We start from the raw sequence: 72,089 nt of genomic DNA, 5'->3' as shown, positions 1-72,089 counted from the left end.
GAGGAAGGTCTTTCATGGAAAACTGTAGACCTCGATTATCTTTCTGGATTATTTATCCTTCATTGTCTTTCCAAATGAGTAAAGATAAATTCTAAAGAATCTTCACTGGTTTTAATAATTTTGCTCTTTGGAAATTCAGTGCTGAGTTTTGAGGGGAATGAAAGGGACATGCCCGAAAGGGCTTTTCTCTTGTTAAAAAGTGTGATTAGAGGATTACCCAGAATGCTCTGTTTTACATTTTCCCCCTGGCTTTCATTACAGCTGTACCTTCCTCAGCAGGTTCCATAATTATACAAATGTCTTAGCCTTTCAAGTGTTTCATTATTCATTTGTTACTCACCGAGAGCACCGAAGGCCTGTTCAGCGGCAGAGACGGCTCGCTCGGTGAGCCGGCTGTGGATTAATTTTTGACTCGGCTCTTCTACATTCCCTTGCAAAGATGAAATGGAAGATAGCGTGTCATGCTGTCAGTCTCCGTTCTTGCAGACCTGGCTCCTATTCCTCATCTTATGTGTGAACCTACAGACTGTCCAGTCCGTGAATCCCTACGTGCACTTGCAAATCGTAGGCTCCATCATTGAGTGCAATCTCCTTTACTTGAAATACTTTATTTACTGCCATTGCTTCTTTCAGGCAACAGGCTGCCTCGTCCTCCGGGCCTCATCGCCCATGGCACCATCTACCCTTCTACTTAGCCATTCTATGATAAAAGGTTTAGCAAAACCATTTCAGAATCCCAATTTCAAACCATAAATGTTGCCTATATATAACTTTAATAAAAAACAGACTTAAAAACAGACGCATAGACCAGTGGTCCAGAGTCAAGAACCCAGAAATAAACCCATGCATACACGGTTGGATAAGTGACAGGGGAACCAAGAATACTCAGTGGAGTGAAGACAGCGTCTTCAATAAATGGTGCTGGGAAGGTGATGTTTACATGTAAAAGACCATATCTTACATCATTCACAAAAATTAAGCCAATTTACCCAAAATGGATTAAAGACTTAAATAGAAGACCTGAAGCCATGAAACTTCTAGAAAAAAACAGGAAAAAAGCTCCTTGACATAGGTCTTGGCAATACTTTTTTAAATTTAACACCTAAAGTACAAGCAACAAAACCAAAAATAAACAGTGGGACAACATCAAACTAAAAAGCTTCCACACACCAAAGGAAACCACCAACAAAATGAAAAGGCAGCCTACGGAATGGAAGAAAATATTTGCAAATGATATATCCAATAAAGGGTTAACATCCCGAATATCTAAAGAACTCATATAATTCAATTGCAAAAAATCAAATAATCCAATTAAAAAATGGGTGGAGGATCTCGATAGATATTTTTCCAAAGAGGACATACAAATGGTCAACAGGCACATGAAAAGGTGCTCAACATCATTAATCATTAGGGAAATGCATCTCAAAACCACAATGAGGTATTACCTCACACCTGTTGGAATGGCTATTATCCAAAAGACAAGAAATAACAAGTGTTGTTAAGGATGCGGAGAAAAGGAACCGTCATGCACTGTTGGTGGGAATGTAAACTGGCACGGCCACTGTGGAAAACAGTATGGAGATTCCTTAAAAAATTAACAGTAGAACTACCATATGATCCAGCAGCACCGCTTCTGAGTGTTCATCTGAAGGAAATGAAAAGAGTTTGTTGAAGTGATATTTACACTCCTTTGTTCATAGTATTATCTACAACAGGCATGAAGTGTAACGTAGCTATAGTTACACCACATTGTATTAAATTAGCATTTTATTTGCCCCGATGGTAACATCTTACAAAACTATAGGATGATATCACAACCAGGACATTAACATCGACACAGTCAAGACACAGAACATCTCCATCCCACAAGGCTTCCTTGTGTCGACCTCGTTTAGCCCCTGTCCTTCCTACCCCATCTCTAGCCCTGGGCAAACACTTGTCTTCCCTAGTCTGTTCTCCATCTCTATAATTTTGTCATCTCAAGAATGATACATAAATGGAAGTGTATGGAATGTAACCTTTTGGGAGTGGCTTTTTTCCACTCAGTAGAACTCCCTGAGATTCATGCAAGCTGTTGCCTAAATCAATAGTTAGTTCTTTTGATTGCTGAGTGGTATAGAGATAACCGAGTTCGTGTGACCATTCACCCACCAAAGGACATCTGGGTTGTTTCCAGTTTTTTGCTATTATGAATAAAGCTGCTCTGAACCTTAGGTTTTATTAAAACATAGGTTTTGTGTGAATATAAGTCTCCATTTCTCTGGGATAAATATCCAAGAGTTTACTTGCTTGATAAACAAATGCTTCACCAGGATTTGTTGTCAATACTTTTTATTTCAATCATTCTGTTAGGTCTGTAGTGATATCTCACTGCAGTTTTAATTTGCTTTTGCCTCATGGCTAATGATGTTGAGCATCTTTTTGTGTACTGACTTGCCATCTGTACATCATCCTCAGGGAATGTCTGTTCATTTCTTTCCCATGTTCTAATTACACCATATTTTAAAACACAGGACAGAGGAGTGCAGCACATCCTGGTTTATAGAGAGCCTGCTACATAAATGACCATCTCATGGAGACTAAATGCTACTAAGGCTTTTCCTTTTAAGAATTTCACAATGTACTAATGAATTCCCAGTGAGCTCAACTTAATAATCACTGATACATGCCCAGAGAGAAAAGTAGTCCTTGTTTGCTGTCAGCAGATGAATTCTGAAATCTAGAGTCAGGATCTCTCATAGCCAAGAAACAGAAAACACATCTGCCTTTATCCAGGTCTCCCTGTGTCCTCCTTGCTGTCAACGAGCAGGGAGACAGCTGGGAGCTGTGAGATGCAAAGGGAGACAGGGAGGGTGAAGGCTTCTTATGGAAAAATAGTAAAATATCTCATTAAAACTTCCTATGTCAATTACAGTCCAAATAATAGTATTTTGGTATATATTAAGTTAAAATATAGTGTTAAAATTAAGTTCATCTGTTTCTTTTTAGTTTCATAATTTGGAGACTAGAAAATGTAAAATGACAGATGTGGCTGGTGTTCCATTTGCAATGGACACTATGCCCAGAGAGTCACTCCACTCCCTCCCCACCTCACTCAGCTCTGCCCAGAGGCCGCCCCGCGGAGGGGCACCCCTGAGACCTCCCCCCGACCCCTCTGTCTCCTGGCCCTGCTGGATTCTCGTTCCTCACCCTAAGCTACCTGACTTCAAGTTTGCTTTCCATCTCTCCCACTAACATGAAGCTGCTGCAAGGGCGGGCACCTCGTACTCACGGCATCGAGGAAACGTGTGGCCGTAGAGGATGGGCGTTACTGGGTGTTGTCGAACGAGTGAACTTATGCACCAGGACAACCACATAAGAGGGAGCTGCGGCTGAGCTGATGACCCAACGGCATATGTAGTAGACAATTAATTAAACAGATATTCAATACGGACAGTTTCACAGGCCCTCAAAAGGCTCACAGCTCCCGTCTCGGGGCCTTGTAACCAACAATCCACCTGAATCTGTTACCATTTTAACGATTGTTGTGCTTCTTTGGTTCTTTGAGGCTGAAGGAAATAAGCGACCTGAGCCATAGTCTCCGATGGAAATTAGGTCTGTATTTACGACTGTATTTTTAAACCAAACAGCTCGTAGAGCAGAGCTTGACGAGGACTTGGGATGGCTGCCGTTATCTCTGTCTGCACCTTGCTTTCACGTGATGCGTGATCAGAGGGAGAGTCCACCAGCGAGACAACAGAAGAGGCTGCCTCAGCCCTCTTCACCACTCGCCTGTGCTCAGTCCATTTGCATCTCTACTCTCCTGCCCTGGGGTTAAAAATGATAAGACAATTTCACAGAGGGAGGACGGGGTCCTTGAGAGGAATCAGGCTTCTACTTTAGTAGAAAGAGTTAAAGATGGGTCAGTGGAAACACCAGGGATCCTCCAGGGCCTTTGGCCTCTGCCTGCCAACACCCTCGGCCTGCTGTGCGGGGCTGGGACAGGAAACGTCATCTGGACTTCAGTGCCCATCATGGAAGTCACTGAGCATTGTGACTGAGATACAGAGTCTGGGCAAAGGTTAATTAAAGGAGTTTATTCCATCATCAAGGTGAGGAACTCAAGTCCCGGGAAACAGTCCGACAGTGTATTCTGAGGAACCACTCCAAGGTCTGCAGGTCTGACACAGTTTACATACCTTCAACAAAGCAGCGTCTGTGCCTCTGGTAGTCAGCTACTTCAACGGTAATGAGACCTTTCTGGTTATCCGTCAGACAAGGCTTGTGATGTGTGTTATCCATGTGCGGAGGGAGGCAGGGACCAGGGTCGTGGCTTTCCCCCAATCTCTGAGAAACGCGGCTGGGAACATGAGAGCGAGGGGCCGGCTATCTCTGTCACTGATTCATCCTGCTGGCATCTGCCATCACGAGGTGAGGGCTGTGAGGTCATTTAGACACAGGCTGAAGGTGGCCTGCATGCCACTTCATAGGGCACTGTGGATTTCTATTGTGCCGACTTTAAGCTGATGGAGCTCGCTTGCTAGGTTCGCCTGTTAGGGGTCCCAGGGTCCACAGGGTCACTGTTCCCCCCTCGCCTGCATTTAAAGCCCCTCTGCCTGTCAGACTCGTGCTCGGGGGGTCCTGTGTGTGGAGACGAGTGCTCACCGTACGATGTCAGCGTTCTCTTAAGCTCTGTGTATTTTAAGGTTTTACCACTCCACATCAATTCCTGTTTGTTGTATGTAATTAAACATTTAAAACTTAAAAAAATCCGGGAAATAAATGAGCGATGTGATACAAAGACAAGTCAGTAACTCAAAGCTCCATCTTTCTGAGATGCCATGTGCCAGGACTCAGAAGGGTGTGTGTCAGGTTTTCACATCATGATGATGCCCGTAGTACTGTCCGCGACACCCATCAGAGGCTGTCCCTCCGACCCTCACCCGACTCCTGAAAACACCGTGTGGCCGTCAGCTAAGGAGACGATCCCGACTCGTTAATGTGATACCACTTGAAACCTTCCATTTTAATCGCCATCTGACTCCCCCGTCCACTTTTTCTGTTTCAGGTGTTTCAGATGTAATGTAAACCTGGGCCCACGCTCTAAATCCCGGAGTATTTCATGTCTTTGAAGGCTGTGAAACTAATCTGACGGGAAGTTGATCTTGTCGTCGTGTATTTGACAAACACCCACTTCACGTGGTTCTGATCTCTCTTTTCCAAATGTCTTTGATAAGCTTGAGCATGTTTTTATAGTCAACCATATTGAATATTACGATTATAGGCAAAGTGAACTTAAAAAAGAAATACATACTTATTCTGTGAGTCACAGGTCAGCACGATTTTCCTGTGAAGGGCCAGATGGAAACTATCTTCGTCTTCACAAGCGTCTGTGGCAGCTCCTCTGCTCTGCCGGTGGAGCAGGAAAGCGGCCACAGACCATCTATAAACACATGAGCACAGCTGTGTTCCAACAAGACTTTGTTTCGGACATTTATTACAGACACTAAAATTTGAATTTCATACAATTTTCACGTGTCACTAAATAATTGTCTTTTTTCTCCCCAACCATTTAAAAATGTAAAAACTGGGGCAGGCCCAGTGGTGCAGCAGGTAAGTTCACATGTTTCCACTTCAGCAGCCCGGGGTTCACCAGTTCGGATCCCAGATGTGGACATGGAACCGCTTGGCAAGCCATGCTGTGGTAGGCGTCCCAAATATAAAGTAGAGGAAGATGGGCATGGATGTTAGCTCAGGGCCAGTCTTCCTCAGGAAAAAGAGGAGGATTGGCGGCAGATGTTAGCTCAGGGCTAATCTTCCTCAAAAAAAAAAAAAAAAAAGTAAAAACTATTCTGGCTCGCAGGCCACACGAAGATGTGGGGAGCTGTAGTTTGCTGCCTCTTGCTACAAATCATCACTGATTCTGACCCCTAGCCACTGTGAACAGTTGTGGTACTGTTGTTAACAGTTACTAGCAGCCACAGTGCCTAAATGACCGGGAGGCCTCAACTCAGAAAATTTCCTCTAACAAAGCCAGACGAACGGAAAAATAGGACTTGTGTTTAAAAATCTATTTCCGCCTGTTCCACTTATATCTCTCAGCCGCCTGCTCCCCGTCTGCCTCCGCTCAGCGGCTCCTGCCGGGCACCCCAACGTGAGCGCCCTGACGGCTGCACAGCCTCTCTCTTCCGTGCCCCTTGTGCGGTGTGTGCTCACTCTTGCCCTCTGCACAGACCCGCCGGACCCCGCAGAGCCCCCTTCCCTCGGCAGGCTGCCCCCTGGCCCGACCCAGGTCTCTGCTGGCGGCCACCTGTGCGTGGCCTTGTGCCCGGCTGGTCACCCTCTGCCCGTCCTGCAGTCCGCTCCAAAGGCAGCATGGGGTTGACCCCCGATTTAACCCTTCCACGACTCCCCGGCGGGGTGGGGTGTCCGTTTCCTCGTCCTTGAAGACGTGCTTTGCCATTAGGTGTTCAGGTAACTAATTTGTAGCCCATAGAAGGTGAATTCTTAATCCTGCTGTACCTCAATTCCTACCTCTGTAAAATGGGGATAATTGGGAGGAAAAGGGGTGGCCGAGAAACCTGCGGGCACACGGGGGCTGTGGGGGAGTCTTAGCTCCCTTCTCCTGCCTCTGCTCCTCTGTCTCATCCTGAACCCAAGCGTCGGAGGCAGCGGACTCCCTGTGCCTCGCTCTCAAATAATCGAAAGCAAAGGTGATCGCTGGTATTTTCTGGCCACGGCTCAGACGTCGCGGCTCTGGGCTGGGGCTGCTCTCTGAGGAGGGCGCCCCCTCTGTCCCCCTGGTGCAACTTATTTTCTACCTTAATGTGACAACTTCCTAATAAAACTTTCCACATTACACATTCAGAATTGAGAGATCTATAATTTGTCAGTTTGGCACTTTTTGGGAAAGCTAAATGTGTAATAAAATCACTTTGAAAGAAAAGTGTGTGGAAGAGCTGTTTTGCACCAAATGTTAAAAATTCAATGAAAAAAGAAAGCTTTTTTAGACAAATAAGTGGTGGGGAATGTTTCAAGAACTGTGATTGCTTTTTAAAATAAGCTCTTCATTTGCTGTGTTATTACCAATACTGAAGTTGATCTCGATAAAGATTCATGAGAGATGAATCCACGCTTTATGTATATTCATTCTTGCAGAATAGATTTCAGTATTGCTACTGGCAACTTGAGTTAAACTATGATTTTGATAATTTTCAATGAAATATGTGACAACTTTTTTCAACAGGAGGGAGGGTCTTTGTGTTGTAACAGAGGCTTCCTTTTTTGCTATTTCCGAAGGCGATGCTTGTGTTGGAGTCGAGGCCCAGGAGACGGGCAGCAGGGAGAATTCCCAGGGGGTCAGGCAGGGGTGTAGAGGCTGGGCTGTGGCCTTGCTCCCCAGCTCCCATGGGTCACCCCGTCCCTCTGGAGGGTTTTCCTCCGTGGCCCACGGACCTGCTCCCTTCCTCTCAGATGTGGGGCTGCCCCTCGGGGTGGTCTGTTGCTCTCGAGACTCCGGTGTCCAGACTGCTTGCCCCCGTCTTCCCATGAGCTAGAGCATTGCCACTGCCAGGTGGGAGCTGGGACTTGTCGTGGGGACGGCCAGGACACCTCCACTGCAGACCCCGACGCTGAGGCACGGGGGGACACGTCTGGCGGGATGCCGACCTTCAGATGTGCTGGGCCCAGAGTCAAACCCCTGGTAGAACTTTTGGGTCAGGTATCTTTGGGTCAAAAATGGAATTTTATGGCCTAAATGAAGCCATATGTTTTCTTTTTTTTAGAAAGTACCGAGCCTGTCATGAAATGTCTGTTGTTTGATTGGGAAAAGGTTTTAAGGGAAAGTGAGACAGAAACACTTGGGAAGTTTCTTCCTTGGAGAAACCGTTTTCTGATGTAAAATGATAGACTGTGGATCTTTGGTGCGTTGCTGGAGGGCTGATCCCGGAATTTTCTGTCATTTTCCACAGTGTTGGAGCCTTGATCCCGCTCTACTGCTAAAGAGGGTGTCTGCCGGCTACTCAGGTGATGTTCTTCTGGGAACTGGCTCCCTGCTGGGGTTCTACTCCAGCGTGGTGTCCACGGTTATTTTCTGTGGACCCACAGCTGTAAACTCAAGTTAACCAAACTCTCAAGAGACTGATGTAAGCAAAAACATCAATTTATTATTTTCCAAGGAGTAAAAGACAGACACTCGGTTCTGCTCTTCACCGCATTCTCCCCTCAATCTGGGAAGTCAATCGGCCTCAGCAGGCTGTTCAGGGTGGAGAAGAGGCGAGCGTGAGACCCCCGGATGGTATCTTGCCAGACGGCAGCTTTGGGAAGCAGCTCTGATCAGAAGCTGAGTCTTGTGCCCTGTGGCGGCTGAGGCACGCAGCCGTCCCATACCTGGACCTCGGTGCTCGTTGGCAGCACTGCTTCACTCTGCCTGTGGTGGAAACAAGAAAGGCCCTGGCTCTGTGGAACCCTCATGCACAGTGCTCCTAAATGCTTCTCTCTGATTGATAGCCACCCTTCCGATGAGATGCAACCCACATGCTGTGACCTCAGCTTCCGCGAGCGGGAACCACGTTTTAGTCCTAACCCTCTGTTTCTGCTCCACACGACGCTCCCCCTCGATCACACCTGGATAACCCCACATCCCTCCAGCTGTGCAATTACAGACCGGGCTTTAGGGGGTTAAGTTGGCACTGTCAGGAGGGCGACCTCATTTCCAGGTGGGGCAGAAAATTGGTCTTGCTTAGCCGTGTCTTTACTTTTCGTATTCCAGAAGTTGGCTCCTGTCAGAAAAGTCATTAATCTATTCTTGCTGTGCTGTTACTTTTCTTTCAGTTTTATTATTGGGGACATAATATTATCAGTTTAAAAATAAATCCTAGGAGGGAACGTCTGTGTTCAGCTGGGGTCGAGAGAAAAAGCCCAGCCTCGCGGTCATAGCCTTCCACCTGGCCGTCAGCAAGCGGGTGGAAAGTGGGTCACACCGAACTGAAAACATTTCTGCTCCAACTCACAGAAAGCTCAGGGCCTGGTCAGAGTTAAGGCTCACGTCCTGGGGGCTGCGTTCACCGAGAGTAACGCTGTGTCGGCTTTCCGGAATTTTTACACGTCTTGGGTTCCCACTGGAGTGTCCATCTTGAGGTTTCCAACCTGCGGTGAAATCTACCTTCATTTATTGTATTACCCTCAGGGACAATTTTAGTACTAATTCTCGATCTCCTATGATCTGAGTAGTGAAATAGGTGTTATCATTACTCAGCTGTCTGTTTCTGCTTTCAGCCACACAAATTCAGTATCAGGGGTTCAAGCCCTTTGCATCACCCTATGTGGCTGTCGTCTCTCAGTGACTTCTGTCAGGAATACTCTTTACCTGGTACTTTCCGTCGGGACCAGCAGAGTAGTTCTTACTTTCTAACGTGCTTGTGTATTTTTATTTCAAGTATGCCCCTGTAGGTGGCAAAGTAGTGGATTATTGTTATTATTTTAATACTGGCGATGATTTTCTTTTTCTTTTTTTTAATGAGGGAGCTCTGCCTGTTCGCATTTGTTGATATCCTGGACTGTTTCTGTCCACTGGGGCTGCCTCCCTGTCTTCGATGCAGCCTCTGCTTTCTGCCACACGACCCCTTCTGCCCCGTGTGAGCTGGCCACGTGCCTCTTGCTGACTTGCTGGTAACTTTCTTCAAGGAGTTGGAGGTAAAGAAACGCTAAACTACATGCCACGTTCCTCAAGGAACTACATGTATTAATAGGGAAAACTTATTGTTGACCCGCATCCCTCAGACCAGTGGTGGTTAGAAGTGTTGTCACCCCTGCCTTCCATTCAGCTGGTGTCACTCTGAGAAAGGGAGGGGACCCACCCTGGGCTCCGAATTTCTCAGGGCCCCAGCTTGGCAAGGGTGGAGACAGCTTTGGGGACTGAGGGACGAAAGAAAGAAAACAGAAAATGCGTTTCTTTGCCAAATCACTCTCGACTTTGAGTCTTTCCCTCATTTGGTCTTGAGATCATCAGTGGTATCGTTTTGAAATAGATTCTAAAATGAATGTCACCTCGAGGGCATTGTCAGGTGTGGATGTCAGGTGCGGCTGCCATCTGTCCCTCGCTTCCTTCTCTGCCTGTGCCGCTCAGACGTGTCCAGAACGCACTGCCTCCAAAATCAGCCGAGAAGTGATGTCTTTCTTCCAACTTTCAGGGAATTCCTAAAACGCAGACTGATTTTGACAAGAGCAACTCGCAGTGTGTTTGAAGGCAAGATTCCTCTTCACCGAGGCTGTTTGAACACAACTGAAAAGGGAAGCGCTGTTACTAATAGCCCACTTGAGTTTAACTGCCACAAATTTCGAGTAATTAAGTGCCTGCCAAAACCAGACAACTATATTTCAAAATGATTAATTTTATAATTTTTGTCTCCCCTAAATTGACTGCTTGACAACTGTTTTGGTGTCATGTAAATTTTGCCATTGTTGAACAAAAATAGTGTCATTTTGTCACTATCAATTAATACCACTCTCTAAGAGAAAACCTTGAGGCCAGCACATGACAATTTTATAACAGTTGGGACATTTTGATATTTTTGCAACATTCTTTTAAAAAATGAAGTGGCAGAAACCTCACTATAGTTGTGAGTCCTTACAAAACAGAGTCTACATGGAGATTTTCAAGTCGGGTCTTTGAGGTGCCCTCTTGGGAACACCCCTTTAAAGGAGTGAGGGCACCAGGACTGGGCAGGGGAGAGTTGGGCTGTGATGGGGGTGCAACAGCAGCCTCAGGGGACATGGGGAGTTCTGAGCTGGAATGGCCTTGCTGAGCTGCTCCTCTGTGAGGCAAGGGGTCTGGGCTTTGCACCCTCCAGGGAGGGGATGCGCCCTTGGTGAGGCTGCGTCCTCCTCTGAGGGCAGTTCCTGTAGAGAGACTCAGCTGGGGAATGAGGGCTGGGGCCTGAGGGGCAGTCTGGGCAGCATACGAGTGTCCACTGCAGCAGTTATTAAACCGCTTGTTTTCCCTTCTTCTTGAATACAGATCACAACAAAAGGAAAGGAGAGACTGGGAGCCCCCCAGACAAGGAAGACACGGAGCAACAGGGTCCAGGCGGGGTTCTGGCAGGGCCTGTCCTCCGGGTGAGGACTTGAGAAGCGTGTTACGACCCCTGGGTCTTTCATGAGCACCCCAGTCCGCTGACAGAGCCGTTTCCTGGGCTGTGGCTGATACCCGCGTTGTTTCACCCACACAGACCCTTTTCCAGTTGTTAAATGACTCTTATTTGTGGTCTCACTGAGTCCAGAATAAGAAACTTCGATTTCAGCAGTTTCCTACCGTCTGGCTCTGATGTGCTCCAGGAGAGACGTGAGTGCTTTTCTTTTCTAGGCAAGAAACTGCCGAAGTACCAGCTTTCAGCGCCTCAAAACAGCCTTGGAAGGGAAAAAGGAGGTGAGAGAAGTGCTGGGGATTCGGGTTCAGCAGATTATGTTGCTACACTCTTACCTGGAGGTAGGTATTTGGCAGGTACTTAATTACTTTTTTAATGCTTTGTGATTTTCTGGTTCTCAGAGGCTTATTTTGAACAAAAAAAAATTTAATTTCAGCTTTATTGAGGTGTAATTGACAAATACAATTGTAAGATATTTAAAGCATACGTCGTGGTGATGTGATATGTGTATACAATGTGAAACGATTCCGTCCACCTAGTCCCTTAACACATCCACCGCCTCACATATTTACCTTTTTTTTTTTTGGTGAGAACATTTAAGTTCTACTCTCTTAGCAAATTTCAGTTATACACTACAGTGCTATCGACTGTAGTCATCATGTGAGACATGAGCTCCTCAGACTTTGTTCACCTTATAGCTGCAAGTTTGTACCTTTTACAACCTCTCTCCACTTCCCCACCCAGCCCTGGCAACCACCGTTGCACTCTCTGTTTCTATGAGTTTGATTTCTTTGTTAGATTCCGCATATAAGCAACGCTACGCAGTGGTTTGTCTTTTTCTGTCTGGCTTATTTGACTTAGCATAGTGCCCCCGAGGTCATCAATGTTGTTGCAAATGGCAAGATTTCCTTCTTTCTTGTTATATGTACATACCTATATCTACATCTATCTATACACCACATCTTCTTTATCCATTGACCCATTGATCAATACTTAGGTTGATTCCATGTCTTGGCTGATGTGAATTATGCTGCAGGGAACATGGGGGTGCAGAGGTCTTTGAAATACTGATTTCATTTCCTGTGGATATATACCCGGAAGTGGAATTGCTGGATCTTATGGTAGTTCTATTTTTAACCTTTTGAGGAACCGCCATGATCTTTTCTGTAGTGGCTGCACCAATTTACATTCCTACCAACAGTGTGCAAGGGTTCCCTTTTCTCCACATCCTCACCAACGCTTGTTATCTCTCCTCTTTGATGATAGCCATCCTGACGGGTGTGAGGTGATAGCTCATTGGATTGGTTTTGATTTGCATTTCCCTGATGATTAGTGATGTTGAGCATCTTTTCATATACCTGTTGGCCATCTGTCCATCTTTTTTGGAAAAATGTCTACTCAGATCCTCTGCCCAATTTTTAATCAGATCATTTGTGGGGTTTTTCAGTATTGAGTTGTATGAGTTCTTTATATATTTTGGATATTAATCCCTTTTTCAGATACATGATTTGCAAATTTTCTCCCATTTGAGAAGTTGCCTTTTCATTTTGTGGATGGTTTCCTCTGCCGCGCAGAAACTTTTTAGTTTGCTGTAGTCCCACTTGTTGATTTTTCCTTCATTGCCTTTGCTTTTGGTATCATGAAGAAAAAGACATTAATTAAGAACAAAACATATTCAGTTTAAAAAGTGAATTGCTATTAACACTTGTCTCTTCTCTTTACGTCAACAGCAATGAACACATATTGGTCTTTCAAACTTTAATGAGACAAATAAAACCTATAAAATAACATAATTTCATCAATGCATTTAATGCCTCTTTTAATAGTCACTATTTATATTACTTTGCACCTAAGGAATATCTTTAATCTGAAATTCTCAAAATATTCAAGTAAGTTGCTCAATGAAAGGATATTTTGCAAGAAACTGTACATTTCTTACTTTCTCCTAATGCTTAGCTGAAGTGTCGTCAGTAACTAAACTCTTTGCTTTAGATGTGCATGCCCCATTGACTTATCAGAGAACTTTCCAGGAGCTGACCTTTGTTACCCAAGACAACATGAATCCAAACTTGTCATCTCTCATGTCCCGGGCCCCCTACCCCACCTCTCTTGTTGCCCTGTGTCCTTGGCAGTCCAATGTCAGCACCTTGGCTGAGCTTGCATCTGGGGGTAGTTGCTACAATGCTAACCTTGTAAATGAAGAAAGTAATGATGAGTGAAAGGCTCTGCCGAGAATCATGGAGGAATGAATGCCGAATCCTCAGGCAGTGCCGTGCTCCAGCTGCACCCTGAGCCTCCGCCTTGCTCTGAGGACGAGGACATCGTCATTTCTCTAGAGCAGGGCAGCCGCCCCAGTGACCTCCCAGGTCCCAGGTGCTGTAAGTGAGGAGATGGACCTGGAAGGGCCTGGCCCAACCGAGAGCTCATGCCCATCCAGGAAGGGGGTCTGTTCTTGGCTCCAGGCATTTCCTGCCATGATGGAGGCTTGGAGCTGCTGATTTTGCTGGAGAAGCCAGAATCTAGACATTTTTAATGTGAAACCTCTCAAATTTTACACGTTGACAACTATTTACATCTTTTTCGAGAGCACCGTGTAGGCCAAGGAAAAGAGATGTGAGGGCCCAGGGACCTCAAAGTGCCTTCTCCTCTAGCCTCTCGTTGTCACTGGAGGTGAAGGGGGACAGAGAGGAGGGACCCTGCCTGGGAAGGACCGCTGTCCACCGAGTGTCAGCAACCTGGGGACAGGCCCCAACCTTGGCTCGGGGGACACTGATGGCATAGATGGAGATTCTCACCATCCTGCTGGCCAGACTCCTAAAGGATGGCTTTCTTTGTATAATTTCAGATCATCAACTTAGAGCCGGGTTTCAGTGAGAGCTCTGAGGGGTTCATAAAATGCCCATGAACATATGCAGTACAGGGTGGGGGTCCCGAGCACCCCTCAGAGATCCTATGTCTGGATAGACTCGCATGGAGGGCGCCCAGGGAGGGTGCCACCGCCCCCATGACAGCCTCAGGCATGGCGGGCCCTCCTCCTTCACCTGCTCCAGCCTCAAATTTCCTCCGGCACCGAGGTTCTTGTTATGCCCCCACCATGGAGAGGGGATGTCCCGGAAGTGAAGGGGTGACCTTTGGCCTATGTGTGCATGTCCGGGAAGAGATGCTCATCGTCCTTGCAACATCAGCTCTGCATGCTGATGAAGGCCTCACAGACGGGGACCCTTACATATGGGGACCCCACAAACGGGACCCTCACACACGGGACCCTCACACACGGACCCTCACACACGAACCCTCACACACGGACCCTTACACACATAGACCCTCACACACGGACCCTCACACACACGGACCCTCACACACACGGACCCTCACACACGGACCCTCACACATGGACCCTCACACACGGGACCCTCACACACGGACCCTCACACACGGACCCTCACACACAGACCCTTACACACACAGACCCTCACACACGGACCCTCACACACGGACCCTCACACACACGGACCCTCACACACGGACCCTCACACACGGACCCTCACACACAGACCCTTACACACACAGACCCTCACACACGGACCCTCACACACGGACCCTCACACACACAGACCCTCACACACGGACCCTCACACACGAACCCTCACACACGGACCCTCACACACACAGACCCTCACACACGGACCCTCACACACGGGACCCTCACACACGGACCGTCACACACGGACCCTTACACACACGGACCCTCACACACAGACCCTCACACACAGACCCTCACACACGGACCCTCACACACAGACCCTCACACACGGACCCTCACACACACGGACCCTCACACACAGACCCTCACACACGGACCCTCACACACGGACCCTCACACACGGACCCTCACACACAGGACCCTCCCACACGGACCCTCACACACGGACCCTCACACACGGACCCTCACACACGGGACCCTCACACACGGACCCTCACACACGGACCCTCACACATGGACCCTCACACACGGGACCCTCACACACGGACCCTCCCACACGGACCCTCACACACGGGACCCTCACACATGGACCCTCACACACGGGACCCTCACACACGGACCCTCACACACGGACCCTCACACACAGACCTTCACCGATGCTTTGAGATGGTCCACACTGGACTCCCCGCACCTGCCACCGTCCTGTGTGTTGTGGTGATAAAGCGATTGTCTCCTGTTCTCCTGTGACCCATCCCTTCCCTGTCACACAGGTGCTTTTGCCGCAGCTCCTTTCTTCCACTTCTCTTCCCAAGTGGGCTCCAGCGGGCCCCGACGGCCTGACGGGAAGCCACACTCCCCAAAAGGACGCCTGCTGGCTGCCACGGTGTGGTGAAATCAAGCTGAGCACCAGGACTAGTTAAGGAAGATCTATCCCCAGCTCCTTGTACCCCGCAAAAGCTACAGTGAATGTCTCAGCATTGCTACGGACTGGAAAACTCCTAGTAATCCTAAGAATAAGCCTTTAGAATGACGGCAGAGAGTTGAAGTGGGTCATGGCTGTCTTACATCCTTTATCCTTGACAGAAACTAGCCTGTTTGTCAAAGGTGTGACTTGATCTTACTTCCTATCCAGAGGAGCTGCCACTTGTCCCCACCGCAGATGCTCTGGTCGCGTCATCTTTGCAGCGTTGAACTGGTGGAAGTTCTCCCTGGGCGGGAATCACGTAGTGGGTCTGTCAGGCAACGAGCACATTCATACTTAACTGCCATATGAGTGCCTTCAGCTCATTGCTGTTGGTATAAATTACTCCAGAATTACAGAGCAAATGTCCTCCAACGAGCGTAACTGTCTTCAGGCCATGGTGCTGCGGAGACTGCGTGAGGGTGCCGTGCGCACGTTAGCAGCCTCACTTTAAGCGCGCACCTGCCGCTGAAACTGATGTATGAGCCTGGTTCTGGAAGCAAACCCCGTCAGCTGGGACATTTGCTGGAAGAGCCAGACACAGACAGAAAACTCTTATCTTCACATCGCCAAGCAAACTGGGAGCCGATGGATCCCTGAGTTTGTTTTCTCATGTCTTTACAATACCTCCAGGCATTACCACTACTGGTTGTCTACTCAAGCCTGTGATTACATTTCTGTGCACAATAAGTACACATGGGCATGATCCAAAGGGCGTTTTCATTGCTGGACCTGGGGATTTCAAAAAGCAGACATGTAGATTGTACTGGAGAGTTTTAATAAATACTTTTAATGGAGTTACAACAGAAGAGAAACCATTTTCAAAACCAAGAGCCAATTAACGTATAAGACGATCCAGATGGTTCTCAGAGGCAGGCTTCCAAGGACTACGTGCCTCCTCCTCTGTAGCGGAAAGTGTATAATTTATACATTTTTGACTGGAATATTATATGCTTTTTATTTGAATATCAGTTAATAGAAAGAAAGAAGGACCAACAGACGTAACAAGGGCAGAGAATTTCAAGAATAGTTCCAAAGATTAAAGCCTGTTTCTTCTGGTTCCATGGACTTTTCAAAATAGACCTCTTGGAATGAGATTTCCTATTACAGCAACTTTTTACTTAATTTGGCTTGTTTTTGATGAGAAAATGTTTAAATAATTTTTTCTATAGATTCTTATTTGAATGCTTTCACTGCTTTTCTTGCTAAAATCCTTGGAACCAGTTTTTAACCTCCCCAGAGACACATTTGGATAACTTCTATGTCACCTTTCCTCTACAAACTCCAAAACATGTGAACCTGGATTTGGTTTTTCAAATGTCAGTACAGTGGCTTCTTATTTAAAAAAAAACAAAACAACCCGGTCGTATTATGAAAATTAGTACTCTTTTAGAGGGATGTGAACTTCCAGAAGCCACATTTCTTCCGAGCCTCGGTTTGAGGGGTATGCAGGAGTAGGTGCGCCTGGGGCTGTGGCACCACTCGCCCTGCCTGGAAGCACAGAGCCACGTGCAGCCTCCTCCGTTGGCCCAGCCTCTGGGGCCTGGCCTTCGTCCTCACTTGCTGTTAGCTTCAGAGCGTCTCCTACACGTCGCCCAAGGTCATTTACACTGTAATTTACTGAATCCCAAGAAGGCACCTCACGAAAATGTAGTTGATTTCCTCCAAAGAAAATGTTCATACTAAAATAACGCTATTTAATAAAATAGAGAGAGAGACTCCTATCTTTGTGAATAATGGCGTTTCCCTAGCTTTCATTCCACAGTGAAGAGGAAGGCTGGCTTTCTCAGGCTGAGAAATATTGTGGTGACAGTTCAAGGAATGTTTTGTCTGGTTGTCTGATTGGGAAAGAGTGTGAAAGGTGCACTTAAGGACTTTTGGGTTAGACCGGCACTAAGAGACTGAAATTTTGTGATCACCATCCCAAACATCTAACGATACCAGCAGTCTGGCTTTAGGTTTTATTTTCCATTTAGTCCTAAGTGAGCACTGTTTCACTGTGTGCTGTGTTTTCGCGGCACGAGGCGGGAAGCGTCTTTCTGAACGTGGTCTATAGTTGCACCAGCAGTGGAGAAGCCTCCAGACAGCGTTGTACTTCAAGCCATTCAGAGCAGGTGAGGACGCAGAGGACCACTTCCGGCTCCCTTCTTGACGACCATTGTGAGCATCTTTACCTTAGTTCCTATTAGCACAGGTTCTGAGCAGTCCCGAACTGCTAAACCAGCATAACTGTCTAATCCTCTTGTTTCCCAAAGTTGGCTCCCCACAGTCTCTCTCCTTTTTTGTGGAACACACATCAGCATTTCCTAGGGCACTGCTTTAAAAAATTGATGAACCTTATAAAGTGTAACTTACCTAAATAAAGTGGATCCCTTTTAAAGGTACCTTTCTGCACATTTGACAAATGCACACAGTTGAGAAACTACTGTCTCAACCAAGACAGAGAACATTACCACCACCATAGAAGTTTCCTCTTGCTCTTTATAGCCCATCTCCACAAGCCTGCCCCCAGCGCTGGACAGCCACGATCTTGACATCCATGACTACGGGGCAGCTTTCCCTGTTCTAGAAACCATATATAAATGGAATCGCGCAGCACAGCCTCCCCTGCGTCTGCCTTCTTTCATACATGTAATGTATGCTGTGTGTTAGTAGTTGATCATTTTTATTGCTGAGTAATATTTCATTCTATGAATATACCACCCTTGGTTTATCCACTGTCCTGTTTTCTGACCCTGGTGCTATTCAATTCATAGTTTGGAAAATGCTGATGTAGAGCAACGTTATAGAAACACACGCGTACACACCTGGAAACCACAGCAGCTTCTAACAGGGTTCCCACTGGAAGCAGGAAGCAGGATGCTTTCTTCAGTATTTCTCTACACTCTTGTACAAGCGTGGCCTGCAATTATTTTAATTTAAAAATTTTAAATTATAATTACAATAATTATTTTTAATTATAGTAATCTGAATTTAGTTATCAGTAACCTAGAGAGAGATTTTATGCCAAAGAGTAGATACTTTTATGGCAAAATCTCAGAGGTGTATAGAATACCCATCCAATTTGATTTAGTCATTTTCCCTGAAAAAGCAGTAAAAATTTGTATTCACATAGGCTTTTAAAAATATGTAGATGGTTTATATAAAAACATGCTAAATAGGATAGTAAATTTTGAAAATATAAAATCAAAAGCCAAGTAAAAGGAGAAAGCAAATATGCCAACAGTCGAAGCCCGAATAGTCACCGGGATTGAGAGTCAAGTTTGACTGGGTTCTTCCTGGTGAGAATCCACATCAGAATCATCACGAGCCACACGATTCTTGTTACCAAATGACAAAAACATGTAATAGCCTTCAGAAGAGATGGAGGTGTCGCCATAATTGAATTCTAAAATTTAGAGATAACCAGTCAGTTCAAGAAATAAATTTTAAAAATTCAACTGGCCGTCTGAGAAACTGGTTGGCTTCTTATGACTAAAGTAACCCAACCGTCGTATCAGTCGGCACGCGCTATCCACCTTCCTTGGTGCCCATGTGTCCAATGGGGCCACAGTCCCAGGTAACAGGAGACAGAGGTGACCTTCTTGTGAAAATTGACCTATGGACAGGCCAAGAGCTTGGAGGAGCAGTCGTGCCCACTCCACTCTTCACTTCGCCCCCCACAATTAAGAAAAAATGTTTTCCTAGGTTTGGCATTTCAGAAAAAAATTATATAGAAAAATGCAAATTTCATATTCATTTATTTTTCACTTCAGGCTGCTGGAAACACCATCGAAGGTGTCTTCCATCGGTGGTCTTGAAGGTTTTACTGGCTCTTCTTCTTTTTTGCCTCCTGAGGGTCCTGTCAGCATTTTACATGGGTTGTGATGATTCGTAAGTAACATCCCTTATAGCCAGTTCATACATTGTAACCAGAATGTACCACAAAGTAGAATTTAATTTGTCGTGACAGAATCTGGTCACAAGATTCTTGACGAAAAGATGCTAACCGAATAAGGACACTTATTTAGTTCAGTTTTATCCCATATTATCGCCGATTTTTAAAATCACGTTTAGTAATTTATCCACAAATACGAGAAATGCCCTCACATTCTCGCTATCTTAATTAAAATGCTGCTGTTACTAAAATGTCTCAATTAGAAATCTCCTGGTCACCAGTGACAGAAACTTCGACCCCCTGGGCATTGCATTGGCTCAAGGAGCTGGGAAGTGGCCGGCTCGGCGGTAGGCGGCGCCCTCGAGTCGGGGCTCCATCTCCCAGCGCGTCTCCTGCGAGCTGCTCCTTGCTCTGGCTGCCTCTCAGGTCCCAGGGGGACCAGAGCATCTTCTCAGGGCTCCTGCCAGAGGGAGGGAGGGAGCTCTGCCTGTGCGGCAGCGCTAGCACGCGCCCTCCTGGACCACGCCCCGGGGCCGGACGGTGGATGTGCAAGGGCGAAGCATAGCAGGGGCCGGGGCCTGGGGCTGGGAGCAGGGTCAGTGCGCCGTGGTCACCTGCCCGAGAGCAGAGGGCGGCCAACCCCCAAGGGGTGTTCGGTGGCCCTACTCCCGGAAGGAGGAGGAGGAGGGCTGACCAGCAGTGAAAACTTCTAAAATCAACCCAGCAATCAGGAGGCGTTCTGGAGCTGGGACGTCCCCTGCACGCCTTCCACAGTCCTGCGAGGTCGTCTCCGCACGGCCACAGGTCTCTCGGGGCGACTTTCACGGCTGAGCTCTCGCTTTCTTTTTTTTATTATTTAATAGAATCAATTTTATTTTATTTTTCAAATGTTATTTTATTGTGATAAGAACACAACATGAGATCTACTCTCTTACATTTTTAAGCGTACAACGCAGTATTGTCAACTATGCGTGCAATGTTGCACAGATCTCCAGAACACTTGCATCCTGCATGACTGAAACTTGATACCATTCCTCAGCAGCCCCCGTTCCCCTCCCCCAGCCCTGCAGCCACCTTCCCCCGCTGCTTCTGCGAATCTGACTCCTGTAGATCCCTCCGGAAGGGAACCCGTGGGACGTGTTCTGTGATTGGTTAGCTTCACCGGGCGTAGTATCCTCCAGCTTTGTTGGTTCCCTGACGGAACCGAGAGGAAGGAGAGAAGCATTTTCCTGCAACAGAGGACCCATCAGAAGACGGATGGGGAGGAGCGTGAGAAGGTTTGCTCAGGCACGCGGCCTCCCTGGTCCCAGGACTCAGGACCGTATGCTCCATCTGACTATCCCATGCGGGGGTACCCCACTTGAGGAATGTCCCAGAACACCCACATAACCAAGAAAAGAGGGGAAGTACAGCATATGCAGTGAGGAGAGGCAGTGAGAGCAAAGCTGGGGCCCCGCTGTGGCCACTCGGGGCTCCTCCGGCTGGCCCGGCCTCGCCTGGGCTCACTCCCTCGCTGACCTCCTCTGTGCTTCCGCCAATGCCTGCGCGACCTGCAGAAGCCAGCTAGCAGCGAGAGGCCCTTCGTGACCCTAATATGAAGACAGCACCCCGTCAGTCTCTATCGCTTTATTCTGCTCGGTTTTCCTGTGACGTCATCCCTGATATTACTTATTATATATTATCAAATGAGAATACAGGGGCCAGAAAAATAAAGGATTTTTGTTTAATTCTTTTTTTAATTTCTGCAGTATCTTAAAAGGTGACATTTAGTAGAATGTCATGCTTGATTGACGTTTGCTTTACTGAGAGGACAGCTTTTCCTTTCCCATCTGTGTCCCAGGCCAGGTGTGGACTGAGCAGATGGAAGGGAATGCAGTGGTCAGAGCCAGCAGCAGATGGCGCTATAAAGGCCTAGGGGCTTAGTTTATGTGCTCTGCTTCTGTGGCCTGGGGTTCACGGGTTCCGATCCCAGGCGAGGACATACACACCACTCATCAAGCCATGCTGTGGTGGCAACCCACATACAAAATAGAGGAAGACTGGCACAGATGTTAGCTCAGGGCCGATCTTCCTCAAAAAAAAAAAAAAATACGGTTTATTAATTAAAGAAAACACTAATAAGAATGAGTACTAAGTTTTGGACAAAACTGAGGCGTCTGTGGGGACTGCTGGTTTTGTAGAAAGCACTCGAGGCTTGCTAGAAGACTCACCACCATCCCCCTCTTCTGCCTCTCACCCCTAAACTGCAGGAAATCCTAGACTGAAGAGGTCAGTGCCAGTGGCCAGGAGAGCGGAGCCGCCCCATTTCCCACCCTCACTTCAGAGGGGGAGGATGGCCTGGCACGTCCTCCGCCTTTGCTGGGATGCTGCACGAGGAAACATCCAACACCTTTGACAGGCGCTGTCTTGAAAAGGTCTTGTTTGGAGAATTCTGCAAGGCCTTTGGGAAAGTGGAGACGGAGAGTGGATGGCGCAGGCATTTCGATGGCTCAGGACCTTAGAGTCCTTCTTAGTGACGAAGGCGTTTATACCTTGATTTGGTTTTAAAACCTTTCTTTTTATGGCTGGTCTCTTTGGGGAGAAAGTGATGGAATGTGCATTTGGGACGAGGCTCTTCTTTTCTATAAAATCTCCGAACAACTTTGGTGCTTTTTCCAAGTGGAGAAGGATGGGAGGGTGCACTGGTCAGTGTTCTCCAGAGAAACAGGACCAGCAGCGTGTGCATGTGGAGAGAACGAGACTTGTTACAAGGAACTGGCTCATCTGATTCTGGAGGCTGGCAAGTCCAGATCTGCAGTGGGGCCGGTAGGCTGGAGGCCCCGAGAGCCGACAGTGCAGATGAAGTCCGAAAGCCACCTGCCGGAGAATCCCTGTCACTCAGGGGAGGCCAGGCTTTTGTTCTGTTCAGGCCTTCAGCTGATTAGATGAGGCCCACCCCTGTTAAGGAGGTTTTCCTTAGTCTATTGATTTAAATGTTAATCTCATGCAAAAAGACCCAGAGTAATGTTTGACTGAATATTTAGGCACCCCATGGCCCAGCCAAGTTGACGCGTAAATTAACCATTGCCTTCCTCCCTCCCTTCCTTGATTTGATACTTTCACCAATAAGTGGTACTGAAAAAAACCCAGTTTCCCTTATCTTCAGCATGGAGGCTGTTTTAATGCGAAATCCATTCCTTTTATAATTATACACCATTTGATTTTGGTCCATTTATTGATCAAGGTACAGTACACTTTTTTAAGGTCTCTGATAACATTTTCGTATACTGAACTGTCTCAATCTATCTAATTTTGGTACATTTTGGAACTTTCCATATAAAATGTCACACACGAATTTTATTTATGAATATGAGTATAATGCTTAACTATCCTCATAATCTAGAGGGTTTACAAGGACTCATCGCCCTGGTTCGGGAAGGGAAGGACTGGGCTGTAAGTCTATGCTCATAAAAGTGCGAACATTCAAGCTCATTTTTAAAAAAGACCATTCTGCATGGCAAAACAAAGCAACAATAACAAAACCCCAAAACAAAACACACACACACACCCCTGCTGACTTTGATACTCTACACCAGGGAGCTGGCCGAGGCAGGACAGGAGACACACACTCAAATGCCCTCGGCATCCGGACAGACCACCTAACTCGGCTGAGCAGGGAGACGTGGCTGTGGAGGCTGCAGTGAGCCGCAGAGCGCACGCCGTCCCGGAGAACCTCACCAACGTCATCCGTCCTTCCCTGGTGGGAAGACGCCCCAGCGCACACCGCAGAGGGACACGCAACATGCAAAAAACGGAATGAAGTGGGGAGTGACGTAACACATGGGAGGGAATTATGGAAAGTCCTAAAGGATTTTAGAGACAATTGCGGTCACCATCACACAAACCCAGAAGACCACTTTATCTTCAGAGGCAACTGGTTGAAGCTTTAGATGTTTCACAATCTAGTCAACAATAAACAGCAGGGGAAGTAAAAACATATTTGCACTGAGCTCTTGGCTAAGAGGGAAGGCGAGGTTGCGTGGTCGTCTCCAGAAGCCCTGGAAGGGACGGAGCTTTTCAGGTCCATGTCTTTGGCTTTTTGCTCTGACCGAAAAAAGGTCAACACCTTCTCCCGTCCTCCTGACCCACTGCCCAGCCACAATGGATCCTCTCTCCCAGACCATGTGTTAGCAGATATATTATCTGTCATTCTGGCTTCTATTTAATTTATTGCCAGGGAAGTCCACATGATTTTATCTGCAAAATGGGGAGGAGAGGAGAAAGCGTGGTATATCTTATGCTATTCACAGAAACCAGGCAGGTTTTGTTTCAGCCGTAATTCGATTGAGAACACAGAGAACTTTGACCTTAATCCATTTGGTGTGGTTTTAAAAGGAGCATTTTGTGCTTACTCTGAAGGTGTTTTTAACCTCAGGCTTGGTCAAATGTGACATTTTGTTCCAGAGAACAACTCATTTTGGAAGGCAAAATAGTTTATTTTATTTGGAGTTGAGAATAAGACATCCCTGCTTGAATCTCAGTTCAGGCACGTACAACCCGCCTAACCCTGAGCCACTCACTTCTGCTCACTAAGCTTCCATTTCTGCACTTATGAAATAGGTGTCTCAACATCCCTTTCTGGTTCCCTTAGCCTTGCCAACACTTCCACAAGTAGTCTTTTCATTAATGTGCTGATTTTCAACCTTTGCTGACTGTCGGAATCACCCAAGAAGCCTCGGTCCCCACCAGGCAAGGGGAATTTGAAAGCTCCCAGGTGATTCTAATGGGCGGCTGTGGTGACAGCCACTGTGTTGAAGTCTCTCAACAACAACCACTGGATGTGACGTCCATTTTCTGCCTGGATCTCAGATGCAGATATTAATTCTTTGAATTATATCTCACATTCATTCTTACTAAGTACTCATTGAGCGCCTACCATCTTCAGATTCTGCAATAGGCTGTAGGGACACATAAATTCAAAGAAATTCCCTGTTTTTAAGAATTTTAACTAATGTGTAAAAGATGCATTTAGAACCTACATTCAAATAGCATAGACCTTGCCTTAAAAGATTCACATTGTTATTTATAATTATATTTGTCACTATATATTGCTCTTGTAGGGGAGGAAGACATTTCCTCTACCCGCTCTGGGTTCTTATGGCTGGAGAACGAATTAAATTCACATGAGACAGAATAACAGGAGAAAATTAAACAAAGCTTTACAACATGTATACATGGGAGAGGCTCAGGCAAGCTGAGCAACTCGCTGACATGGCTGAAGCCACCACCTTAAATATCATCTTCAGCTAAAGACAAAGGAGGATATCGGGGGTGGGGGGAGTTGATCATGGGAGATTACCACACACAGTACAGTAAACAAGAGTCAGGTTATTATGCAGACTTGAGTCCTTGCCTTCCACATTGATAAGAGCTTCTAAAGATAAGGTCATCCCCCCTCCTTCCTGGTACAGAGAGGGAGACACATTTACAGATGGAGATTTCCTTTACAATGTAAATGTCTGTCAATGGAGGGTAAGCAAATTCTACTTTTCAAAGTTTCTTTCCTGTCTGTGGTTTTTAAAAGCAACCAGCCCAAAGTAATCCTCATGCCAAAGAGGGATATCTTGGGGTGGCCAATATCAGTCCCCCACACTCTGAAAATATATTGTAGACAAGAAGAGAAGGAAAGGAAAGAAAAAGTACATAGATTGGGAAGGAAGAAATAAAACTTTGCTCACAGATGACATGATTGTCTACAAAGAAAATCCCAAAGAATCTACAAACAAACCCAACAATAAACTCCTGGAACTAAGTGATTTTGTCAAGGCTGCAAGGTTGCAGAGTACCAGGTTGATATACAAAGGTCACTAGCTTTCCTATATAGCAGCCGTGAACAAATGGAATTTGAAATTAAAAACATAACACCATTAAAAAAGAAAAAACAATTTAACTATGAGAGGTGATGGATATATCAACTAGCTTGTGGTGATTATTTCATAAATGAATGTCACAACATCAAGTGGTTCCCCTTAAAGGTATACAATTTTTATTTGTCAATTACACCTCAATAAAACTGGGAAAAAACACAATACCATTAACATTAGCACCAAAAACAAGAAAGAAATACTTACATAAAATTTAACAAAATATGCACAAGATCCATGTGAGAGAAACTACAAATCTCTGATGAAAGAAACCAAAGAAGCTCCAAATAAATGGAACTTCATGCTCCTGGACAGCAAGACTCAGTGCTGCTAAGATGTCAGTTCCTCCCAACATGGCCTACTGAGTCAACACAATCCTAAGAAACATCCCATCAAGCTATTTTGCAGTCATCTACAAACTGATTCTGAAGTTTACATGGAAAGGCAGGAAAGCCCCAGAATAGCCAAAATATTGAAGAAGAAAAACAGAGTCAGCGACTGACTTTGCTCCCACTTCAAGTCTTTCCATTAAGCTGCAGGAATAAAGGCAGTGTGGTATCGGTGAAAGAGCAGACAAATAGGTCAACAGAACAGAATAGAGAGCCCACAAGCAGACCCCCATAAATATAGTCAACTGACCTTTGACAAAGGAACAAAGGCAATTCATTGCAGAAAGGGACAGGACACCCTTTTAAACAAATGGTGCTGGAACAATTGGAGATTCACCTGCAGAAAAAATTAATCTAGACACAGACCTTACATCCTTCACAAAAACGAACTCAAAATGGATGATAGAGCTATACATAAAATACCAAGCTATAAAACTTGTAAAAGATAACATAAGAGGAAATCTAGGTGACCGTGCATGTGGCAATGAGTCTTAAGACAACACTGAAAACATGATCCATGAAGGAAAAAGTTGATAAATGGGACTTCATTTAAGCAAAAAAAAAAAAAAACCCCCTCTGATCTGTGAAAGATACTGTTAAGAAAATATGGAGGAACCTTAAATGCATATTGCTAAGCGAAAGAAGCCAATCTGAAAGGCGACATACTGTGTGATTCCAACTGTGTGACATTCTGGAAAAGACGGAACTGTGGAGACAGTAAGAAGATCAGTGGTTGCCATGGGTTGGGCAGTGGAGGGATGAACAGGTGGAGCTCAGAGGATTTAGGGTCAGTGGAACTATTCTGTGTGATACTATAACGCTGGATACGTGACATTATGCATCCGAGGAAACCCACGCTTCGTGTACAGCACAAAGACTGAACCCCAAGCCAAGCTATAGACTCCAGCTAATAGAATGCATCAGTATTGGTTTATCAATGCTTACAGATGTGCAAGATGTTAATAACGGGAAACTGAGGATAGGGTGGGGGGGGTATATAGGGACTCTACTTTCTGCTCGTTTTTTTCTATAAACCTAAAATTGCCCTAAAAAATAATGTGTACTCATTTTAGAAAACACATTACGGAAGTGTCACAGGCTCCACTTAATGAAATTATTTCTCATGAGCATCTAAAATTTTGAAAACCTTTATTAATAAAATGTGATTAATTAGAAATAGTAAAATATCCAAATGAAGGCGAGGTCGGGGAGCATTAAGGGTCACTCGCATCTCGGGAGTAGGGAGCTGTTAGGCACTACGACAGCAGGAACATTCGAAGTCCTACCAGGTTGGGGTGGACCTCGGCTTTCCCACTGCTGACGAGTGTCCAGTCTAAGTGCGTTCGTGGAAATGTCCTGAATTTAGTTTTTGGAGTCACTGGAAAGACCAATTCTTGAAGGTCTGACATCGGACTGCATAAAAAGTAGGTAAGATAACTTTGGGGGTATCTCATGAAAGCCTCTCCAAATTTTATTTTCCTCAACAGCAAGCAAGGGTGAGGGAACGGGTGATTTGAAAGGTTCATTACAATTCAAATAATATGAATCTCGGATATTTTGGGTACAGTAGGAAAAATAATTTACAATATGTTTAGGAGGTAGTGAGTCTCGGAGTTAACACTCAGGAATGGAATTTTAAATTTCTCCACTGATCCCTTACAGGTGGGGCTGGCAAACTTGTTCAGTCAAAGGTCGGGGAGCAGGTGCTGCACAATTCTGGGCCTTACCGTCCGTCCGAACAGCTCAGCTCTGCTGTTACAGAAGAAAGCGGCCACAGACCCCGACCGTTTGTCCTAAGAGAGGACTGGGCAGTGGGAAACGGATGATGGCCTGTATCCTAACAGGGAGAGCCCAGACTCTCTCAGGAGCTGCGGGCTGACCTGTGAAGCAGCTCAAGCCCTCTCTTTAGGTATAAATGTAAGTTTATCAGTTGTAATTTGTCGTAGTATCACATAAAGGTGGTGCCTTAGAAAACATTTTTTGACTCCACGTAGCTAAAATGAAGCAGAAACCCATTAGTGTTTGAGTGAGGCTGAAATGAACACCTCCCTCACCTGAATGGCTCCTGTGGACCATTTCCCATGTGGCACCAGATGCATTAGGTGATTGCTTAATTTCCCTCCCACGCTCTTCTGCTTTGACTGTGTATTTAGCTTAAGAGTCTCCCTCTGAGATGAAGATATGCCATTAAGGAGATTAAAACTTGAGTGATAAATGCCTGGGATTTGAGACCTGTTCTCAGAAGATAAAAGGGCTCGATCCACGTTGCCCAGGAAGCTGGACAAGGATACAAATTCCAGCACCTCTTTCAGCGCCCGCCCTTGTGTGGCATATGAAGAAAGTTGTGTCTAGCATGACATGGTTCTTCCTGTTCCATCCCCAGCCTCCTCCCGAGGGTCATGAAAAGGTGCTAGAAAAACACAAAACAGGAGAAAAATAACTTGGCTCCAAGCCAGAACAGAGAAACTACTGCGGAGAGGAAGAAAACCTGAAAACAAGCTGAGCACATCGACACCCACCACACTCTCCTGGAGCCAAGGGCAGAAATACAGCAATGTGGTAAAAACATTAGGATAACACTAATAAGTCACCAGAAAACTATGAAAAAGATATTTCCTCTGCTTGGAATATGCAACCAAGAAAAACTAACGTGAAACAGGATTGTATAAGTGCCCGGGGGGACGAAGGAGTCACAGCAGATGGTTCTCGGTCTCGTAGTTAATTGCTGTAAATGAATATGAGTGTTTTGTCCTTTAAAATTTTAAGTCCTGTCTTGTAACCACCATATGGTCCCCTGTCATCTGCATAGTTATCTGTCACTTGAGCAGTGACTTATTTATTATACTCCAAACAATATTTGCGGAGTGAATGATGAATTGGTGCTAGTAAAAATGCTCATCAGAACACTGTTTCTGAAAGTGACTGCTGTGTGTCTCACAGCATCACCTCACATCCCTGAAACCTAAAAGCCGTGAAATAAAGATTTGCCCCAGAGCAAAGCATGGAGCAGATCTGCTCTGATTTTCCAACATCAGCTTCATGGCGATCTTCTGTGCTTATTCCTTTTTCCCTAATTTTGCACACGTTGAAGAAAAGCTTAGCCTAATTATGAAAACTCATGCAGTCCCCTCGCCCCCAGCAGCTCGAGCCCTTGTTCCCAGGGCCAACGTTTGGCTGTCGTTCAGCTCCCACATCGGGCCCTCGGCGGAGGGCAGCGGCTCGGTTCCAGAGAGGCTCCCTGTGCACGTGTCATTCCGTAAGCAGAGTTTTGTTCCTTTCTTGGAGAGGTGGATTTGTGCGAATCAGGAGTCTTCCTTGCTAAGACTCTCAGCAAGGCTGCGGCTGCCCCATGGGCGCCGCACTGCGATTCCTAAAGCCAGCACTGGGTCACCTGAGGGAGCAAGTAAGATCTGACCTCATTCTGAGAGCAAGACGCCGAGGTAGCTGCTCGCACGAGGGGCCCAAGCGATTCCTGTGCTTCTTGGTTGAGGGGAGGGACCCCGGCCGCGGGCTGTCCTCCTAGAGGCCTTGTCTCCTGCGGTCAAGCTGACAGAGGACGGTTCTCACCTCGTTCTGCGCTGCATTCATCTGCGTAAGGGAGTTTCTCCTTTTTCCTCCGAGGAAGAAGGTAAGGAAGACGGGAGAACAGAGGCAGGAGAAGAGATCACACCACTGTGGCCCTTTCTCAGCTTGGGCACGAGGGAGGGTACTGCCAGGGACACGGCTAATTTCAAGTCATGCCACCACGTGTCGGCCACACAAAGAACCTCTCCCACGGCTAAGATGGACCACGCACCTCCGGAAAACGTCATCTAGAAAAGAACGTTTAGAACTTCCAGGGAAAAGTGGCTGAGTCACCTCTCTCAATACCCGATGACAAGAACGTGAGAAACACAAGCACCAATGATCGTCAGCCAGCTGCGGAGGACAAGGGAAAACAGAAGGCCGCCGTCTCTGAAAAGTCCGAGAGAGAACCAGACCACGGGCTTGGTCTGGAGAAGCCCCTAACCTCAGAACACTCCCCCAAATAAGGAGGAAGAAGTGGGTGAACAAATCTGAGAATCTTCTTGAATGCCTCTCTTTCCGTCACCCACTATTGGGAAAAGGTGGTAAACGGGGGAAAGATGCAAAGAAACCTGACAGGGGAGAGGCCCCTGCTCTGCCTGCAGGGGAGGGTCAGGGGGCAGCCGGGCTCTGAGCTCACTGTCTGTGCTGCTTCAAGCTGGGAGGGAAGTGGAGAGAAGGCAAAATTACTCCTCATGAAGATCTAACAGTTCTCACGAATGAGCAGACACCTGAGAGAAGGGAAGAGAAACAAGAAACAGAAACCATCTGCTCCCTGGAAGAAGCAGAGACACTGGCGGGGACGGTGGTTCAGCCCCAGCCGGGAGGGGCTGAGCCACAGGCGCCCACAGGCGCCCACGAGGACAGAGGTGAAGGCTCCCAGGTGGGTGAAAGGAGGCCGCGCCCCAAACCTGAGGATCAGTCTGTGGTGATAACCGGCTCTGGCAGATGATTTAGCCAAATTCCAGAAGCGATGGGAGCCAGGGGAGTCTCGGCCCAACTGAGCTGCCCCATCCTGAGGTGGCCACACTGCATGAAGGCAGGAGGACAGAGTGGTGGCCATGTCCCGTGCCCGCTGCCCACTGGGAGTGGACCTAGGCAGCTGTCCGGGAGGTGGGGACACTGGGACCAGATTAGAGCTGCCTCAGGTAGGCAAGACTTCAAGATTGCAAAGTAGGGACTTCCCAAACCCCTCCATTCTCTTAAACCTTAAGAAAGCAACAAGGAAATTAAGAACAGAAATGGAAATTCCAGCTTAAATAACAGAAGAGAACACCTCTGATACCAAACCTCAGTATACGTGCAGCCAGGCAGCCAAAGGCACGGGGAATTCAGAACCCGAGAGTACAAACATGAGAGACCCGGCCTCATGGGAGGCTTGGCAGCAGGAAAATGGGCGGAAACAAGCCAGCTCCCTGTGGGGTGCCAGCCAGCAAGGCTCGCTGAGTGTCACAGAAGTATTTGATGAGAAAACGCTAGAGGAAATAGTTATCTTGATGTTAGCTCTTTGAAAATACAAGTCCTGTGATGGCTACAATGAGTAACAGCAGAAATGGAGCAGGGCGGTGGGAGGACCATTGCTTTCTGGTTGCTATGGGAGCACGATGAACAGAGAAGGAGCCAGCAGCCTGAACTCTCCTGTAATCACAGTCTTATCTTCAGTGTTTGCAAGATCTCCCAGGTCAGTGGCTTTCAGCCTGTTTTGTACTGAACCATCAGTGAGAAATATGTTTTCTCTTATGGACACACGTACAGGTATGTTTGTATTACTAGAAAAATTTTCACTTAAAAGTACATACTCTTATTACATAGGATGCATTCTGATGTTTTCTGTATAATTCTATTCTACTTTATTTTATTATTTTTTTTTGGTGAGGAAGATTGTCCCTGAGCTAACAAACATGCCAATCTTCCTCTATTTTTGTATGTGGGATGCTGGCACAGTATGGCCTGATGAACGGTGTGTAGGTCTGCACCCGGATCCTAACCTGCAAACCCTCGGCTGCTGAAGCAGAGTGAGCCAACCCAACCACTAGGCCACCAGGACGGCCCTGTATTCTGCTTTATTTTTTAAATGCAGCTGTGGTGATAAGATCTCAAGACGATCCCCAATGATCTGCACCCCCGGCAGTTGACACCTTTGAATAATCCCCTCCCCTTGACTGAGGTCAGGACCTGCAACTCATCTCTAACCAGTAGAATATGACCTGGTGGGGGAAATGCAAATCAAAACTACAATGAGATGTCACCTCATGCCTGTCAGAATGGCTATAAATAACAAGACAGGAAACAAGTGTTGGAGAGGATGTGGCGAGAAGGGAACCCTCATGCACTGCTGGTGGGAGTGCAAACTGGTGCAGCCACTATGGAAAACAGTATGGAGATTTCTCAAAACATTAAGAATAGAACTACCATGTGATCCAGCTATTCCACTGCTGGGTATTTACCCAAAAAACATCAAAACACTAAGTCAAAAAGATATTTACACCCCTATGTTCAATGCAGCATTATTCACACTAGCCAAGACTTGGAAGCAAACCTAAGTGCCTGTCAGTGGATGAATGGATAAAGAAGATGTGGGTGATATATACACAATGGATATATACACAATGGAATATATATACACAATGGAATACTACTCAGCCATAAAAAAAATGAAATTTTGCTATTTGCGACAACATGGATGGACCTTGAAGGTATTATGCTAAGCGAAATAAGACTGAGAAAGTTGAATACCGTATGATTTCACTCATAAGTGGAAGATAAAAACAATAACAAACACATAGATACAGAGATTAGATTGGTGGTTTCCAGGGGTGAAGGGGGGACGAGGAAGGCAGAAGGGGTGACAGAGCATGTGTCTGTGGTGACAGATGGTAATCAGTCTTTGCAGGGGGAACATGACGTAGTCTACACAGAAACTGAAATATAATAATGTACACCTAAAATTGATATAATGTGATAAACTAATGTTGCCTCAACAACAAAAAAATACACCTAATACTACTTGAAAGAAAATTTAATAAATTTTCTAATATCTGAAAAAAAAAAGAATACGATATGGTGGTCATATGCCGCCTGCTTGATGACAGTACCTCACACATGACTTCTGTCCTTGCAAACTGGGGCAAGAGAGTCTCCTTGCTGGGCGGGTGAAGTAAATGGCCATGTTGACGAGTCCTGGGTGGCAGGGGAATGTGCACAGTCTCAGGACTCGAGAACAGCCTTTAGCCAACAGCCAGCAAAAATCCGGGGCCCTCAGCCCTGCGGCACAAGGAAACGAACCCCACCAACAGCCTGAATGAGCCCAGAAGCGGATTCTTCCCTCGTCGAGCCTCCAGATGCGACGGCGGCCCTGGCCAACACCCAGGTTGCAGGCTGGCGAGACGCTGAGCAGAGGACCCAGCAAAGCTGAGCTCGGACTCCTGACCCACAGAAACTGTGAGATAACAAATGTGTGTTGTTTTAAGCTGCTATTTTCGTGATAATTTGTTATGCAACGATGGAAAACTAAGTCAGCAGGTCACAACCCATTAGCTAGAGTTCACGATCCATGCACGAGCTGTAACCTGCAATTTGAAAAAACACAGACTTAGTCAAGTAAAAGCCACAAATATTTCTGGACTCTGTAGGAATGTGACCTTGTGATGATAACAAATCCCTCAAGCGTATTTTTTACAGGAAATTGAAGATATGTGCCTAAAGAGGAAAGCTAAACAAGTGCAGCACACAAGCGTTTAAAACTATGATTCAATAGCTTTTCTTGAACAAAAAGAAGAATAAAATCTGTATGTTAAAAAAGCAAATCATGTTATGGGGAAAATGATATAGGAAAATCATCAGTGATTCATTCCCTTGTACAGTAATTAGACCTCAGAAACAAAGAAACAATAATTTGGACATCTACTCAAAAAGATCAAGTGGCTTAGAAAGTGTGCAGTCATAAGACTGGGTTCGGAGTGCTCACCCACCACGGCAGAGCCTGCCAAGTGTTCAAGAAAATCTCATTTTCTCTTCCTCCTGGGCCACGGCTCTTCTATGGCATTTCCCAACACCCCCTGCAGGAAGGGGCCATTGACCAGATCTGGCCACAGGAAGTTGGTGGAGTGACGTGTGCTGTTTGAGGCCTGGATGTTAAAGAAGCAGCTTTGCCCTCTCCTTGCTCTCCCCATCTGCCAGCTGGACACCAGTGAAAACTCGACCCTAGAGACTGGTGGATCCACATGATGAAAGAAGCCTAAGTCACTGAATTAGCACATGGAATTGTGCTTTATTAATTAATTGTATAATTAAATTAAATAATTATAATTTATTAATTGTGCCAACCAGAAACATCCCCTTCATAGCATTTTGCGATAAAAAATAAATGTTTATTCTACGTTTACTATAGCGTCTTTGGGGGTCCATTTTTACAGGGGTGGGCATTATTAGCACATCAGCATTCAACAGTAGAAGGAGTGGAGCTGTGCTTATGAAGAACGAGGGAAAAAAGCACGACCCAAGAATGTTATAGTCAGCAATTAGTTACCCATGTGTACACAGAACACACACAGATTCTCAAGCATGAAACAACTCAAGGAATACGGTTCTCCATGGGCCTTTAAAAAATAACCTATTGGGGAATGATTTTTAATAAATTAAACTCCAACAGAGAAATTATAGCAAAAGGATTGACCATAAGTACTGAAAACACTTAAATGTAGAGTTAAAATTTTACAATGAAATAGCAGTTATAAGAAATGACAGTGGAGAAACAACACTGTAAACAAAACCTTGGAGGTAGAGTTGTAGAGAGGCGGGAAGTTGTTCAGATTCGCTACCTCACCATCTTTTATAGCAGGTGCCATAAAGATATTTTCAAAGCTGATAACTCAAGCAATTATACAGAAACAAGTTTATCTATAGGCATAAAATAAACAATAAAAACTGGGAATCATATCATAATAAAGAAAAATGAGTGGTAGAAAGGAGGAAGACTAGTGAGGGGAGGTGGGAGGCAGTGAGAGGGTGTTAACTGCCTCATTGTTCACGCAAAGCCTACGTTTTCTAGATGCTATCTAAACAAACAAAGAATCAGGTAAGTATACAAAGTAACTGGTACAAAGGTAAATCTATAGTTAAAAAGAAATCACAAACTTTATAAAGTATCAAAAACATTTTAAATAAAATAAAGGCATACAAGACAGACAAAATAAAATACAGCACATACAGGAAAGATGATTTTTTTAGAAGAAACAGTACACAAGAAAACTTAACATACCATGACAGAGCCGAGACCAAAGGTATTTGCCATAAATGCTGATCAAACAAATTTACTCATTTAAAAAATCTCAGAAGGATATTAGGAAAATTGGATACCCACATGCAAAAGAATGAAGTTGGACTCTTATCTCACACCATATACAAAAATTAACTCAAAATGGATCAAAGACCTAAACATAAGAGCTAAAACTGTAAGACTCTCAGAAGAAAACAGGGGGAAAGCTTCATGGCATTGCACTTGGCAATGATTTCTTGGCTATGATGCAAAGCAAGGCAACAAAAGAAAAAAGAGATAAATTTACTCTATCAAAATTAAAAACTTCTGTGCATCAAATAACACAATTAACAAACAGAAAAGGCAACCTATAGAATGGGAGAAAATATTTGCAAATCATCTATCTGAAGAGGGGTTAATATCAAGAATATATAAGAACTCCTATAATTCAACAACAACAAAAAGACAATCCAATTAAAAAATGGGCAAAGGACTTGAATAGACATATTTCCAAAGTAGATATGCAGCTGGCCAGTCAGCACACGAAAAGATGCTCAACATTTCTAATTACTAGGTAAAGGCAAACTGAAACCACAATGAGATACCATTTCAAATCCTTTAAGACGGTTACTATACAAAAAACCATAAAATACCAAATGTTGGCAAGGATGTGGAAAAACTGTAACCCTTGTGCACTGTTGATGAGAATGTAAAATGATGCAACTGCTGTGGAAAATAGTATGGTGGTTCCTCAAACTTTGGACACAGAACCATATGATCCAACAATTCCATTTTTGGATATATACCGCAAAGAATTAGAAGCAAGATCTTAAAGAGATGTTTATGCACCCATGTTCACAGCAGCATTAATCACAATAACCAAAAGGTGGAAGCAACCCCAGTGTTGAACGAAGATGAATGGATAAGCGACATGCAGTATGTACAATGGGGTATTAATCAGCCTTAATAAGGGAGGGAATTCTGACACATGCTACAGCATGGATGCTACAGCATAGATGAAGCTTGACCTTGTGCTAAATGAAATGTCAGTCACAAAAAGATAAATACTATATGATTTCACCTAGATGGAGTACCCAGAGTAGTCCAGTTAATAGAGATAGAAAGTAGAAGGATGGTTGTCAGGAGCTGAGGGGAGGGTGGAATGGGAAATTGCTTAATGCGAACAGAGTTTCAGTTTTTCAAGACCAAAAGAGCTCTGGAGACAGATGGCACAATAACGTGAATGTGCTTACCGCCTCTGAACTGTACACTTGGAAATGGTTAAGACAGTAAAGTTGATGTTTTGTGTACTTTATCATAATTAGAAATAATTTTAAAAAACTGAGATGGAATCACAAAGCAAAACCCAATGTATATGTCATATACGAGACAGTTCTAAACTAAAGTAACAAATAAGTCAAAGATGGGCAAAGGCATAGCTGGCAAATGACAACAAAGAGAAAGCAGAGGTTACAATGTTACCATCAGGGAAGGTGACATTTAGGACAAAGAACATTCAGTGTGATAAAGGAAGGCCATTTATAAATGACAGGAGTCACAGCCTATTGTACCAAATAGTCCAACAGAGGAAAATGTTACCCAAACCCTACATGACATACAGGCAGACACTGACAGGGGTATTTTGGAATTAGGAGAATTTAGTTCACTCCCATTAGTCCGTGGTAAATCAAGTAGGGAGAAGTAACAATAATTAAGTCTAAAAAAGCCTAGAGGACATAAAAGATAAGGCAGACCTAATTGACTCATGTAAGCCCTAGTCACCGTAACAAAGGATACACCTTTGTAAGTGCTTATAAGACAGTCAAGCAATTTAACCGTATATCTGGCTAGTCCCTCAGTTAGAAAATTTTAGTTGCATCATCCATCAGTTTCAAAATCTTTTCCCACAGTATATAACTATTTAGCCATAAATGAGATAATTGAACTATTGACAGTTTCTAATTTGTAAAGTAAATACAAAAGTTTTAGGGCTTTCTTTTTACTTCCCAGGCATATGTTTTTTGCATCTTTCTTTGAGCAATGTTGCATTGAACCACAAAGATGGCCTCAGGAAAAACACAAAGGCTACGTTTGTTTTTTTCTGATCTCAGGTCAGTAAAATTAGAATCAGTTAAAAAGATTAGGAAAACCCCTGCTATTTGTATATTTTTCTAAAATCTCTTCATTCATTGGGATCAAAGAAGAAATTATGATAGCTGAGAGTTGATAGCCGTAGCATCAATACTAAAGCTAAAGCGTTGCTCAGAGAAAAGCCCACAGAATATTCATTTTCGTAAGCAAAAAATAATGAAAATAAATAATTTAAACATCCAACTCAAGAAGTTAGAAAAAGAACCATATTTAAGAAACTAAGGAAACTAGAAGGAAGAAATTTAAAAAATATATAAAAGAGAAAAATGGTAAAACTAATAAATCTAAAATCAGCTAAAATATATGAAACAATATTTGAATACCTAGTAAATAAAATAGATTATTTCCTAGGAAAAAATATAAATGGAAACTGTTTAGAAAATGTAAACAATTCGGGGCTGGCCCCATGGCCGAGTGGTTAAGTTTGCGCGCTCCGCTGCAGGCGGCCCAGTGTTTCGTTGGTTCGAATCCTGGGCGCGGACATGGCACTGCTCATCAGACCACGCTGAGGCAGCGTCCCACATGCCACAACTAGAAGAACCCACAACGAAGAATACACAACTATGTACCGGGGGGCATTGGGGAGAAAAAGGAAAAAATAAAATCTTTAAAAAAAAAAAAAAAAAGAAAATGTAAACAATTCAAGTATCAAAAATGAGAGACTGGATACACACAATGAACAGACAGTTTCACATGTGAAGTCTACAGATCGTTTCTTTTTCAGATTTTTAAAAATTTTTCCTTTTTCTCCCAAAGACCCCGGGTTGGTACATAGTTGTGTATTTTTAGTTGTGGGTCCTTCTAGTTGTGGCATATGGGATGCCGCCTCAGCGTGGCTTGATGAGCGGTGCCGTGTCCGCTCCCAGGATTCAAACTGGCAAAACCCTGGGCCGCCAAAGCAGAGCGTGCAGACTGGACCACTCGGCCATGGAGCCAGCCCCGACAGATCTTAAGAACAGACAAACCAAAGATATTTAAACAGTTCCCAAAGCATAGGGAAAAAAAGAGAACGTTACAAAATTATTATGTAGTCAGCATAATGCTGATACTAAAATCTGAAGTGAAGAGCACCAAGAAATAGTACTCCAGGCAATGCCAAATATAATTACAAATGTGGAAACTCCAAGTAAAATATTAGCAAACAGAATCCAACAGCACTTCATATCATGATCAATTGTTTTCATAACTGGAATACAAGGATGGTTCAATACTGGAAACTCTATTAATAAAACTAATCATATTTATAGATAAAGCTGGAAAAACATATGATTTTCTCCATAGATTTTGGAATGAGATTTGATAAAATTTTGAAATCTATTTCTTCAAACCTCTTAATGAAAAAAAGAAAGAAAAATATTTTCTTAATAATTGATGAAAAAACCAATACCATATTTAATGGGAAATACTGAAAGCTTATTAACAAGGTATAAATAAGACAAGGATGTCCACCGTTTTTCAGTATTGTTCTGGAATACGAGATGATGAAAGAATTTTCAGCATGGAAGAAAGGAGATAGAGATGTAAGACAGACATTAAATGAAAACTTTATTGTCTTGAATTTGAATTATAAATATAAACTCATGATGTATTTTTCTTAAGAAACAAAAAATCCTAACCTTATATCCTAGTTCCTAATTCTGTCCACTAAGTCTAGAAACAATGACCAAACCAGAAGCAAGGAGCCTCTCTAGCCCCAGACTATAGTCTTTAGTACCATTTCTCACTTCAATGAGCCAGGGCTGCGGAACAGAAGGCTGATTGATTCCTGGTCAGGGACAGGAATGACCTGAAACATCTTGTCACACCAGATAGCAAAGAAGCGAAGTTGTATCAAAAGGGCTCAGGAGTCCCCTTGAAGAAGCTCTCGCTGACCAACGATGGGATAACCTGATCATCAATAACACAATGGATTGAAGCATATAGAATATGTTTAAAAACATTGGTGCATAATAATACTAAACAATACTAACACACCAAACTCCCCCCCCCCCAAAAAAAACAATACGAAGAGAAAAGAAATTTAAAAAGCTTACTGTCACCTCTGGAAGAAGGTAAAGGGGAAAAAAATCAGAGTTTTAAGCTTTTATCTCAACTTTTCTTTACAAATTGAAGCAGATGAGAAGCTAGTATTCCAGCCAATAAATTGAAGATAATGGTCAATAGGATTAGTCTCACTATTTTGCAATCCCTAATAAATTAATGGATCTAAGCAATGAGCATCAATGGCTGCCAACATCACAAGAAGAGAGACAATCAGACAGAATGGGCCTTCCAGTGGTGGAACACAGAATTATGAGACATGCCTGCCCAAATAATCAAGCCAGAATCCAGTTAAGTACCTACATCTGACTACTCATCTATCAGAAATACAGAGAGCAGAGGAAGGTATTAAGCATGATCAAGAGAACTATGGACTGATCCCACTTGTAACTATTAATACAAAAGTCTTAATAAGATGTTAGTCAACAGGGCCAGCCCTGTGGCTGAGTGGTTAAGTTCACATGCTCCACTTCGGCAGCCCAGGATATCGCTGGTTCAGATCCTGAGTGTGGACATGGCACTGCTCATCAAGCCATGCTGAGGTGGTGTCCCACATGCCACAACTAGAAGGACCCACAACTAAAAACATACGACAATTTACCAGGGGGCTTTGGGGAGAAAAAGTAAAAATAAAATCTTTAAAAGATATTAGTCAACAGAGCTTATCAGTGAGTTATAAAATCATAAACCACAGCCAAGTCAAGGATCATCTCAGTCATGTAAGGGTGGGTCAGTACCAGGAAATCTACAGAATAGTTAATCATATTAAAAATCAAAAAGAAAATCTACATGATTTTTCAGAATTCATTCTTGACTAAAGTCCTAAGTATAATAGAAACAGAAGAATATTTCAATTATTCAATAAGATATACATGTATATATAACTTAGTAGTGAAACATGCCATTAAAATCATGCATGTGTGGTTGTGCACTATCTCTATTAATTTTATTTTGATTATTAAATTATTATTATTAATTACTAGACAAAAGAAAGAAAGAAGATATAATTATAGGAAAGAAGAAGGCAAAAATATTTTTATTTGTAGATGATATGATTATATTCCTGAAAAACGTAAAAGAATAGAAATTTTATTATAAGGAAAAAAGAGTTCAGCAAGATGGCTGGATCATCACCATCTTCACAGTAACAGCTAACCATGTGCCAGGTCCTGGGCTGGGTATTTCTTAGACATGAACTTGTTTCATTCTCGTAAACATTCTATGAGATAAACATTGTTATTATCATCTCAATTTTACAGATGTGGAAATCAAGGCACAAAGTTAATAATTTGCCCAAGTCACACAGCTAGCAAGTGTTGGAGCCAATATATACCATCAATGATGTTCATATTTGCAAGCAATACCCACTTAAAAAAATTTCCCATTGGAAACCCATGGCCGGGTGGTTAAGGTTCTGTGTATTCTGCTTCGGCAGCCCAGGTTCCCAGGTTCAGATACTGGGCATGGACCTACTCCACTCATCACTCATCAGCCATGCTGTGGGGGCATCCCACATACAAAAAATAGAGGAAGATTGGCACAGATGTTAGCTCAGGGCAAATCTTCCTCACACACACACACACAATTCCATTGATAATAACAACCTAATTAGAAATATCTAGAAATGTGTTCATCAAGAAATGAACAAGGGGCCAGCCCTGGTTGCCTAGAGGTTAAGTTTGGTACACTCCACTTCCGTATCCCAGGTTTGCTTCCTGGGTGCAGACCTACACCACTCGTCAGTGGCTATGCTGTGGTGGTGGCTCACATAGAAAATAGAGGAAGATTGACCATAGATGTTAGCTCAGGGCGAGTCTTCCTCAGCAAAAAAAACCCCAAAAAACAAAAAAAAAAAAGAAAGAAAAAGAAATTAAGAGGACCTACATGAATAAAACTTTAAAAGAAAAGAAAAAAGATGAGGAAGAGCAGAATTGCTGAATTATAGGTTACCTCAAGCCTAACTGGTTGTCTAGCCCATAGGTCTCCAAAGTCAAGTGTGAATATCAAACCTTCCATTTGGAATAAATGTTTGTGTGCATCTCCGACACAGTGAGGCAGTAGGGGGTCCTGAGAAATCAGTGGAAGTTCCCTGATCAGAGTGGACCACACACTCATTCATTTGCTTTCAGCTCGTTGTAGCAGATTAAAGTTTGCCTAGCTCCAACTGAGTGAATTTATAGGTTCCATTCTTAAAATGAGAAACTTTACATTGAGAGTCATTGTAATGATATGGAGAACAACCAGGAAAGTCTTTTGTATTCATGGTAATTTGCAGATTATCTCATGATAAAATATTTAAACAAAGTTTTTAGCTTAGATGTTACAACAAAAAGTTACAATGTTGCTAAATTTTTCAATAACTAGAAGTGTTTCTGAGTAGTTCATTATCTGGAAGATATTTTCAAAAAATGATCAGATGTCAATCTACTTCTTCAGGGTAAATTTCAGATTTTAGCAATAAGAAAAAGGTAACCTTTTTGAAAGAAAACTGATGGAATGAGAGTATTTTTGCTGCTGATACATAATTTTGCGTCATTGTGAAAATTCTTGTAACACTTAAAAAACGGGGAATGGAGCCTTTTTTAAATATGTTTTGAAATCTTCCAAATGAAGAACCCATTGATAAAAATTTAAAAAGTAAAACATTTTCTAATTAATATGCAAGACTTCTTGATCCACATCAGGAAAGATGAAACAGACTCCCTTAAAATCTTTATAGATTCAGTGGATATGCTTGACCTCCAGGAGGCACAGCCAGAGCCCCACTTCCTCTGCCTGGATTCACGGGTATGTCAGAGAATCCTCTTCACGAGTGACGGAGACGAAAAACAAGTGCCAAAATAAGTGGAATCTAGAAGCAGAACTGCACATGTCTGCATCAAACAGTGCAAATCATATTTTTAAAAAAATGATGCATTTTCAATCACATTGCTCTACTATTAATATTTTCTAGTAAAAGCAAATTTTTTGAATCATTAAATAAAATGAAAATGTTTTAAAATAGTGATATTTCATGTTCAATTTATCCTTTCTCACTTCTGCATATACGTTATAATGTACATAATATATTAATGCAGCTGTATAGCTAAACACTTTAAAGATAATATATACAAACCTATAATGAATATAAATAAATATATTGGGGTGCCTACTAGCCTTTTTTTAACTGTCTAGAGTACATGATAGAATTTAGAGACTCCCATATTGACTTTCCCAAATTGAGAATTATTTGGGGATGAATCATCACCTTTGGCTGCCTGGCAGCCAGGCGATTGGTTGCTCATAAAAGTCTGACCCCCGAGACGCTAAAAAGTGTGCCTTGTTCGTTCACTGGATAAAAGCAAAGTGAGGCATTGCACACACTCAACACCATCTCTGCTGAGATGTTCGCATTTGACGATAGAGAAAAAGATCTAACGGATCTAATCACAGTTTTTCCAATTAAGATTCTTGTTTTTAAATTTGTATTTAAGGATTTAAAAATCAACTTCTTAATAGTTTTTACTGATTAGTAATACTGATCATACTGAAAACAACTGGATTCCTATGTGAGTCCGTCTGACACTACACATTATTATTTTCATCGTTATCATTTACGTTTGCCTCTTGGCAGTGGGCCTGTAGGAGGCAGGTCCCTGACACACCACGTTTCCGATTCCCCTGTGGGAAGAGATTCTTCACCAGCAGGAGAGCAGCAACAGGCCCACCGCGTGATCACTAACCGCTCCCTGTGAAGGGACAAGCTGCTCCACCTCAGCTGCATGCTGGGATCACTGAGGGTCTGTAGGACGTCCTGATGCCACGTCACCCTCCCAGGGGGCTCTGAGGTCATTGGTCTGGGGATCAGCCTTTCCCAGCTCCCCAGCTGAAGGGATGGAAACAACAGCCCCAGAGCCTGGTTGACAGTGATCATAGTGAAGGTCACAGCACATCTGTCTGTCTGTCTGTGGGGGAGGCGGTCACTGGGGGAGCTGAGGCTCCCTCCCCACGCCAAGGCTCAGTGTCCCTGGTGCCCTTCAACTCAGGCAGTAGTTTGATCTAGTTTCTACTACTATTTTTGGTTGTTGTTGTCTTTCATCTTTATGCCAAGCTCTTCTCAGGATTTAAAACGGTAGTGCAGGGTTAGCTTTTTTTTATGAAGTAGAGAAACTATCATGAGATGTTTTCGTGATGCAGTAGAAGTCATAAAATGGCGTTGTGTGTTAGACACGCACCGATCCTGGCTAATGGAAAAAGAACAAAAGCTCTATTGCCTTCCATCTCCCTAAAAATAGTCAGCAGCTAAGACTTTGGAAATGCAGACGGAAACAAGAAAGAAAATCGTGGCTGAGGAACACAGGTGCCTTGAGTCACTTTAATTTTGGAACGGAATTGAACAGAGTTTACAGAGGAATCAGAAAAGAGAATTGGGATCTTGACAAGCTGTGATTTATCCCCTTTTATGTTTTTAGCTAATAAAGCCAACAATTTAGAAGATTGTCACAATCTTGGAGTCTCATGACTTGGACATTCTTTTAAATTGAATTTCCAGTGAGATGCTCTAGAATGGGGGATGCTGATGCTACTGGTCCAGGCTGCATGTGTTGAGAACCACTGAGCTAGAAGATTATTGCAATAATCCAGGTGAGAGAAGATGAATCTGAAAGAAGGCAACGGTGAATGAGGCAGGGGCAAATTCGAGAAGTATTTAGGAGTCAAGGTTAATATGACTGGATGATGAATTTGGAATTGGTGGGCTGGCTCCCAGGTCTTCACACTGACTGACACGGTGGGAAATACCCAAACCACAGATCTCGGGACATGTAGAGTCAGTCTGAGGGGAGAAGATAAAGGTTCTGCTTTGGAACCATGGAACGGAGGTGCTAATGGGACGTCCACCGCAGGTATCCAGGAAGCAGTTTGAGAGATGGGTCTGGAGCGCTGAAGAGACATTTGTCCAGAGAAAGACTTGAGAGTCGTTGGTAAATGAGCTGGGTGAAGCCACAGACATAGGACAGATTGTGCAGGAAGAATGAATGGGCACAAGCAGTGACCATCCTTGGGGAGGACAGAGGCCAGATCTCTTGAGAATGATGTTGACGTTGAGAGATGAAGTGAAGGAGGAAATCCTGAAAATTCAGGCAACTAAGAAGAAAGACGCAGAGGAGTGGAGAATGGAAGTCATGGAAACAGAGAAGCTAAGAATGAGGGTGGGAGGAAGTGGACACCAGTGCCAACTATCAACAGGAGGAGAAGCCAGAGAAGAACGGAACGTACCCAAGGATTTACTATTTTGGATAACATTGGAGTCAGTGCCCCAGTGGTTCCGAGAGAGAGAGAAAGAGCAGAAGCTAGATTTCAAAGAGCGTTGAGCCAGAATGGAGGATAGAGAGAAAGGGGAGTGTGAAATAATTTTAGGAATTTGGCTATGAAGAAGAGATGAGGCGGACAATATTCTCTTTAGTTCTCCGGATAAAATGATGCAATCGTGTTCATATCCTAAAGAAGAAAGAAGCTGCTAGAGGAGAAGAGGCTGAAGGCACAGAGAGGAATTACACGGCTCCATGGATCATGCAGAGTGAGGTCCCTGCTGAAGTCCGGGAGGAGTGGGCTCTGGGAGTGGGGGGAGCACTGGCAGGGGTAGGAGCACCACCCACTGAGCGGCAAGGAAGGAAGGATGTCAGGGTCACCCGGAAGGAGAGGGACACTTGAGAGAGTTTAACTGAAGAGACTGGACTAAAAGTATGGACAAAGGAGGGCGAGGAAACCTAGGGACAAGGAAAAAGTAAGTGACATTACCTCAAAGCTGAAGGGAGGGAGAGAAACGAGGAGGAGGTGTAGCTGGAGCCTGTGAAGCCTACAGTAGGAGGCGTGGCTGTGTGGATAGAGGGGGCGTGGCTGTGTGGACAGAGGGGGCGTGGCTGTGTGGGCATGGGGGCGTGGCTATGTGGATAGAGAGGGCGTGGCTGTGTGGACACAAGGGGCGTGGCTGGTGGTACAGGGGACGTCGCTGTGGATGACGCAGGAGGAATGCCTGTGGAAAGAATCTGAAAATTTGCTGGAAAATGGAGCAAATGACTTGAGTGAGTAGGGAAGGGAGATTGACTTGGGGTTTCAGGGTTAGCAGTTGGGGCCGAGGTGTAGGTGGGAGGGGCTCACATGGTTTTAATCTCCCCCAGTCACCATCTGGGCTTTCTGGGGCACAGGGGAGGGGTTGGGGTGGGGCTTGAAAGCTGTCAGCAGTTACACATCAATAATGGGGTTAGACTGTTACAGCTTAAAGGCCAAGAATCTGATTTTCCTCAAACCTCAAAATAATCTCTCATCAGAAAGGTAAATGAATGATATTACCAGGAAATTTGAAAAACCATGTTCAAAAGCTACCATGAAGCCTGGATACTTTTCCAGAAGGAAGGTCAGCCAACATGTGTAATCATCCATCAGGAGCCGGTCAGCACTGGCTCACACACCAGTCAGTGAGCTTATCAATGGGGGTCAGGCCGAGCCCAACACAGTCCTCAGTAAACATAAGAAATCTGCTTGAATTTATTGGTCTAAGTGTGATGAGGACACCCTGAATTGTCTGACAAAGCCAATAAGTTCTTACTGATATGATCACAAGCTGTCCTGGTGGGTTATTATTTTATAATTTATAAAAACAGAAAGAAGGAAGACACAGTAGCTGGCTGCCCTCAGAGAGCCAGCTCTAGACCCATCGTCTCTTCGTTGACACCAGAAAGGATCGTTAGTAATTTCAAGCGTCTGATTTCAGTCTTTTGTTTTGTGTGTGGCAGAGTGCAGGTGTTTCTCCGGCTTCTCCCCTTGATCATAATTGCAAGCTGGCAGCGTGAGACAGAGAGAAGGAGAAAGAAACACAAACGCATTTAGTGAAGCTGGGAGCTCTCTTCAGTCCCACACATGAAGAGAAGACTGAAAACTTCTTTAGTGGAATGCATAGAACGAGCCTTAAATGCCTGCTGAAGACGGGTTCATCCTGCAGAACGTGGAATTGCTCAGGGCTTGAAGGCCTTGAAGACAGGAGAAGGGTGCAGACAGGAAAACGGTGGGAATTGGTGAAAGTCTGTGTGAAAACTGCAGGGCCCCAGGCCTCCACCCGCACCGGGGGAGCCACACACCCGCCCTTTTGCCGTGGGCTCTTTTCCGAAAGGCCGGAGTTGTTTCCCAAGCCTGGCTTGGCCTCGAGACTCGCTTTAACCGATAGAATGTTGTAGAAATGACGTGGCACCAACTCTGAGCCCAGGACACGAGGCCTCCTCTGGCCTCCACTCACTCTCTGGGAACCCCACTGGCCTCCATGTGAACCAGCCCCTGGATGAGGGGGACAGAGGGCCCTTCCTGCCCCGTCACAGAACAAAGCATCCAGCCACCTGCAGCTGACCACAGGTCATGAATGAGCTGGACAAGCCGCCCAGAAGAGCCTGTCCTTCATCGCTGACCCACAGGATCTTAAGCTAAATAAATGGTTGTGTTTCTTTAAAACCACTATGTTTTGGGGTGGGGTTTTTTTTCATGCAAAAAAGTTGACAGATTCACCTTCGTGGGAAACTAGAAGTTTATTCTCTGGAGAAATTGAACCAGAAAGCCTCTTGACTCAGGGTCGCCAGGTAAGGCAGTGGGTAGGGGCGAGGTTTGGACCTGAGAACGCGGAGACTGATGAGGGGCGCATGCCTCTACCTGGTTCTTGCCCATGGCCCGGATCCAGGGCCCCAGCGTCAGGGCATTGTCTCCCAGGAAGGAGACCAGAGCAGCCTCTCTGCAGGAGCCCAGGGAGCCCAGAGGACCCTAAACAGAGACATGATGTGGGAGGACCGCGTCAACCTGCGCCCAGTGGGCTACTGTGTCACCAGACCCGAGGGGACCTTCCAGCGACAGCAAGAAAAGTCACAGATGTTAGAAAGCCCAGCTTCCAGCCCGGTCACACCGCCCTCCACCACCTCCATGCAGAAATGTCAGGCAACCTTCAGGTGCGTTGCTCCCAAATACTAAAGAACTTCCAAGTGCAGGAGAAGAAAAATCCTTCCTTTACCCTCTTAGGCTCAGTAACTGAGGCTTTTAAGTCAAACTGATAAAAGACAGATTAAGAAGAGAAAAAAACAGAGTTTATCTAGGCACGCAATGTGCAGACACATGGGAGAACCCAGTGATGAGTGACTCAAAGGGGTGGTTAGAATTTAGGGCTTTTATACCATCTTAACAAAGGGTGATAAATCATGGAGAGGTGACAAGACAAAGGAGAAGGCGTGTGGGCTTCTAGGGGCCGTAAACTGTGGGATGGGATATATATGGAGAAACTAACGGAAGATGAGGGTTGCTTAGTCAGCTTTGTCATGCAGACCCATCTCGGCTCTGACTTTCCAGTGATAACGGCTGTTGGTTGTGAGAATGGTCTCGGGAGCATCTTCAAAAAGGAGAGTTTATACCCACCCTTTAGGCAGAAGGGGGAGCACAGGGAGCTTTTCCTGAATCTGCCGTTTCTCAATTTTCTTCCACTCAAAATAACCCCTTTGCCCAAGTGGCCTGTTTGGGGTGGTCTCTGCTGACTCCCTTCACAGGGGTAACCAGATATTTGAAAAGAGCCCATAACATGAAAAGCAGAGAAGAAAACCATCATCACAGGAAAAAGAAAAGGACACAAAATAGACATCAACAATGTGGACAGTAAAAGACAACTTCAGAAACACCTGTAATTAATATGTTCAGGGATATAAGAGAAAATACTGAACCAAGGACCAGATGCTGTGAAAGGAAAAATTAAAGAGTAAGAAGAATGCTAAGAAATTAAAATCCGATAGTGAAAATTAAAATTTCAATAGAAGCACTGGAAAATAATGGCAAATTGGTCTTCCAGAAGGTAAAATAAAAACTGACGGACTCTCGGAAAGAGGATGAAATGAGTAGATCAACCCGAGATTGACTGACGGGTATTCGAGCCAAGGGTGCTTGAGAAAGCGAGACAGAGAAGGCAGCTGGGGAGACTCACCGAAGAGCCATGCGCGTGCATTAACTCGGGAGGGAAGGAGCTGACCTTTCAAACTGGGAGGCCCACCAAGTCCCAGCATGCTGAATGCAAAAAGCCAGGGCACGCCACTGACAGCGCGAGTGATAAAGGGGAGCGCAAACCATTCCAGGGAGGGGGCTCCTTTACAAAAGAGCGGAGATAAAATGTTAGCAGACTCCTCGAAACTGTTAAAAATAGGAAAAAACCGTGATATAACCTCAAAATTCTGAAGAAAAATTATATTCGACCTCAATATTATACTGAATCAAACTATAAATCAAGTATGAGAGTAAAACAACTTTATTGTTAGAGATGGAATGACTTAAAAATTTATCACCCAGACACCATTTTTCAGGAACCTATGAGAAGAGGTCTTCTATACAAGTGAGAGAGAATGCCAAGAAAGAGAATAACACGGATTCAAAATCAGGGACTCCCACGCAGGGGGTGGTGAAGAGAAGCCCCACGACGGTCCTAATGGGCAGTCCCAGGACCACAGTGGGGCCGCAGCTGAGAGGACACACGCAGAGTCGAGGAGCCAGGGTGTGAGGGGAGAGAGGTAGAACGGGGCCGGCATATAATCTGATAATTTGGCAGAGTAGACAATTGCACCAAAGAAGTTAGAGAGTGAGACAGAGATTAGGATAAAGAAAAGCAAAGAAATAAAAAAAGTGCGGCAATGATTAACTCTGCACAAAAAAACGTAAAGGAACTGAGTGCGTGATATACAGCTTGACTCACAGAGGGCTAGTATTCACATGGCTGCAATAACAGAAACACCACAGACCAAATTCCCCCAAAAGATGTTTAACTTATTGGGAGAGTGAGAGAGAGGAAAAGGGGGAGGGGGGATGTTGGAGACCTAAGTCCTCACATCCCATAATAGAAGGTGAGTAGATAGAGGGGACGTTGATGAGTCAAGACCCAGCAGACCCATCAGAGTCCGCCAATGCTGAAAGGCTGAAGACAGAGCAGACGCAGATTGATGATATATTAGAGCCAAAATATTCCACCTAAAAACAGCTGGAGGAACCTTCCACTAAGCACTGTGAGTAGGGAATTAAGTGAACAGCAGACCGTCCAAAGGGTCACCCAAGAAAACACTTGGGCAGCACAGAGACAACACGGAACAAACACTAGTGTGTCTCCCCTCATTTGTCTATAAAAAGACCAAAACAAAACGCAAACGAACAAAAAATACATACAAATAAACATACCCCAGAACTTCTGGGGGTCCTTCCCTCCAAACTAATTTAAGATGCTTCTTACTGCTCCTCCTATCAGAGGCGGCTCCCACGGTGGACTCGCTTATCTGTGGGACCTGTGAAAGTCTGCACCTATGACAGAGTGAGGTGGCAGATCCGATTATGGTTCTCAGTTCTTTAATCCCGCCCTGTGCCGTGTGACCTTCAGTGCAGGAGGTGTGCTCGCCTGCCCCTCTGAGGCCAGGCTTGCTCATGACTTGCGCTGGCTGCTGGAGTAATAGCAGGGTAACACAAGCAGAGGTCTTAAATGTTCTTGTACAATTTGGTTCGTGCTCCAGTGACCTACCAGGACAACGATATGCCATAGGTAGCTGCTGAACCAAGAAGACTGAAGACGCGGGGCAGAAGTGAAGCCGACCCAACAGTGGGAGCCAGGACTGGCTGCCCTCAAGCTGGAAGGACAGCCAACCTGTAGAATCAGAATTGAGAACAAAAATGCTTGCACCTGTAAATCATTAAGATTGAGGATGTTTGCTGCACAGCATTATAGCGGAAATAGCTGACTGAGACATATGGGAAATGTGCAGATTTTGGAATCATAACATCAGGATCTGTTCTTGAGTCTACCACTTACCACTTACGTGAGCTTTGGAGATAATCTTATCCATTCTAGGTCTCACTTGGTTTTGTTTTTCTTTTTTTTTAAAGATTGGCACCTAGGCTAACAACTGTTGCCAATCTTCCTTTTTTTTTTTTCTTTAAGGTTGGCACCTGGGCTAACAACTGTTGCCAACCTTTTTTTTCCCCTGCTTTATTTCCCAACCCCCCTGGTATATAGTTGTGTATCTTAGTTGCAGGTCCTTCTAGTTGTGGGATGTGGGACGCCGCCTCAGTGTGGCCTGATGAGTGGTGCCATGTCTGCACCCAGGATCCCAACCCTGGGCCGCCGCAGTGGAGCATGCAAACTTAACCACTCGGCCACGGAGCCGGCCCCTCACTTGGTTTTTAAAGTTGAGGTGTAAGTCACAGACCATAATATTTACTCTTTTAAAGTGAACAATTCAGCGGTTTTAGCATATTCATGAAGTTGTTCAGCCATCATCATAATATACTTTCAGAATATTTTCATCACCCAGAAAGAAACCCCACATCCAACAGCAGTAATTCCTCATACACCTGTGCCCCAGCCCCTAGAAGCCACGAATCTTCTTTATCTTTATGGATTTGTCTTTTCTGGACATTTTATGCAAATGGAATCATACGACATGTGCCTTTTATGTCTGGCTTCTTAACTTAGCATGGTGTCTTCAAGATTCATCCACGTAGTAGTGTATACCAGTACCTCGCTGCTTCCTAAAGCTTGATGATATTCCATTGTATGGACACGTCACGTTCTGTGCATCCCTTCATCACTTCATAAACATTTGGATTGTTACCACTTTTATGGCTACTATGAATAATGCTATAAACATCTGTGTATAAGTCTTTGTGTGGACATGTGTTTTTGATTCTCGTGCATATTTGTCCAAGAGTGGAACTGCTGGATGAGGTCAGGTGGTGTCAGTCCTTTGACTGAGTCTGTCTTCAGTATGGTGTTGGCTATGCTGGGGTTTTTTCTTTTCATATGATTGGTTTTTGCATGTTGAACCAACAGTACACTTCTAGGATAAATCCCAATGGATCGTGGCACAGAATCCTTTTTACATGTTGCTGAATTCAGGTCGCTAGTATTTCTTTGAGAATTTTTGCAACTACATTCATAAGGGCTCCTGGAACATAGTTTTCTTCCCCTGTGATGTCTTTATCTGGCTTTGGTATCAGATTAATATCAGGTCATAGAATGAGTTGAGAAGTGTTCCTCACTCTGCTGTTTTTTGAAGAGTTTGTGAAGGAGTAGTATTAATTCTTCTTTAGACCTTTGATAGAATTCACCAGAGAAGCCCTCTGGGCCTCAGTTGCCCCTTCTGAAAAAAAAAAAAGAGGGAACTTAAGTTGATGATGGTACTCATTAATTTTTTCTTCCTTGTCATATAAATATTTAATAATTTCTTCTTGAAAACTAGGTACGATGTTATTAAGATACTCGAGAAAAGGAGAAATGGCCAGTCCAGCCTCAGGCGCTGGTGGAGAAGCCCTAGCACCCGCTGTGGGAAGGGAGGATGCAGCAGCCTGAGGTCGCCACACATTGCGTGGTGGAGGATGGAAACTAGAGCCCGAGTCCGCCCGGGCTCCTGGCGTGCCTGCTCCAGCCCTCGGGCTTGCTACTTAGCCTCGTGTGTCAGCCCTTCAGGCAGCTCCCCAAAGTAAACATTCCACTATTTTCAATGGTTATTTCAGAGATAACCTGGAGGCTAACAATTCTTTTGAGAAACATTTGCTTCCATATAATCAGAACACAATCCTGATATTGCCAATCACTTTGGAGAAACTGTGGCAAATTTGGCATTTTTCTCAGAAAACTGGGCAAGCTATGTGGAAACCTTCATTCCACCATGAACTGCTTAGAGGGTGTTTGTGAAGTCACTTCAATACAAGGAATGTAAAAAAAAATTTTATGAATCATGTTATAATCCTTCATAACCCCCAACCCCTATTAAAAATAATTGGAATTATTTTGAAATGTTTCCACTCCTACATAATGAACTTTCAACAAAGGCATTTTATGGTACTTGAATTAGATCAATAAGTTCTGGTCGATACCAAGGAGGGTGAGTTTGCCCAATTTGGCAGCCACACAATGGGACACCAAATGCTGCTGAATCAATGAAGGCTGCCGGAGTTCATCTCTGTGGCCACGGTCAATGTCTCAGAGAAGTAAATCAAGATAAAATCATTTGCCAAAACCACATACAGAGTTTTCTTTTTAATATCTAGCAATTCTCTGATACTGAAGCTTCAATTTCTCAAGATGTTAATTTTGCCTATTAAAAATAGCCATACGTTTTGGAGCTTAAGGTAAAAAATTTAACATTACATGTAACTGGGTCTAATCTATTTCGTTACTTTTTTTTTTTACTCACGGGGAAAACCAGGATATTTATAAAATCTACTGAAGAGATTAACCAGACGCCCCCTTTTCAGTCTCTGGCGTGCATCAGAGAGACCCAGCCCTCCCATCTGGATATAATAAGAATAAAAACTTAAAACCTGGGGTTTATTTTTACTTTAAAGGATCAAATCCTTGATTTGAAGTAAGAAAACAGAAGGTCAATTTATGGAGGAAGTTTTACATCCCCCGAAGCAAATGCGAGTTTCTTTCAGTTTGGAAACAGTAACAAGCCGTGGAATCTGGAAGGTGAACAGGCTTTCTTCCTTTCAAGAACCCGGGCGAGCCCCCCATCAGGTCAGCCCTGCTGCCCCGCGGCCTGGAATTGTCCTGTTTTGGGGCTTGCCTCAGTCCCTGTTCCTTTAAACTTCAACTTCTGAAATTGGCTTGCAAGTCCACATTTCAGGACATATGTATTCTGCTTTCTTAGGAGAAATTTCCCACTTCGCCCAGTGAACAACGATCGAATCTTCCTTTCAGGTTCACTGATAACCCTTGAGGTTGATGCGTCCAGGGGAGTCTGTGTTCTCGGCCAAATTTCCGTTTCGTAGATTTCCCTATGCTGAAATGCTTAGTCTATTCTCAAGAACTAATTTATTCACCCTGGAGTGCAAATGAGTAAAATTAGCTTATTACCTCTGTCAAAGAGGTTTACAAGTTGACAAGGGGAAAAATCATTCTGTTTTTAAAAGTATTTGAGAACCCATAGTAAATGTTACGCTCTGCCAGTTTTTAAAATCTCTATACTGCAGAATACAAGTTATGTGAGATGTTAGGCAAAATATTGATATCGACCCTGATATCAGTTTTCCCACATTAAACCCAGTATATATGGGGTTAAAACCAAAAGACTCATTCCCTGCTTACTATCTGGCTTCCTGGCTCCAGAATCCACTATCCTCCATGGAGACAGACACCATCAAGGACAAGTACCTGGACTATCTCCTCCCGAAAAAGAGATATGGGCTGGTGGGAAAGCTGCTGACCAGCAAGGTCACAGGCTTCCTCCTCTCTGCAAGTGTCTCAAGGCCAAAGACAGGCTGGTGGGAAAGCTCCGACCAGCAAGGCCATATGCTCCCCCTCCCTTACCTAAAACCCCAAATAAAAACCCTTCCTTTTAGCTTTTCGGGGAGTTTGGGATTTCAGCGTTAGCTGCCCTCTCTCCTTGCTCAGCGCTGTGCAAAAATAAAATTTCCTACTTTCTTCTGCCACACCTGGTGTCAGAGATTGGCTTGCTGTGCAACAGGTGAGCGAACTCACTTCAGGTTCGGTAACAATATCAGAAGACGTTTTACAATTTTTCCTGTGGTCAAATAAGTCGGGAGAGACTGGGTTCGAAGGAGACTTGAAGGACTTCTCTCGCGGGACTTCCCCGCCTGCAGCACCTGCCCCTGGCCCCACTGCGCCTCAGCCCTCAGGCGGGCAGCACGGGAGTCTGGATGCTCACCCCAGACCAAGAGATGGGACGTAACAGTCAAAGATCACCAATGCTATCACAGCCCTTCCCACATCCATGTGGAAGAAATTCTAGAGTAAGAATCATGAGAATGGAGGGCACAAAATAATCACTGAATTAAGAAAAGAAAACGAGGTAGGTCTTCCGACTGAAACAGCTTTGCCCCAGCCACTTCATGATGCGATTTCCAAAATGCCAGGACAGAAGGGCGCTGAGCGTGGCCCTCCCTGGTCAGGAGACGTTGTGCAAAGACTGGAAGGAGGAGAGAGCGCAGGGAGCAGATGCTGCGAGCAGAGCACCCCGGGGTGTGGGGACCCTCCCTGCCTGATGAGGAACAGCCAGCGTTGTGTGTGTGAGTAGAATGAAGGAAGCTTTCAGATCAGCGGAGAGAGAATGAGCAAGTCGATGAGAGGTTTTGGAGCAATGAGAGCCTCTGTAGAAGGTACGCATAGCCTTACAGTCCAGTGCACACCATACACACACGGAAACACCTTCTGCGCGGGTTAGGGAACTACACGTCGCGACCCCCAGTTAAAGAGAGCCAATCGGGCACCTCCATTGACATTTGCTTCTTCCCCCAACCCCAGTAAAACCACGGAAGGGACTTTTGAAGACACGGGCCTACAAGGAGAACAAGAAAAGAGGCAACACCACATTTTTGGAAGCTAGAAAGCAGAGTGAAGATTCGAAACTGACTTAGCAGAACTTGGAAAGCTGAACCGTAAGCCGGCAGTGGGGAAGTCCTGATTTATTGTACAAAGTCCTCAAATGCTCCGAAATTGGGGGAGCATCCTGGACCTCCAGAGGAAAGGAGAGGAGTGGCCTATAAATTAAAAGACGATTTAAAGTCTGTTTGAGAAGCAGTTGAACCCTCGGCTCCTACCCTCTGCTCCTCGCGTCTCTAACTGAAAGCTGCGGGTTTATTCTCTGGAGAAGGGAAAGCAAAACTTACCATGTCGGGGGACCCCAGCTGGTTTGACTCGAGACTCTTACCTGTGTTCTCCACTGTGGCCCCAGGACTCTCGAGCCAGGGTGTATGTAATCTTCCAGGAAGAAGACTGAAAGCATATTCTTTGGTGAATTTGAACCAACCCAAGAGGAACGACCTAAATTCCTTAGAAATAGGGACTCTTCCTGCAAGACAGCTCTCCCCGACCACCCACAGGGAAGCCCACCGCGCACAAAGGACTCTCACATCAGCAGGCAGCAAGAGTCCAGCCGCTTGAAGAGACCCGCCAGGTGAAGGACAGGGACGGGAGCAGACAGAACTGGGGGTACAGAGGCTGCGCAGGAAAGAGAAAACTGCAAGAAAGCGTCGATATCCTCAGAGGGCTGAGAGAAAACATTACATCTGGGGATCAAGCAATAACAAAGGAACAGCTGGAGAACCATAAATTTAAAATAAGATAGCAGCAAAGTCACACGGGATCGATGTATCTGACAACATTAAAATTAAGGACTTCTGGGGGCCGGTGGGTGGCGCAGCAGTTAAGTGCGCATATTCTGCTTCTCAGTGGCCCCGAGGGTTCGCTGGTTGGGATCCCTGGTGCAGACGTGGCACCGCTTGGCAAAACCCATGCTGTGGTAGGCGTCCCATGTATGAAGTACAAGAAGATGGGCATGGATGTTAGCTCTGGGCCAGTCTTCCTCAGCAAAAAGAGGAGGATTGGCAGTAGTGAGCTCAGGGCTAATCTTCCTCAAAATAAATAAATAAATAAATAAATAAATAACAATAAAATAAAATTAAATTAAGGACTTCTGCTCATCAAAACACACCATCACAGGAGTGAAAAGCAAGCCACAGAACAGCAGAAAATATGTGCAATTTTATCTCCAATGAAATATTTATATCCAGAATATATGGAGCACGTCTACAAAGAAATATGAAAAAGATAGAAAAACAATAGAAAATTGGGCAAAAGGTTTGAAGAGACATTTTACAAAAGAGAATACTCAATGGGTTTGAAAAGGTGCTCAATTCAGGAAAAAGCAACTTAAAGCCACAATGATACACCATCCACCAGAATGCCTAGAATGAAAAACAAACACACACACGCATTCCAAGTATTTGTGAGAATGTAAACACCCGGAGATCTCCACCTGGCTGCACGGAGTGTCATTTGGTGAAAACCCTTTTGGTGAAAAACTCTTTAGCAACATCTACTAATGCTGAACATATGAATATCCTATGACCCACTAATTCTACTCCTAGTATACATCCAACAGAAATACACACGCATATTCACCAAAATACACGTGCAAGAATGATCACAGAAGCACTATCCATAAAAACTGGCAACAATTGTCAACAGTAAAAGGGACAAACAAAGTGTGGTTTATTCGTGCAGTGGAATACCATGCTGAAATGATAAAGTTCACAAGACAAATAAATTTCATAAACATAATGCTAAGTGAAAGAAAACAGACACAAAAGAATAGGTTCCTGTGTGCTTCCATTTGTGAGACGTTCAAAAACAGGCAAAACGAACTTATAATGTTAGAAATAAAGGATAGCTGTTTCCCTTAAGAAGGGTGGTGGCTGAGCGAGCACAAGGGAGGCATCTGGCAACATTCTTTCTGGAGCCAAGTGCTGGCTACGTGAGTGCTTTCGCTTTGTGAAAACTCATAGAGTTGGACACTTTTGATTTATGCACCTTTCTATTTGGATAAAATACTTCAATAAAAAGTCACTATATAAAAACATACCAGAAAGGTTGGAAATGAAGATATGGCACTCTGTCAGAAAGTCGAATACAATGACCACAGATTACAAACAGGAGGACCAAAAATTAAAAACGAGAGGACCAACTTCAGAAAGGCCAACTTCAAATAAAGTGAGCTTCTGAGAGTGAATTGAAAAAGTGGGGATGGGGGTGGGACATTAAAGAAATAATTCAAGAAACTATCCCATAACTGAAGAATTTGAATTGCCAAATTGAAAAGATGCACCAAGTGTGATGGATAATAGTCCCCATCAAAGCACCTCATTATTGGATTTCAGAACCCTGGGAATAGAAAAGCAATTTTACAAGTTTCCATAGAGAAAAAGTAGGTCGAATACAAAGAATAGAAATCAGAATGGCTTTGAAATTCTCAACAGCAAAATGGAAGCTAAAGACAGCAGTGGAATGTCTGCAATATTCTGATTGCCAACTTATTCTTCTATACCCAGCCAAGCTATCGATTAAATATGAAGATGGAATAAAGACATATTTAGATGTGAAGGGCTCAAAATATTTCCTTTCCATTTGCTTCTCTCAGGAAGCTGAGAGGATGTTCTTGACCAAAATAAGCAAATAAAACAAGAAAGAAAAAATATGATCTAACACTCAGGAATCAGTGGGTTCCAAGCACGAGAGAGGTGAAGGAGCCCCAGGACGACAGAAGGGAGACTGTGGGATGCCAGCCATTGGCAGGTCTGGAGAACAACCATCCCGTGACAGATCAGAACCCTAGAACACATTTTCAAGAAGGTGATTTTGAGCTAATATATCTGAACACATCAAGAGAAGCTTTCCACAAATGAGGTAGAACTTGAAATTAGTAAGTAGTAACTATATGGAAAAATAAGTAAACAATAAAAGCCTGTTATTAACTCAAGAAAAAACATAAAGTTGTTACAGTTTGTAGGGTGGGGGTCAAGAGCGCAGAATTGATTCCGGAATGCTTGGGCTTCAAATTCTGGGGTTCAAGTTCTTCTGCTTAAAGGCTGAATTACCTTGGGCAAATCACTGGACCTCTCTGGGCCTCATGTGTAAAATCAGGGTTATTATAACAGTCTTAGAAGAGATTTATGAAAATTAAAATCCCTGGAGCTGTGCCCAGCCCAGAGAAAGCTCTGTGTGAGTGTTAACTACCATCGTGTATATCATCAGCATTGTACCGCCCATGTTCACCTGGGAAGGGCACAACTATACAGAAACAATGAATACTGGGAGTTTTAAAAAATTCTGTCCAACTAGATTGGGAGAAAGGGAACACAGAAATTGCTGGTGGGGGCAGGGAAGGAAAAGAGGTAAATCACCATCTTTCATGTGGGAAAGTCTTAGATACTTTTTAACACTGAAAAATAAAGAAATAGCCCTGTAAGCATGTTTGTTCGGGATATGGAGGCAGCTATCAAAGGAAGCGGCTAAGAGAGTTGACAAGATTGCTTTGTGGGAGTGGACACAGGAACTGTTATTCTGTGTGACAATCTTTGCAAAGTGTGTGCATATATACTTTAATTTAAAAAATTAAAACGAAGTTTTTCTTCAAAAAAAGAAATCTCCAGGACAAATGATTCCACTGGAGAAGTCTACCCAATGTTTAAAGAAGAGTCAACACCAACAATACCGACTCTCTTCCAGAAAACAGAAGAGGGACAGCATCCTCCCACCTCATTTTATGAGACCAGTGTGACGCTGACACCAAAACCAGAGATGGTACAAAAGGGGAAACCACAGCCCCAAATCCTCCAACAGTACAGCCGGCCCTCCGGAACCATGGGTGCTGCATGCCCACATTCAACCAACCTCAGATCAAAAGGCCTGCGATGGTTGTGTCTGTACTGAACACGTACAAACTTTTTTTCTTGTCCTTATTCCCTAAACATTACAGTGTAACTATTTACAGAGCGTTTACATTGTATTAGGTAGGATAAGAAATCTAGAGATGACCTAACGTATACGGGAGGATGAGTGTGGGATTTAGGCAAATACTACACCATTTCCAAAAGGAATGGCACATCATGACCAAATGGGGTTTATTCTAGGGACAAAAAGCTAGTCCAGTATTCAAAACTCAGTCAATGTCCTGGACCACATTAACAGGACAAAGAAGAAATTTTACATGGTCATATCAATTGATGCAGAAAAAGCATTTGAAATAAATTCAACATCCATTCATCATAAAACAAATTCTCAGGAAACCAGGAATAGAGAGGAACTTCCTCAACTTGATAAAGAACACCTGCAGAAAGCCGACAGCTGACATTCACATACGGCGAAGGCTGGAGGTTTCCCCTGGGATTGGGGACAGGACAAGGGTGCCCGCTCTCACCCCCGCTGGTGCACATGGTGCTGGGAGTTCCAGCCGGAACAACAGGCAAGAAGGGAAAGAAAAGGCACGCGGTGACAGTCGAGTCTCGTTACTTGCAGGAGTTACGTTCCATAAAGTTGCCATGAACATGGAGTTAGCAGGTGCCGAACTGTTGCTCCTGGGGGAAATAGAGGGATCGGTTCCTGCGAGCCTCTGGGCACAGCATTCTCGTCACCCAAACACCATTTGCATTATATGGCTTTTTGCCAATGTCCTTGTAAAACAAGCCCATTTCATCAACGTTGAAAGCTGCCCTTCCACGTAACTTTTCTCCTGTAGAGCAATTAGCAGGTGCTTTTTAAATTCACCCCCAGCCTCCTGACCTGCAGAACCTGCCTCTTCACGCCATCTCACCTTTGGAACTGTGCGAGCCAGCCCGCACAGCTGGGAAGGGCTCGCTGTCCACCCGACCCTGGGAACGTGACCACCACCTGCTTTGCCCTTCCTCGCAGCCATGCTGCCCGCTGCACAGTCTTTCATCAGGGGTCATCTCATGAATCCACCGATTTATCTGCTGTGCCATCTTTTCCACAGTTTCTTCACACACTAGAGGTGTCACTTCAGCTCTTTCCAGAGCAGCCTCGCCTACAGTTTGGTAAATTTCCTTTCTTTTTCTGGATGTTCCGTATTGTTATTCATCAACTTTGAACTCACAGAACAGCGCGACAACTCCTGCCTGAACAAAATTTATCTGATACTTGTGTTTTCTTCTAAGGCCCATCGCAGCCGTCCTGTGCATAGGAACACCGGGCAGCACATCAGTGCTACACTCAGGGCCGTTTTAAACAGCAACATCACCACCAAAAAGCACAAAAATGCGAAGACGGGGCACTGCTCAGACCGTGACAAGGACACGTGTTTATAGGGAGGCAGAGCATTGCCTCATTCAGCCTCAGCGGGGAATTGTCACCACTCCATGCATGTTGACAAACAACCCCAAAAGCACCGTGCATGTTGATTTTGGGGCTACAAGTACATTTTAGTGAGTAAGTGAATTTGCGAATATGGAACCCGTGGACAGTGAAGATGTGCTGTGTTTGCCAAATGCACATGACGAGGAATTCATATCTAGAATATAGAAAGAATTCTCAAAACGCGACAGCAAAAACATTAAGAATCCAATTAAAAAATGAGCAAAGGACATGAAGAAGCAGTTCACCGAAGAGGACAGAGGGGTGACAGTTAGGCACCTGGAAAGACGTCCAACATCACCAGCCATCATGGAAGTCAAATCCACAAAGAGAAATCTCCAGGCGCCTGCCAGAACAGCTAAGGTAAGAAGCGGTGAAGGACCACAGGCAGGTGAGGATGAGGGCGGATCCCCACAGGCCTGGCGGAGGGACGGCGACATCACCACGCTCAGACACAGCATTGCAGTTTCCTAAGACACTAATCATCCACTTACCATACGACCCAGCAACTGCAGTCCCGAGCACTCACCCCAGAGGAAGGAAAAGAAAATTAAATCTACACACACCTGTACGTGAATGTCATGGCGGCTTTCTTTGTCATAGCCTAAAATTAGAAACCATCGAATGTCCCTCAGTAGGTGACCGGTCGAACAAACTGAGGTCCGTCCACACCACAGAACACTACTCAGCGATGAGAAGGAGTGAACGAGTGACACACACAACAGCTTGGACGGATCTCAAGGATGTTATGCTGAGGGAAGCAGCCAGTCTCAAAAGGTCACCTGTTGTGTGACCCCACTGCAGAGCCCTCTCAAATGCCAGGCTGCAGACCTGGAGAGCACCTGAGTGGTGCCGGGCTCAGGGCTGGTGGGGAGGGGCGCGGATGGGTCCACAAGCGGTGGGCAGGGAGACCTCTGTGGCAAGGGCACAGGCCTGGGTCTCAGTCATGGTGGTGGCTACAGTGCGCATATGTGATAAAATGACATGGAACTGTGCACACATTTCCACCAACGTCAACTTCCTGATTTCGAGACTGTACTACAGTTGTAAAGTGTCACCTTTGGGGAAAACTGGATAAAGGGTGCATGGGGCCTTTCTGTATTATTTTTGCCACATCCTGTGAATCTATAATTATTTCAAAATAAAAAGTTTGAAATACCTTTTGGGAGGCGTGTTAAAGAATTTGTAGACGTGGTTTGAAGCCCCACACGGCTGCAGCCGCCTTACAGGTTCAGGGTGGGCCGCATGACAACAGGCCGGCAGCTGGGGACCATGAGGAGAGGGCTGGAAGGAGCATGGGGCACGGATGGGGACTCAGGCGGCCACTCGGACAGCCATGGCTTGTCGAGTGGGGGCTGAGCATACCATGCATGGGATAGCGAAGGGCCCACAACCTCCGGAGGAGGGCGGGGGCGCCAGCCAGGGTGGACACCCTCCATGGAGTCACTCTGGTCACTTTCTGCAGTGTCACAAACTGCCCTGAATGCTGAGAGGCCTAAAGCAACTATCATTTAATCACAGTGTGATTCTGAGGGCCAGCCTCTGGGGCGGGACTCAGTGGGGCCATCTGCCTTGTGGCCTTGATGGGGCCACATGGTGGAGTCCAGCTGCTGGACGGCTGGTCCAAAGGGTTGGAAGTGGCCCCGCTGCCATGCCTTGTGCTGGAAGGCAGGCTCAGCTGTCCCCTCTCCCTCAGGACAGCAGCGGGGCATAGCCGCCCACAGGGCGGCTCAGGGCTCCCCACGGGCCCTCTCACCAGGCACAGCTCCATACTCGCACCCTTTATTGGCCAAAGCACGCACAGGGCAGCCCAGATTCCAAGACAGCAAGCCACGTGTCCACAGAGCGTGTGAAGCATCTACAGCCGCCACGTGGAGCGCGTTTCTGGAGGGACACGGCTGGGCAGCCTGGCGGGGAAGGCTCTAAGTAGCCGAGCGGGTCCATCCTACTCAGCTCTTCTCCAGTGTCTCCCCGGACACTCCTGCTGACAGTGAGCCGCCTGCAGACCCTAGGCTGGGAATAAACCAGAAATCAGAAGTAAGAAACCCACTTGGAAACTCATCTGACATTCGTTTTCCACAACGACGTAGACGTTCATTTTATAGAGAAGCGATATTTTAATATTGCGTAGATTCAATGTCTCAGGGGCCCACGCTCGCCATGCCCCCATCAGCCCCGGGGTTTCCTATGCTTCTTGCCTCGGGTGGAGCCCCCAGGATGAGGGGCACAGCGGGGACTGCTGCAGTCGCCAGGGCGTGGTGGGGGTCTGGGATGCTGCTCAGACAGGGACGTACCTAGTGGACGGACGGGACAGACAGACACGTCACGGGGTATCGTCAAGTATCAAATTTTTATCTCTTCTTTTTACAATTTTTTTCTGATTATACAACTAATATATGCTCATTAGCATTTTCAAACAGTTTATAAAAGCTTAAGGAAAAAACTGAAATCCCAAACTGAAATAACCACATGAACATGTTGGTTTCCACCCTCGTGTGCACATCTGTACGTGTGCACACGTGGACTTCATTTTACGAAAACAGGACCATACCGAGGTTGCTGTTTCTATCATTGACACCTTTCCTTTTACTAGCCATTTTTGGGGTCCCTCTTTTAAACTCGTTTTCACCCCACTGCCCACCAAGTCAGCCTACTTCTTTTCCGTATGTGTATAACCGTATGCTGATACATTAAAACACTTTCAAACGTTCCTATTTTTTATTTTGCCAAAAAGAACTGATGTTTTACAAACTGTTCTGTGTCCTGCTCCTCTCACTCACGGTCTGGAAATACCTCCGCACACACGGCACACATCGCACACGTGCCTTCCGACGGCCGCGTGACTCCCGTGGCCTGGACGGCCCACATTCTGTCCATGCACGGCCCCACCAAGGGACCATGACTTCATCTTCAGGAATTCTGCCACGTGCTATTTGAAGACAAGGCTGCAACACATACTCTCATGTTCACGTCCATGTTGGTGTTTTTATTTCTACTGCCCAGATACGTGTGGGCTGGCTGAATCACAAGGATGCATAGTTTTTATTATAATACAGATTTCCAGATTACTCTCCAAAGTTCTAAAGCAATTCACAGCTCCACCAGCAATGAATGAATATGCTTTTGCACACATTTCTACTAAAAATAGGTTATAATTTCTTGCAATTTTTTTAAATTTGCATCTGCTAATTTTAGCATATCCTTAACAATTACTTATTTCTATTTAATAGCAATTCATATCCTTCATGTTTTTATTATTATTAAGTGTTTTTCATACATTATGGTATTAATCGTTTATCTTTCATATGCATTGCAAATATTTTTTCAACCTAACATGAGTCTTTTGACTTCTTTGGTATCTTTTGTTACTTATTTGTGTATATTGTTCATGTACATGTGTGTCTGTGTGTGTATATATATAACAGAATATATATTTAAAATTTGTATGAAGTCAACTATGTCTCTCCAGAGTTTCTGGTTTTAGTTTGGGTTTTTTTTTGAGGAAGATTAGCCCTGAGCTGACATCTGCTGCCACTCCTCCTCTTTTTGCTGAGGAAGACTGGCCCTGAGCTCACATCTGTGCCCATCTTCCTCTACTTTATATATGGGACGCCTGCCACAGCATGGCATGACAAGCAGTGCCATGTCCGCACCCGCGATCCGAACCTCGAACCCTGGGCTGCTGAAGCAGAACATGAGAACTTAACCGCTATGCCCATGGGGCAGCCCTTTGGGTTTGAAAAGGTCTCTCCGACCCCCAGGTTTACACGTTTTCTAAACATTGTATTATTTTACTGTTCACCCTCACTCCACCTGTAATTGTGCATATGCTGTAAGACTAGGATCCAGCTTCCTGTTTCCCCAGGGATGGCTCTTGTGCCCGAATCATTTATTCAACAAGTAGGCTTCTCCTCTCAGCTGAGGCTCCGTGAGACAGCCAACTGCCCACAAACACCAGGACCTGTCTGCCACACTCGGCTCCACAGTCTGTCTGTCCATCCCAGTGTCACGACTACACTGTCCTGACTACAAACTATTTTCTCTTTTCTACAGTCCAAATTCTACACTCCAGCAGCCACGTGGAGCTCTCACCCCATCTGTTCCCGCTTTCTCCAGGCGGCTGCATCCCCATGCTTGCTGGCTCCGTGTGGCCACGTGTCTGGATCCGGCCAGGGAACCTGAGCAGAAGTCCGGGCCTCATTCTCTGAATGAGCGACAGAGGCGACTCGGGAGGCCACGTGGGGTGATGGCAGCTCATGGCCAGAGAACTGCCCACCTGCGATCCACCCCGACTTCCGAGTGAGGAGGAAATACGCCACTGGCTTCCAAGCGTCTGAATTCTGGGGTCTCTTAGCTGCTGTGGCCCAGCTCACCCTGATTCTGCCAGCTCTGCCTGTTCCAAGCTCATCAGGTGTTGGCAGAATTCAGCCCCTTGTGGTTGTAGGACTGAGGTCCCTGTTTCCTTGCTGGCTATTGGCCAGGGACCATCCTTAGCATGCTGGGCTCCAGTCCTGGCCCCGTGGCCCCTCATTGTGGCACTGGAGACCCTCTCTGACCTCAGGGAGGGCCCCAATCCTTCTTTTAAAGGGCTTGCCTGATGAGGTCAGCCCCACTCAGGATAATCTCCTTTGATTAATGCAAAGTCAGCCAATTAACAACCTTAGTTACACATGCAAAATCCCTTCATGTTTGCCATTTAATGTACCATCATCGTTGAAGTGAGAGCCCATGATATTTACAGGTCCCACCCACACTCAAGGCAGAAAATTACGCAAGAGTGTGGGTCCCCGGGAGTCACCTGAGAATCCTGCTTCTCGTTTAGGCCAACGGGTGACCCTGCAAGAACTCAGAGGTGGGAGGAGAGTGAGTCTGGGTCTCTGTGTCCTGGGCCACTCTCATGCTGACGGGACACACAGCTCCTGTCCCGTGGCTTCCTCCCCAGCCCCTTCAGGCCCCAGGTGGGGACAGCTCCCCTACCCCCACCCGTCCTTCGTGCTTGGGGCTGCGCCCCCTTCCTGGCTCCCCTCAACGCCACCCTCACCTGTGTGAACAATCCTTCAGTGACCCCGCAAAGAATGGTGGCCCTCCAGGGCCCTCACTGGCGCAGGACACATTGGAGGCTGGGGGGCACGGAGGGGCTGCTGTCTCGTGCAGGTGCGACTGAGCACCAGAGGGAAACACACACACATGCCACACAAAGGTTTTCATTTCTCCCGTATTCTCAGAGAATTATGTCGATTATTTTGGACTTAGATGCACAAATTGCTTATTCCATCCATTGATTTCCTTGTAGGATAGTGAAGAGGATTTCAAAACGCCTTTCTAAGGGGAGGATGGGGTTGGATTTGATCCCTTCCCTTCCCTTCCCAAAGGCTTCCAGGCTCCTTACAAAATTTTCCAGCCCTCCTAAATTCCAGCTTTCTGCCCCAGTGATAAAACAACTTTGCTCAGGCACCTAAGGAAGCATAGGTCCCCTTTCACTTTCTCCTAGGACATCCCACAGGCATGCCAGGATTTGCTGAAAGGTGGCCCACACCAAGAAGGAGAAACAGGTCATTTCTGCTGGGGCGGAGAAAGTCGCTTGTCCTGTCACATCCTGGCTGTGGGAGGGAATGAGGACGGCAATGCTGATGGAGCACCTAGGGCGTGCGCGGTCCGGGGCTGTGCCCTCGTTTTCATTATCTCATTTAATCCTCTCAACAGCAGCGCCTGCTTGTTTTTCTTCCCAGCACTTATCAATACCAGACAGTTTATACAGCAATTAAATGAAGTCCCCTCGTCCTCACCTCCAGATGTGAGTCAGTGAGGACGGGACTCTCTGTCTCGCTCACTGCTGTATCTCAAGCACCGAGAACTTCCTGGAACATAGAAAATATTGAAAAAGTATTTTTAAAAAAATGTTACGACTTACATGTTATCAACAACGTTTGATGCTTGGGAAGTGGGGGCTTGGAGAAGTTACAGAGCTGTCTGCTTATGTGTCAGCTTGGCTAGGCTACAGATCCCAGTTGTTTGGTCAAACACCAGCCTAGATGTCGCTGTAATGGTACTTTAAAGATCTTACTAACACTGAAATCAGCAGACTTTGAGTAAAGCAGATGACCTTCCCTAAGGTGGGTGGGCCCCATGCAACCAGTTGAAGGCCTGAAGAGCAAAGACTAAGGTTTTCCCCAAAAGGAAGGAATTCTTCCTCAGACCATGACATAGAAACCCTGCTTGAGTTTCCAGCCCGCAGCCCTGATGAGTTTGTCTGAAGACTGCAATGTTGGCTCTGCCCTGAGCGTCTGGCCTGCCCGCCCTGCAGGCTTCAGATTTGCTGGTGCCCACAGTTGCAGGAGCCAGTTCCTCACAGTGAATGTCTGTCTCTTTCTCTTTTGATAGATAGATGGATGGACACAGATGACAGAGGTAGATCTAAAGATACAGATGCGGGTGGGTGTAGGTCTAGGCATCCTGTCTGTTGTTCCCCTGACTAGCATGCTGTTCCAGCTCACACACCTGTTCAGTGTTAAGGGTGGACTAATGGCTGATATTTACTGTGTGACTCAGTCTTTACAACTGTCATCCATTGTGTTTTACAGCTGAGGAAACCAGGGCTTGACACACGGCTGGAGGGAGTCAGGCTCTGCACACAGGAGGGGCTGGAGGGAGTCAGGCTCTGCACGTGGGAGGGGCTGGAGGGAGTCAGGCTCTGCACACAGAAGGGGCTGGAGGGAGTCAGGCTCTGCACACAGAAGGTGAGCACTGCCCCTGAGCCTGTGCTCTTCACTGCACGACTCTTCACTTCCCAGAGAAGAACCAGGCTTGAGGCCACCCACTCCATCCCTGTGACCCTCCCAACAGCATCCTCACGAGCCCTCGAGAAGGAAATCCATGATCACAACAATGATGACAACTGTGATAACCAGATGCCTGCCATCTGCCAGGCACCCTCTGGCACTTTCCTCCCCACCCTGGCATCATGAGCAGGCACTGCTTTTATCAGAAGAGGAGACGCTGGGTACACAGAGGCCGTATCACTTACCCAGGTTCAAAAAAGTCAAAGCTATGCCTAGAGACACACTGGATTTTCCCTGGGAGCTTGCAATAACCACAACAGACCGTTCCTTGGTGACACTCGTCACTGTCCACTCAAATGTGGTGGGGCAGACCCTAGCAGGCTACGGTCAGTTGTTTGGGGTCTCCAGATCATCAGGCCAACCCCACAGTCTGCCAGGTTGCCTGGAGTGGGAGCTGCTGAGGGAGGGGTACAGGGGCCCCTGTTCGTACACATTGCTGGCAGTGGCCTTGGTCCCTGGAGGACGGCTGTCACCTCACCCCTCTGTCGAGGCACTTCAGTTGGACCAGCTTTGGGCCCAAGACTCACCCCACTGCTGCACACAGACATGGGCCCTGGGGCTCTCAGGGTTTCCTGGGGGCTTCAAAGATTTACAAAGTTGCCGACGTCATGCCTCCCTCCACGCACATGCACAGGGGCCCACAGACTGCCCCACATGGTGCCGGGAGCATCGCAGCAGGTCAAGCGTGCTTCCCGCTGGTGAGGGCCCCCGTCTGTCCTGGAGGCCCTCATCCGAGGATCTGTTCACTTTGGAACGCATGCAAGATGGGGCTGGCAGAGGGTGCCACCTGGGACAGCCAAGTGGGCACAGAACACGGGGGACAAGGTCAACTCCAGGCGGGGGCCTGGGGAAGCTTTTGCTTTCTTACTTAGAGTTTTCTCGACTATTTCATACTGAGTGAGCATCACTTTTATAATCAGAAAAGACATTGAAGCATCTTTTCCTACATGTCCTCCAAACGCTGAGGATTCTCGTCCTTTTTAAGCTTTGTTCCTCTGATAGGCCAGAGAGACGGAGGGACAGAGACAGAGAGATGGAGAGAGAGAGAGAGGGACAGACAGTCAGAGAGATACAGACAGAGACAGAAACAGAGAGCGACAGAGAGAGAATCCCTTTGAATCTGCGTACCTTTGAAGGTAAGGCTGATAGTTTCGCGTACGCAGTTATTAGCTCGTGCATTTTCTTTTGTGACTTCAATATTCCTGGCTTACACCATCTTCTCCCTTGGGTTGTTTCTCTTTTTCTGATCACTGTGTAAAACCTGCCTACATACTAGTGTTTTTAATCCTTTGTCCATCGCATACATTGCGAATGTGTCTGTCTTTACGCTGCGTTCGCTCCTCCATCACGGGGCAGACATTTCCACGGGGACAAATCGAGCATCTCTCTGTTTGTGATTTGCCTTTGTTGTCAGGCCCAGCAAGTTCTTCTGCATCCTCAAAGACTTCATGGATGTTGGTGTATTTGCTATTCTCATGGTTTTATGTTTTTATTTTTGTCAGTTAAGTTTTTAAACCATTTCGGATTCATTTTGATGTAAAACGTGAGAGAGGGATCTACCTTGTCCCCCTAATGGTAGCTGACTGTGACAATCACAGGTGGGCGACTCCTTTCCCACTGATGTGAAATTCTCTTTGATTGCTTAAGAAGGTTTAATAAATTTGAATTTCAGTGAAAAAATAATGGCTAAGAACGTGGACTTTTAGCTACTTGGCCTGGGTTCAGATTCCAGCTCAGAAAGTTTCTTACTGTGTGAACCTGAGTGAGATATTTAGCCTCTCTGTGCCTCAGCTCTTACACACGTGAAACGTGGCTGATAAGAGAAGGCTCTTCAGAGGGTAGTTGTGAAAATTAAATGAACAACTCTTTGTCAGTGGCTAGAATAATCGCTGGCACATTCTTAAAGGATGCTAACCTTTCTTCTTTGTTACTGTCCTCATTAATATTTTGTGCTCTGCTCCATGTTGGTTCCACACAACAACACTGGGGGGATTAAATGAGCTGACGTGCAGAAAACACAGAACAGCGCATGCCCCGTGGGAACACTCCATCACACTGCCTTTTTAGCATCAGATGGCAGAGCCACCTCTTTCTGTCCCCGCCTGTCACCTTCCAGGGTCACTCCAACTTCAGTGTTGTGGGAACTAAATACAGGAGAAACACCTGTTTGGGACAATGCTCCATACTTTCTGTGCACGAAAAATCCCCCTTTATGTGCTTTCACATAATTCAAGCCAGAGACCAAGTCTCTCTGAGGATATATGGTCCTGGTGGGTGAGGGCGGGGGCGAGGTCTTTAGCTATTTCATTTGTTTTAAATTTTATTCCCAACCAAGACTGTGTTTTATGAGTTTCAGCTGGAGGGGGGTTCCCATGTCACCATGAATCCGTGAGTATGAACGTCGTAACAGAAACACCCTGAGACCTTTGTGCACAGTCGAAGCTGCAGACCTTTTCATTCCAGGAAAATCGCAGCATTAGCTGAATTCCTCGTGGTTCACCAAGACCAAAAAATTACAATGCCTGATGAGTTATGCCTTGACTCAACGCGAGATGATCAGCACCAGAAAGCACGCACGTTCTGTGGGCCCTCGGGAACCACAGGAGACAGCACGCCCCGCGGTCTCATCACAGCCACTTCCTGCTCCGTGCTTTCTTTCCATGAATCCTCATTCATAGCTTTTAAGGATTTGCTGGAATATAGTTTAATGAGCAATAGCAGCCAGCACACACACCTGGACGACCACGAGATTTTAAGAAAGACTTTTTCTTCTCATTCAACTCAAACAAAAATGAACAGAAATTCATGCAAAAGGTTCCATAGGCTCTAAAACTTGAAGCTCTAATTACTAATGGCAGCTGGCTCACAGATCGATATGGCCCTAGTCAAGTCAATCTCCTTGAAGCTGATTTTCACAGTCTGGAAAGGGTTATGATAATAATCTCACGGTAGTTTCGATATTTCATAAATGTAAATAATTATGCAAACCTCTGTAATTTTCCGTAAGAACTGTATTAGTTAACTATGGGTGCATAAGTTCCTCCAAGGCTCACACAGTTCCTGAAGTCAGGAATCCGGGAGGGGCTTACCTGGGTGTTTCTGGCTCCGGGCTGCCATCTCACCTGAAGGCTTGACTAGGGCTGGAGGACTCACCTCTAAACACTGTCACCAGGTGTCAGCTCCTCACTCACTGTTGGCCAGAGGCCTTGGATCCTCCCAAAGTAGGCCAACCTGGGGGGCTGCTCATGGAATGACCACTGGCTTCCCCAGTGCAAGTGATGAGAAAGAGAGAGAGGGACAGCCAGCACCAAGACAGAAGTCATAGTGTCTCTCCTGACCTAATCATGGGACAGGCCATCTCTTAAACTATATGCCAGTGGTCATGTGGACCCACCTGGCACCATGTTGGAAGGACTCCACAAGGGTGTGAAAGTCGGGAGGTGGGGTTCATCCGGGTCCCTCATGGAAGTTGGCTGCCACAAGTCCCACAGAAATGCCCAGCTAAGCAGGTTGAGGTAGAGTACACTAGTTAGTGTTAAAGGAAAACGAGGATTAGTGCCCCCTTTTGCAAATCAGGCACCAGCCACAATTCACCCTGGAAACGCCTTCATCAGTGGCCCAAATTCTCAGCGGGGACCTGCTGCCTACCCAGCCCGGAGAAGGTCCGGTTATTACCAGAGCCACACTCCCAAAGGTGTGGAAACGGTGGAGACACACCTGTATTTCTGACCCTGAGAATCCCCCAGGCTCCCCTCCTCACCCCTGGAGCCTTCTGCTCAGCCACTGTGGCTTCGGCTGCCCCACCCCCACCCCAGGGATGTGGGTGAGTGGGCACCTCCAGGAAAGGGCATCTGGCTCCCGAGCCTGGAAACCAGGGTTCTGACCACAGGAACGAGCCCTCAGACGTGCCTGGTGATGCCTGCCAGGAGCAAAGCCTGGCCACCTGGCTGGAGCCGCGCCTTTGTCTTCTGTCTGGCGGTGCAGACAGCCGAGGGGTGGAGGAAAGGTCTGAGGCGAAAAACAGGAGCATTAAAACCAATCTGGTCTTTCAGCTCAAGGGTTTCTGGTCCTGTTTCCCAGGAAGGAATGTCCAATACCCACATTGGGGGTGGGGGCGGGGGGACAATGAATGAAGCTGACTGCCGTGCAGCACAGAGGACCTAAAATATGCCTTTGGTCTTTGGACTTAAAATATGCCTTTCCCCATCCTCTGTTTTTCTATTAATCTTTTTTAAAGTGAGGATTTCCTACTACAGGATGGGCATTTAGATTCAACAGATCGAGGTTTCAGAAAATTCTTGGTTTTAAGATGGCTGAAGGCTGAGAGAGTATGTTATGACAAACACTTGAAGGGAAAACAAATGGTGCACTCAACTCACGTCTTCTTAAAAAATTTGAACACGAGAAAATCAGGGCAATGGAAAACCGAGTCAGACAGGCTGCACGTCTGTAACACTATATTGAAATGTGGCCAGGGGCAGGCGAGAAGTCCCGCCAGAACCCTTCCTACCACGCGCCCCCAGATCCGATGACCAGACTCCACTCGGGGACCTTTGTGGGGTGCAAAGGTAAACCACAGATACACCTGCCCCAAAGAACCTCCCCTCCATGGAGGCATGCAAAAATCACATGCAAATAACTCCCAAATAGGCCTGGTGAAGTCTAGATACAGTACTCCAGGAATCCCCGAGGAGGAGTACTCAGACCTACTTGGAAGATTGGTTTATCCCACACTTGTTTACTGAGACCTGCCATGTGACCAGCAGCACACTGGGATGCAAAAAAAAACCCCACAGCGGCTGTGGGAAGGAGCTGGATCTGGGGCAATCAACAGCGTGTGAAACAGGCATGCGGAGCGGTGGCACGCGCAGCCGCACATCCACGGGGATGGTGATAAAGTCCATCAGGGAGAAGTTGATTCTCTCCGGGGGGCTAATCAAAACTCTCCAGAAGGAGTCATGTCTGGAGGAAGTGTTGAAAGATGAAGGAGAAGGTGCCAGCTGGCAAGCGGCAATGAGGCTGTGCAGGGAGAACATTCCTGAAGGCGTCACGTGTACAGTAATATGAAGCCGTGAAACACTCCAGCGTATTCTAAGAATTACAAGCACTTCACAGCTGCTGGATTTATGACTACAAGGGAGAAAGGCAGGCAGCAGAGGGTCCAACTGTGGATGGGCTCATATACGTGTGAAGGAATATGGGTTCTCTTCTGTCAGCACTGGCCTCATTGGGGGATCAGGGAACAAACCTTTTTGAGAATCTGAACAAAGCTATGGCAGCATTCCTTGAAACGGTGCTCACAAACACAGTTGTGCCTACAATTTCAGACGGTCCGCAGAACCCCGGCTGTGAGGACAGAATCCCACAGACCCCCCCAGAAATTCCAGCTGGACTGAGATGATCAGAGGCATGCCCCATGCCCCGGGGGGAGTGGAAGCTGGTCTCTGGGGGGAAGGCAGGACAGGATCTGTCAGGAAGCTGTGGGACGGCTCCCAGGACTTGGCAAAGGGCCGGGGGCCCCGCGTGCATGCGTCCAGCACTGCGCACACCCTCACTTCTAATGTGTTGAAGGCGTCACCAATTTAATAACAGCCATTCGGGAAGCAGAGCTCCACATCAAAGGTACACCATTTTGTAATCTAGTATTTTCCACTGAGGATTATTTTGGTGGGGCAGTGAAAACCAACTCTGCTTAAAAACATGATAAGGACGGATTCTCATCCTGGGAGCCCAGGCATCTCAGAACCAGCGGGGAGACATGAGCTCCAGCTGGGGAGGGTGGGAGGCAGGTGGGAGCTGGCGGGAG

Source organism: Equus przewalskii, chromosome 22, assembly GCF_037783145.1.
Source record: "Equus przewalskii isolate Varuska chromosome 22, EquPr2, whole genome shotgun sequence".
Classification (NCBI taxonomy): Eukaryota; Metazoa; Chordata; class Mammalia; order Perissodactyla; family Equidae; genus Equus; species Equus przewalskii.
Note: the sequence above shows the minus strand (reverse complement) of the source record.